Here is a 72,089-nt window from a genome sequence, read left to right on the forward strand (position 1 = left end):
TCCTATAAAAACACCATGAAGGTAAGACATTTGAATTACAATAGAAACCCTTTCTTAAATCACTTTAGAAATTTCTTAAGGAATGACTGCTCCTTGTCAAGTAAAATGTTAACAACTAGAACTTTATAAACCTCCATAAAATACTCCACTAGCAAATATGAAAATGATAAAATACAAAGAGTTGGAGACTGGCCATTTTTTGTGCATGACAACAGTTCACTATTAACATGGAGGTTTCTACATCCATGCTAGAAACACACTTTCAATGCCTCAATGGACAAACCCCGACCTTCACACTCAACACACACTTTACTTGTCCTAAATCCCTCTAGCTCACACACACGCATTCATTGAATATACACAAAGTTAGCACAACCCATTGTCTTAGTGCATTGGTTACAAAGAAATTTGATGAAAAGGCATGGCTTACTGTAAACTTTTACAAACTTTTACACATTTAGGAATTCTAATCTTGCAATACATCTAATCTATGAAACAACAGGAAAACATTTCTACACCACATTATGTGATCATATTAACAACATAGGTAACAAAAATCATGATCTTACCAAAATAAGATGACAAGAAGGAATGACACCCTGTGATGAATTTGACAACATACTGCAGGAGTGATGTGTACAGGCAACTCAACACAGAACCCTGTTTGGGAGTGATCCACTCTTTAGGAGGGGGAGGGGGATTACATTAAAGGGATGGACTGCTCTTGGAGTGTAATCTGCCATGTTACACACTTCCCTGCTTGAGCATTGCTGTCCCAGCAATTAACTAAAAAAACAACAGATTACAGAAAAAAAACAAAACAATAAAAATGTAATTAAAAAACTCATTAGACTTGAACGAACTACGGCTGTTCCTACACTTTGGTCACGTCCATTGACAATATTTGCTTCGTCCAGTGTGGACCGAGGTATATTGTTAGGATTTGAATGGTAGCCAGCGTTAATCCGGGAAGACCTTCGAGGTCTTTGCTCTGCCGGCTGGTCGACTATGACACTCTCAGCATTTACTTCATCAGCTGAATTTCCTCTCGAGGGGGCTGTAGCCATCTCAGCTTCATCTTCTAACACCAAGTTATGAACTGAAGTAGGGAGGGGAAGATTGCATGACTCTGGGACGGGAGCATCTCTTATCCCTATTTCTTCATCTTGGATGTCCTGAATCCTTTCAAGAGATGGCCCAGATTCATTTATATAGCTTTGACTATCTGAACTATCCATCGGAGTAGATGTTGATTCTTTTGACCCTCCAGCATTTACCTTAGACTTTGGAAGAGACTTCTGTCGCCTGGATGATCTACTAGAGGGAATTATGACTAACCCGTCACTCGGTATGTTATCTTCGAACTCCTCATGTTCGTGTATGACAGTTTCGTCTGCTGGTTCTCCTGTTTCAATGATTATCTCTGTGTCCTCTGGAGCTCCATCAGCCATGTTCCTACACTCAAGGAGCTCACCTCGATGTACTGTCCGAGAATTTCCCCCATTTACTGGTTCCACTACGTAAGTATGACCACCAGTGATAAGGTGTTTCACGACCTTATGTGGCTCTGCATCCCACACATCCTGGATTTTGTTACGACCAAGTACTCTACAATTTCTTAAGAAAACTGTTGCTCCCATAGGTAGATCAACATCGCTGGCCTTGGCATTTCTCAATTCCCTTCTTCGTAATGCCTCCTTCTCTGTTTTCTCAGAAGCCATTTGGAAAGCTTGACTGAGTCGCTCGTGATGTTCTGCAATCCATTCTTCAACTTCTGTATTTTCGGTTTGAGAAGACGACACAAGCCCTAAGACATGATCCATGGGTAGGACTGGGTCCCTGCCAAAGAACAGATAGTGAGGAGAATACCCTGTAGAAGAGTGTGGAGTGCAATTGTATGCATAGACCAGTTCTGGGAGATGTTCCGGCCATTTTCGCTTCATTTTAGGGGAAAGAGTCCGCAACCTGTCATGAAGAGTACGGTTAAACCGTTCGCATTGCCCGTTTCCTTCCGGGTGGTATGGGGTTGTGTGGCTCTTCGTTATCCCATACATCTTGCAGAGCTCTTGTATCAGTTTACTCTCAAAGTTGCGGCCTTGATCGCTGTGAATTCTCAGCGGAACCCCAAACCTAACGAACCAATCGCGTACAAGGACACGGGCTACAGTTGAAGCTTTCTGGTCACATGTAGAGATGGCCTGGGTGAATTTGGTGAAAACGTCAGTCAACACCAAGACGTTTTCCAACCCGTTGCTGCTTCGTTCCAGGACAGTAAAGTCAATTGCTAGTACTTCCAACGGTTTTGATGCAATAAGCGAACCCATAGTGGGATGAAGTCGCTTCCCTGCTTTGGCCAAAGTACAGCGTTCACACCTTTGACAAAAGTCTGCTACGTCCTTCGCCATCCCGGGCCAGTAACATCTCCTCTGGGTTAAAGCGAGTGTCTTCTCTGCTGCTTGGTGGCCTACATCGTCATGCATCGCCTTCAACACTTGGGCTATTAGGCACCTGGGTAATAACAACTGCCTAAGATCATCATTGCCATGATGCACATTTCTGTAAAGGACACCATCCTGTTCGCTTACTTTGTCCCAGCATTTCAGTAATTTACGCACTGCCTTGGGCTCTTTCATTCCCTGTCGGCGAGTTGGACGATGTCCTTGTCTCCATAAGACACAAAATCTGCCTACATCCTCATCTGACATCTGAAGCTGTTGTAAATCAACTTTTGAAAGGGAAGGGAGGGTGGATGTTGATCTAGGCTGGACATTCGTTGACCTTGTGCGGATTTCATTAAGCAAAGCCTCAGTAACACCATCATAAATTCCTTGACGAACTTCAGGAGGTAGTGGGGTAGGACTCACACCCTCGGTGTACCGTTGAAATGGGTGAACAGTAACAACTGCTTCCTCCAGTCTCGCCATGGTGGGCTCATGACCATGATCTTTCTTCCTACTCAGGGCATCTGCGTTGCCATTCGATTTTCCTGTTCTGTACTTGATTTTGAATCTGAAATGAGCAAGCTCTGATGCCCATCTTGACTCTGTCGCCCCCAGCTTGGCGGATGTCATCAAGTAACTGAGGGGATTATTGTCTGTGTAGACTATGAACTCTGCACCAACCAACAAATCCCTGAACTTTTCTGTGATCGCCCATTTAAGAGCGAGTAGCTCCAATTTCATGCTTGAGTAATTGTCCATCTTTCTTTCGTTTGGCTTTAAGCTCCGGCTTGCATATGCCACAACAATATTCCTGCCCTCTTGCTGCTGGGAAAGGACAGCTCCCAGACCCAGGTAACTAGCATCGGTTTCCAGAGTGAAAGGGAGCTTGAAGTCGGGGTATCCAAGGAGAGGGGGTGAGGTCAGTGCCCCCTTAAGGGCAAGGAAAGCATCTTCACAATCTTGGTTCCAGTGTGGCTGAATGTCTCTTGGTCGACCATGTCTTGCTTTTTTTCTTGAGCTTCCTTTTTGGTCGTCAGGCAGCTTCAGGATGTTGTGAAGGGGGGCGGCCACTCGAGCATATCCTTGCACAAACCTTCTATAGTACCCCGAAAGCCCAAGGAAACCACGAAGTTCTCTCTCCGTCTCTGGCCTTGGCCATTCTTGTACAGCCCTTATCTTTTCCGGGTTTGGTGTTGTCCCTTCACTTGTTACCACATGTCCTAAGTAGTTTACCTTTCTCCGGAATAGTTGGCACTTCTCAGGTTTCACCTTCAGGTTCAGTGTGGTTAGACGTGAAAGAACAGTCTCAAGCCTCTGTAGGGTCTCCTCGAAAGTAGAACCAAATATCAAGATATCATCAAGATACACAAGAAGGGACTGAAAGTTGAGATCTCCAAACGCCTTATCCATAACACGCATGAAGGTTGCAGGCGCGTTACAAAGTCCAAATGGCATCCTTGTATACTCGTAGAGCCCTCCAGTTCCGGTTCTAAATGCCGTCTTCTCAATATCCTCCGGAGCCATTGGCAGCTGGTTAAAGCCATGCGCTAAATCTAAAGAACAGAAGTATTCAGCACCCTTTAGAGTTTGGAGGGCTTCCTCAATTCTCGGGAGAGGATAAGCATCTTTATGTGTTTTGGCATTCAATGATCTGTAGTCCACACAGATTCTCAGCTTCCCATCCTTTTTCCTTACTAGGACGATGGGGGATGCATATGGACTGGAAGATTCTCGAATGATTCCCCTCTCTAATGACTTTTTGAGGTAATTGCGAACTTCGTCCCAATGATGTGGAGGAATCCTCCGGTAGGGTATCTTTACTGGTCTGTCGTCTTCGGTCACAATCTTGTGGCTAACTAAGTCACAATAGCCAATATCATCTTCATCTTTACTGAAAGTTGCCTTGTACTTAGAAAGGACCGAGTAGAGTTGCTTTTGTTGGACTTGGTTGAGATCGCCGACATCCACCTTAGATACTAGATCTGTTATGTCATCCTCCTCTACGTTATCCTCAATAATGGCAGCAGACTTTAGCACAGCGACCGGCGTTCTTGGTTGGAGGTACACATCTTTGTCACTGAAATTGGCAATCTGGATTGGTACTCTCCCCTTTTCATTGACAGTAACCAAGGCTGCTCCCAATGCTACACCTCTAGGAAGCTCTGCTACATGAGAAACGTGCCGTTCCAGTAACACACTCCGATGTTGCTCCTGCAAGGAAGAGGAACATGACCCTTCAATAACCTTTATTGTTCTCGCAGGGACAAGCAGAGCATGATTCCCAGCTACTCTCACTGTTCCAAGGCTAGTGTTTGGCTTATACACCTGAACTGCACGGAGTAGAATGTCCTGCCCATCTTCGCGTCCAGCAAGTATATGGGAGAAGTTATCTCCATAGATATCCTGCAGTTGTGCTCTAACATCACGCATTATATTTGATCCAAGCACTACTGGGAGTTCTATTTTCCTTCTTTCTACTGGGGTATTAACAGGGTTCTTCACAACTAAGAACCCCATTTGATGAAATGTATGATCCCAGGCACTCAGTTTAAGCTCAACGTACCCGAGGTAGGGGATGTCTGTGCCTTGTGATGCGGAAACTTGTATGAACTCCGACACATCTGTCAGCTCCCAGCCAAGAGCTAAATTCTCTTTGTAGAATTTCTCTGTTATTGTTGAAACCTCAGCACCTGTGTCAATCAGGCATTCCACTCTTGTATCACCAAGCTTGAGCCTCACCTCTGGGCAGTTCCCCACAGCACGCTTAATTATAGAGCCTACCTCTGCTCTCGCCTCGCCCACCACCCGGCTCTCAGTGGAAGGCCCAGCTAGTTTAAAGGTGTTTGTTTTGAGGATGGTCCATTTGCTGCAGCTCCTGCTGTCGGCTGGGGAGGGTGTGTCTGTGTAGGAGGTACAACTCTAGGTGGCAAGGGACAATTACGCCTGAAATGACCCGTCTCATTGCAATTCCAGCAGGCCATATCTCTTTGGGGGCGTCCTCTTGGCTTTGATTGAAGATACGACAGCAAAGACTGGATTTGGGCCTGCTGAGTTGCGATTTGCTCCTCTTGTTTTTTTATGATTTTCCCAAAATCCTTCTCAACTGTGTTCTCCCTTACGACTGTTTCCTTCTTGCTCTTCAACCGATCCCTGCCAAGAATTCTGATGAGGTGATCTCTTGTGTCAAAGAATGACAACTGAGGTTTATCGGCAATCAATCTTCGAAGTTCCATCTGAACGGCCTCTTCTCTCATGGCCTCTGCAAGACGATCCTTTAGCTGGTTCTCCCTTGAGTCCCTCAGGGAAGGGTCCAAAGCGATGATCCGATCAAACAGCCTTACAAGTTCAAGGGAAAGGGATATGATATCCTCTCCTTCCGATTGTCTATAACTGTAGAACTTCTGCCGAAGCTGCGGCAAGTTTGTGCTGTCACTGAAAACCCTTAAGAGCACTGCAAAGATCTTCTGTGGACATCCCTTTGTCTCAACCCCTCTTCCCAGGATCTCACGACGGGCATTTCCTGATAAATGTTCTAATAAGAAAGCTGCTTGCTCTTTACCCTGTAGGCCCTTGGATGCCATGACCATCTCGGCATCCTCAATCCAATCCTCTGCTGACAAATCTCCTGGCTTCTCAGGTCGCCCGCTAAATCTCTCTAGCTTCCGCCCAGCGGTGATGTAGACAGCTCTTGGCAAGGTGTGGTCTGAAGGTGGCAGAGGGCTGGAGGACAATTCTGACACATTGTCTTCTTCTCCATTTTCTCCCATGCCTTCACGCAGTTTTAACAACTCTTCTTTAACAGCGTTTGCTTCTGCATTTGCTTTGTCAGTCTCCTGTGCCTTCAGTTCAATAGCATGCTTCATGGTTTCCACAAGGCTCTCCAATTCTGACAAACGCTCTTCCATTTTTGTAGCCATAGTTAAAGGAGACAATACTAGAAGGAATAATAAAATACAGCTCAATATTTGGTTAATGACTTACAGTAAGCAACATATGACAGAAATATTAAAAACACGTTATTCATCTGGTTGCGAAAATACAATCTAGATAAAATACTTCCTGAACTGATCTATCTCATATGTATTCATTAGCAATCAAACAATCCTGACAAGTAGAGTTTTTAATTCTCTGTCAAACAATAGTTCTTCGTCACCATTGAGCAAGGTATCACTTGATCTATAGTCCAGGATAGTACGCGATGGCAGTCACTGAAGAATAAAAGGTGATCTTGCACGACAGGCCGTGATATTGGGAGAATTAAAGTCAGTTCTTTCAAGGCCTTATCAGCTCCCAACAGTCATCAGGTTACTCTAAAAGTTACAGGACAGACTCTGTCTTGGGTACAGGCTGTTTCTCCGTTGTTCTTAGTAGCCAGGGTTTGGTGTCTGAGTTGATAGAATAATCCTGCTGACAACGCCAGATGTGACGCAGGATAAATCACGCTAAAGGCAGTAGTTGCGTTTAATCTTTTTTATTCGTAAACACCAAGGAAAAACCTGCATCAAAGACACAAAGATAACATATGATTATAAGCATTTACGATAACACAACCATAGCAACATATTTATATCAGGCAGCCATTTACTTATGAAAAGCAAACACCACAAAACAATAAATCAATAGTATAAGGATACCAGTCAAGGTAAGTGTAGTATCAAGGAGATTTCTAAATATTGATAAATGACAACTATATGTTTAATCTATCTATCAATTGATCGGTTCACACATTCCCTTGACAGCATCTTATACAAATGCTCACTTCTCTGAACATCAATATCCCTGTATACTTCAAGTAATTATAAGAAATAATGACTCCTGAATACACAGCAAAGGCAGAGCAAACAATATTATATATGGTCAATATTATACTCTAAACATACTCAAACAATTAGTTCGTGATATAGGAAACTGAACTGTACTATTGTCAAGGATATCACAAAAACATACTTTGAATAGCAGACAAGTAGTCTGTCTTAGTCCATAGGTATAATTCCCACAACAGTTCAATACTATCCACATAAGATGATTAGAAATACCGACCTCAAATCCTAAAAATATGTTAAAATGTAATACATGTACATTTACAAATCCAAAGTCAACACATATAGAATAATATTGAATACAACAATAAAAAGACCTGTAGAGAACATGTAGTCAATATTGTGATGCTAAAGAAGCTCCTCAGCAATGCTCAGATATGTAAGATGAAATAATTTGATAATCGGTAGCAGGCAATAGTATCAAGTAGTGACATTTATCTGAAAGCTAGATTATTAAACTCACCCTGGCTATGCAGCCTCCAAGAAGAATTACAATGCATGTATAACGGTAAGATTAAGACCAACTGTCACTCTGGTACGTGTAACTAGAAAAAAACAAAACAAATATACCCTTAATTGGTGCACTGGAACAGGTATCACATTCTCTACATCAAAATCCTATAAAAACACCATGAAGGTAAGACATTTAAATTACAATAGAAACCCTTTCTTAAATCACTTTAGAAATTTCTTAAGGAATGACTGCTCCTTGTCAAGTAAAATGTTAACAACTAGAACTTTATAAACCTCCATAAAATACTCCACTAGCAAATATGAAAATGATAAAATACAAAGAGTTGGAGACTGGCCATTTTTTGTGCATGACAACAGTTCACTATTAACATGGAGGTTTCTACATCCATGCTAGAAACACACTTTCAATGCCTCAATGGACAAACCCCGACCTTCACACTCAACACACACTTTACTTGTCCTAAATCCCTCTAGCTCACACACACGCATTCATTGAATATACACAAAGTTAGCACAACCCATTGTCTTAGTGCATTGGTTACAAAGAAATTTGATGAAAAGGCATGGCTTACTGTAAACTTTTACAAACTTTTACACATTTAGGAATTCTAATCTTGCAATACATCTCATCTATGAAACAACAGGAAACATTTCTACACCACATTATGTGATCATATTAACAACATAGGTAACAAAAATCATGATCTTACCAAAATAAGATGACAAGAAGGAATGACACCCTGTGATGAATTTGACAACATACTGCAGGAGTGATGTGTACAGGCAACTCAACACAGAACCCTGTTTGGGAGTGATCCACTCTTTAGGAGGGGGAGGGGGATTACATTAAAGGGATGGACTGCTCTTGGAGTGTAATCTGCCATGTTACACTTTTTTTTTTTTTTAATTTGTCATGGAAATTTTGGGAGGCAAGTACACCGAGATCCCCTCCTCATTTATGTACCTTTACGAACATTAACAATGTAAGGAACGAAACAAGCAAATTGAGTAAGTCAATCAGATGTTTATTTTCCGAAAATGAAAAAGGTTCGTTTATCAGAATATTGTGGCATCCAACAAATATTCGCTCATCTGACGATGAAATAAGCCCCGCTATTCCAAACGAACGATCGATCGATCTTCCGAAAATAAAATAAAGTTCAGTAATACAATGAGCAAGAAATATCTATCACAATTTTATTTCTTCTGTTCGGACTATTCGGACTATTTTGGAGTAACGAACTCGTTTTCGGTCGGATGAAAATTTAATATGTCATTTAATTCGTGTTTTTGATTAACCACATTTTGTAATACCGAGCTGTAACATTGAAAGACGGCTCTCAGTTCAGTGGAGAGGTCGAGAAAATCACACTTCTTATATTTAAGTGATGGTCCGGGCTGAAAAACTATATGTTTAAATAAATAGAGTAAAATTCACAAAGCAAAATGCTGAAAATTTCATCAGAATCTAACAACAAATAACGAAGTTATTGAATCTTGAAGTTTATCGATATTTTGTGAAAACAGTATATGCACATCGTCATGAATATTTATTAGGTGGGCTGATGATATCATATGCCCACTTTCCTTTTTCTTACGTTGTTACATTAAATCATAAATGTTTCTTTTTTATATAGGCCTACATGTGTAAATAATGTGTATCCGTTATGATGAAATAAGTTGCGGCAAACTAATGCGCTTAATCAGTTGTCAATCCAATTGTTTAAGTTCTCGGTAGAAAAATTTGAATAAACCTAATTTCATATAATAAAATACGAAAGAACAAGTGGGTATATGACATCATCAGCCCACCTAATGAATATTCTTAAAGATATGCCTAGAACTGTTTCATCAGAATAATGCAAATCTTTAAAATTCAATAACTTTGTTATTTTGTTATCCGATTTTGATCAAATTTTTCAGCATTTTCCTCTGTAAATTTTGCTCTGATTATCGAGATATGCACATTCCAGCCTGGACCATTCCCTTTAAAGCTTATTAGGTTTTCTTATTCGATTTCCCCCCCCCCCCTCCCCTATTTTGTTCATGAAGTTCACTTCTGGTAGGCATGGCATTCAGCATGTTCAGAGATATAGATCATGACTTGTTGAGTACCCCTCTCTTCCTCCCTGCCTTCAACATCCCCTCTCTCTCTCTCTCTCCCTCCCTCTCTCCTCTCTTTTCTTCCTCTCTCTCCCCCTCCTGTCTTTCTGTTCTCTCTCGCTGTCTCTCTTTCACTGCACGGCAGTCTGTCTTTTCTCTCCCCATTCCTTTCTAGACCTCTATTAGTTTCAATCTCCTAGCTATGCGTGTTTGAGCAAAAAAAAGTATAATTTTTATTTGAAATAGAATATGCTATGTATATTTATCATCATGAACTATGATGGAAAATGTTTGCAGATTATCTTAGATAATATTTTGACTTGCATACCTTCGTTATTAAAATATCAAAATAATATCTCTCTCTCTCTTATTATATCTCTTATTATCTTTGTGTCTCTGTCTTAATCTTTCTTTTTCTTTATTTTTCTCTCTTCCTTTTTAATTTTAGGAACAGACCTATGTTACTGAAGTTATTAGTCCAAATCAATCGTAACAATAATCTAAACCAGGGAATTGTTCATGTCGTTCGTGATCCATGCATGATAGGGCTAAGGTTTGAGATCAATAAACAAAAATACAATAGTTTAATCGATGGCAAAATTTAAAGGGGTCCTCCGGACGGAAAATACATTAAAAATAGAATAAAATTCACTTAGCAGAATTTAATCAAAATGGTCATTGAATCTTAAAGTATAGCGATATTTTGTGGAAATATATAGATAGTTATATACACGTCCTCATGAATATTCATAAATTGGGCTGATGATGTCATATCTCCACTTTCCTTCTATCATGTTATCACGTGAAATTATATATTTTCATTTATTATGAATTATGTCTCCCTTGTCATGCTTGTAGTAGAACAAGGTGCAGTATATCCAATGCATTAAATCAATTGTCAATCCAAGTATTTTATTCTTGGAGGACAGAATTTGAATATGCATAATTCCATATAATAAAAAAATGAGTTGGGATATGACATAATCAGCTTGCTCAATGCATAATCATACATGTGTCATAAGGACCTGCTTAGAACAATTCTATCGAAATAATGAAAAGCTTTGAAATATCGAAACTTTGTTCTTCCTTGTCCGATTTTGATGCTATTTTCTGTTTTTCTGGGGGACGTTTCCTTTTATCTTTTCAAATCATTATTTTTAGCCTGGGGTACCCTCCATTAAACAACGCCCTGTAATACCGATATTAGAGCTTGGTAAATGGTATCAAACTACAAATAAAACCACTGCAGAATAAATAGGAACGATTTGCAAGTATAGTAGTTATATATATGTTTATTATCAAATACATACAAAAAACATTTCCTTTTGTAAATTCAAAGCATAGGAATTTACTTTTTGGCTCTCTGAACGAGATCTGGGCCACGTAACACCAATGTATGTAATCAATCCTAAAATGACATTGGCCAATCAAGATCATGGTTGCATGAGCATGCTCCACTATCGACCAATCATAATCGTTGTTTGAAAATTTGCAGTTGATTTCAAATCTGTGTGTAACCGCAGAGCCCTGGGGAGCGTTTCATCAACATGTTTGTTGCACAAGTTGTCAGATCTGACATCTTTCCTTGATTCTGATTGGCTGAGAGCCACTGTTACTGTGGTAACTGTCGGATAAAATGGGACTTGAAATGCTCCCCTGGTTCATCATCACGTTAATCAGATATTAAAACATACCTCTATGAATATGAAAACATGCATGACTAACTCAGGAAAATGTAAGATTTTTTCACACACAACATAAACTGACCAGCATTGTAAAGATATAATAAACAGGACATGCTCATTTTGTTCATCTTAACCATGTTCACGTTCTACCTTTGTTTTACAACACTATCACCTTTGCGACATTTGCAATACTCTACAAGGCAAATGGTTACATGAGGTTCATGATCATTCAATGGTTTTCAATTCATCAGTTTTCCTGATTTCGTCATTTTCATATTTTATCTGCAAACCATTTTGAAACTAAATTAAACTATCGGGCATCATCGATCGATTTACGACTCGAAACTAACATTCCTCGAGCATTTCCCATTGTATGGTGAACAAGCCTATTGTTGTTGTTGTTCATGTAGGCCCTTACTTTGTATCTCCATTTCTGTTTCGTCAAATAACTTCTTGCTTAACATGCTTAACTCGAAATTTCCTTAATGATTTGGTTGTGTGGCGAAATGATGATGTACAAAAAGCAAGTAGGACATTCATCAAAGTGCTGGTACTTTTCAAGGAATGAAATTGTAAATCTCGTTTCTCCCCCCCCCCATACTTTTGGGTCGGACATAATCCAATTTGAATAATCCATTAAGGGTGTACTGCACTTTTCTACTCTCCCCTTTGTTCAAACCGGATCGATGAATTTACAACAAGAAAGTGGCAAGTGACATGCATTAGAGCAGAAAGGACTTGTATACTGTACAACCAGAATCAATACAAGCATGCGAAATTATTCACAAAACATCAAATGCCCTCATTAGACAAACACGAGATAAAAGAAAGTGTAAGTTATCATGCGGTATAGACATCCATGCATGCAGATGATATTTCACATGAAAATAAATCATGTAATTTTAAATATGTGAAATGTTACTGGAAATGTTTTTTTTTCAAGTCATTATTGCTCGTAAATTATACAATGAACCACGTTCTGTGAGTATATTCAAGTGGATATTTAATTTGGATAAGAAAAAAAAATTATTTATATCAATACATTTGCTTGGATCATTTCCATGCCACATGCACTTATCGGACCCAAGTAATGTTCCTGAAGATTTCAAGACAGGCCTATTTGCTAATCAGCGTTTCATCAAGTGAGCACCGAACTCTATGAGAGATGTCGTTAGCACGTAAACATTTCCATGTATTGAATCATCATATAACATTCCATTCATACTTTATTAGGCTTTAATGTTTGGTAGATGTTTAGCCTACTGTGAGTCTTCTTCATCTTCGTCCAGGACAGTCTGTAAGGCTTGTTTGGCCTTAGGTTTCAATGGCTTTGGGGCAATCAATTGCTGCAGGACGTCCACAGACTGTCTTCGGGGGGTGAGGGTGCTATTGTTATTTGTCCCAACCTTCTTGGTCACCAGGATCAAGGTCACATTGCCGTCGGGGTCTGTAGTCTGCCACCTCTGGGGACTGATCGGCGAGCACGAGTTCGGAAGCAATGGCACCAGCTCACCAATCTCGCGCACTTTGAACTGCAGGAACGACGTATAAAGCGGTCTGACCGAATAGTCCTCAGGGATCCGCTTGAGCGCGAACTGGATGTCCGAAGAATCTCTTGTGTGCGTTACAAAGTAACAGAAGTCCTCTTTTTGGTATTCTACTTTTCGATTTAGCACTAAGGTGTAGAACCGGATCATGTCCTCCCAGTTCTCCCGACTCGCGTAGAGCATAAACCTGAGATGTTCTTTGCCGTAGTGGACCTGCCGTACCGCCCACAGTGGCATGTCCTGCTCGGTGGTGTAGAAGTTCTGAAAGTTGGGTTCACAGAGGTACAACTTCCCCGGAACCCGTGAGTTGTGGTGGTACTTCCAAGGTTTCCTCGCAAGGTATTCCTGCGCTGAAGATATCCTCCTATCGTCAACATCCTCGTCGATGTGCAGGAACAACATGACGGACAGTGCCGGGAAAATGTCTCTGGCGCCGCCATTGGCCTTGTTGAACTGTCCGTTGGGTCTGCTGCGTTCTGCGATGTTGAACATCTTGAAGGAATGGTCGAAGTGTTTTACGAGAGGGTGGATGAGTTTCCGTAACTTGATGCTCTCTCCCGGATCGGTGACGAAGTGTAGTGTGATTCCGTAAGGATCCTTCGTCAAGTCTCCATCATTGGATTCCTCACCTGAAAGATTTAAAAGGAAATCAAGAAGGATGTCATAAGTTCGTTTAAATATTCTGTTTTAAAAATGCTGACTTATACCTAAATTAGCGAATAGAACTGAACTGAACTGGAATTAATCGAAGGGAATTCTTGAAACTGTCCTAAACCGAATTAAATGGACTTGCGGATGTATGATTAACAATTTATCATTATAATATTCAATATTATAATAATAAATATTCATATTTAATTCGGTTTAGGACAGCTTTCATTCATTTCATTCTATAAATGAAATGATTGTCAATCATGATGGAATTAAACACTTAATGTATCAAGCACATCACATACCGTTCAGGGATATACCAGCTTCATATTTCTTTGTGTCAGGTATAAGAAAATAAATTGCAGAAACACTGAATTGAACTAAGAAAGACTGATTCAAATTGAACAAGATTATAGTGAACTATATTCAATTGAACTGAATTGTAACATCAAGCCTATAAATAATTTTAACTCTAATCTAATTACATTGAATTAATTTGGATTGAACTGAATTGAATATAATCGAAAAAAAATAAACTGAAAACACCTGAATTCAATTCACTTGATATGAACTTAGATTAGTGCAAGTGAATTGAACTGAATTTGATTCAATTTAATTCAATTTAATCCAATTCGATTTAATTTGATTTGGTTTACTTTAAATTAATTTTTTCAATCAATTTCGTTTTATTAAATTTAAGTCAATTCTAAGTCAAATTTAATGAATCTTAATTAAATCAATTCAATTTACTTTAATGTAAATACATTAAATTGAATTGAAATGAAAAGAATAGAATTAAAATAAATAAAATATAGTTGAAACGAACTTTACCAAACTTAACTAAACTGGAAAGAAGGAAATCAAGTTGTACTACTTACTAGATACACTGGACCCCGATGGAGATGACATGCCGAACTGGGGTGAAGCCGGATCTATCGGCATCCTGAAAAAAATAGAAGAAACATAATACAATTAAGAATTATCATCAGCATTTTGGTATAGAAATTGTAATTTGATAACTATGGAAAATCATGGTGTCATATTTCATCCACCGTTGCTTCAATATATCGGCACCCTGCAAAACAAAGGGCGAAAAAACAATAAACATAATATTGATTACCATCATTTTGGTAAATAGTATTTCGATGAAGAGGAAAATCATTGTGCCAAATCAATTTATTCATGAATTATCGGCATCGTGCAAGAAAAAGCGGGAAACATAAAAAGTGAACTATATTATAATCATCAGCAGTTTGTTGTTAAAGTGCTTGTGTTTTTTATTATTATGAGGAAACGCTGTTGTCTCACATCAATTCATTTTGTAATGTCATCGCCTTTTTAAAATCACCTTTTTCACAGGGAATGTCGAGAAGAAAAAAAATGGAGACGGCCATTTAAAAAGTCAGAAAGGCCATAAAGTGAAAGTCAGAGCAGGTACAATGTAAATTCATTGTGGAAAGTTGTGTAAACTTAAATGCAGTCGTTCATAAGGAAACCTAAACATCACCCAATACATTTTCAGTCAAAATGTTTGTTTGTTTTTTTTTTCAACCTTGGGATTGTTTCCGCTATATTTTTCAGTCAGTTATTTTGCCCCTTCGTTATATTTTCCAATCGTTCGTGGCAATCGTCCATTATTCGTAAAACGGAAACCATTATCTTCGCTTAAATGGGATAGGTATATCTGTACTGTTACTCAAGTTTATGTTGGTGTTAATACGTAAACAAAAAATAGCCTTTTATGGTAAACGCTTACTGAATCAATTCACTTTTCGGCGGCGCTCGGCAAAACATGCTGCCTTTGCTTTCGGTGGAAGATATATCTAGTACACCCAAAAACTTCATTGTCGATATAATTCGTAGTCTTTGAGAGAAAAGAAAACCGAGGCAGCTTTTCAATAAGCCATAATGAAGAAAAGTTCGTAGTACACTTTAGTATCCATCGATGCCACACAGGTTCATGGAACTATTACGAACACGTCTCTGAAGATAAACGATCAAACACAAAGCCTGATGTCGAATACAACAAAATTAATGGAAAGTCACTTGGAATTTGTTGAAAGAGTCAACTCGGCAAATTCCAAGAGAGTAACTTCTTTCAAATAAATGATTCCAGTGTTCGAGAAATAATAACTGCGTAATCTTCGAAACAGTAACTTTGCAACTATACTGCACTTGCATCCTTCGAGAAAAAGTTAATATGAATATCGACGAAAAGGATGCATTTATCTCCTTTCTCTTCTTTGCATTGTTATTCCTTTCTCTTTTGTTAATTTCCCTTGGGAAGTTTGCTTAATTATCCCCCTCGGAGTTCAGAGTCGCTGGATCTTTTGCACGGTGGCACAATGAGTTGTCCATCGATAAAAACTTGAAATACCTTCTGCTTGGCATGGGGGTTGTGCAGAACCATAACAATGGCGGTTGGTACAACCCAATAAAAAATAATAAGATCGGACTATTGTTGCCAACTTTCACCGATAACTTCTCAGTATTCTTGTATCGAAACAGGGGAATTAAGGGATGAGGATTTGGGTTTGTAGGATTTGGGGTAAAAATCGTTTTTATTGAAACTTGAGATCAATGGGCGGAATTGGAGCGCGACCATGTCTGTTTCACTCTGCGGGAAAAGTGGAAAAGTTCGGTCCCAGGGGTACCGAATCTCTAAAAGAGTTTCCTGGGCTTCAGTAACTCCTAAAAGCCCACCCCCCCACGGAATCCGCCAGTTAGAATTTCGTACACAAATGTGTGCATGGATTGCCCGGCTTTGCACGATCTTATGTTTAACACTGTGCGTGTGTAAGGTGCTGAAAACCTTGAAAGTCTAACCCCGAGCGAAGATCCACATCTTATTGATTCTTGACTTTTAAACCTCTTCTACTGCTAAAGGTTCGATCCATACTTTTTGTTAATCCTATTAAAACCATACCCCCTCCCCCATCTCCCTTGTTCCGGTCTACCAGCCATCGGCCCTCTCGTTGCCCCTTCTTTTCAGCATCCATGCTTTAATACTCTGAAGTCATCCATGGTATGACAAAGGAATCAACTCTAATGAGCATAATATGAGGACCAATGATACCCAAGAAAAATCGATCTTTTTGCATTTTAAGTTGGTCGAAACAACTGAGGTGTAAATGAATAATAGATCATAAGTTGGAGATGGGAGATTGATGATCCCTAAGTGCTAAGCAAACATTGAGAATGCAGGATTGTGGTCTCTAAACTGTCTTGATCGATAATCTTCTTTAAAATTGTGTTTTGTTTGTGTGCGAGTGTGTATGTGTTTGTTTGTTCGCCTGTTTTATGTTGTTTGTTTACCGTACGGTGCAATTTAAACTTTTATTTTTTACCGACTAATTTAATCTAGCCTAGTAAAAATGTTACTATCACGTTCTTGATAGAACCTTGAAATGAATGACGAAAATACGTACATGTATATGATGATGAAAGTGACAAAATATGCCTATTTGTCTAAGCTTATACACAATCAATAAAATTGTTTCGTACATTAATATACTTTCGCCTAAACTACATGTAAGTAGCGAACAAGTATTGTTGTAATAAAAAATTGCATATATAATTTAATGAAATCATGAAATCAACCATCACAAAAATGTAATAGGAACAACCCTAATCTATAATATTTACAGTCAGCTCATAAATAATAATAAATATTCAATCAATAAATAATATTTTAATTCAACAGATTTCCACTCTTGACAGTCTTCAGAGAGAACACTGCATAATGTTAATAAACAATATGCAATGTTACATCGTGACATGAGGAATATCACGTGATAAGAACGCTGTTTAAATTTTTAACATATTGTGTAAGAATGTAACTGTAAAGAGTATTATTAAAGTGTAAAACAAGTTGTTTACAGTTTTAAACACGTTGTTTAAAACATTCTTCTTTAACATTGCTGTTTAAAGGTTTAAACAACTCGTACTTAGAGTGACGGGCTTGAAGAAGGTGCTTACAATTTTAGGCATCTTTCTTTTAATTAGAGCTAAAACATCAGAAAAGGAATTAAAAGAAGACAGAAGAAAAGTTGAAACGAAACAACAAACGAAAAATCAGAAATATCGCCATACCTTGAAGTTTTTGGAGATGATTGTGGTGGCATTTCCGGAAAGAATACGACAGTGTTGCTTTACGGTAATTGTTCGCTACTAGTTATCGTACGAGAAATAAATATGGGTGACACAATTTGATGGATAGTTAGATGCCGTCCAGAGCTTTCAGTGCTCAATAATCTTAATGATATTGGGCCATGAATGCACACTATAAATGCCACAAATTTCCAGCAAACTCGAGTACTTGAAAAGGAAATCTAAAATGCTTGAAGTTCGTGAGTTGATAAGAGCACTCCTTGAAACCGTCTAATCCAAATCCGAGACAAAACTAAGCAAACATCAGACAATATATCATATTTGTATCCATCTACCTCACACAGATGTTATTGATTTGGGTCAAGTTTCACCACACATTAGAGACGCTACGTAAGTTTCAGAGAATCTTGACATGATATCCTTCGGTTCTTATTGAAGCACAATACAAAATCGATGACCATTCCTTCAGTTGATGTCGTCATTATACATGTTCGTGGTTCTTGGAGTTTGTTTCAAAGAAATGGTAATTAAGTACGATTTGATTGGTCAAATAAGTAAGGTAGGAGAGTATCTGATTGGTCAGAGCAGCGAGGCTGATCGGTAGATTCTTCCGAATTCAGACTAGCCTTATTGAAACTGGGGAAGATTCGTGTTAATCGTAAAAAGATGAAGAAAAAATCCAAGATGGGAAGACTGCAGGCCTACCTAAAGTTTAAAAAAAAAGAGAGGGCGAGAGAGAAATCCCCTACCTAACGCGCATAAGTTTAAAGATAAGTTGTCTTCAAAGTAATTCATAATTTAAAAATTTCACAATTCCCTTCTTCCCCCATTGATGATTCCTTCGTTCAGTGGCGTACAAAATAATGGGGGCGGGGGGGGGCACTTGCCCCCCCCCAAAAAAAAAAAACCATTAGAACAAAGAAGAAAATACAGAGAAATGGAAATAAAAGAAAAGAGAGAAGGGTAAAGTATGATATTATTTTCTGAATATTATGTCAAAACCTGTGAAAAAAATGAATTTTGTAGTAAAAGTTTCGAAATTTTTGCTCGGTTGCAACTTTTTTTCATAGATTTAACGCGATAAGTCATACATTTAGCCCCCTCAAAATTTTGGCTCATTACGCCACTGCCTCCATTCATTGATTTCTACGTTACGCTCTTTTTCCTCTCCTGCATGCAATAAATATCATGTTTATCACTTTTCATTTGCATCGTCAACCATGTCAACGTGACAATTCAAGACAATACTCATTTTCTGCCGTAGAGGGAACTAGACTAGTTTCTCTCGTCAATTCCTTGACAGATGGTGCAGTGTAAATGTAAATTGATCAATACACTAACGTCATCTGGTCATGCAGACGTATCTACAAACACAGATATGATATAATTGTGTAGTAGAACCAGGGGCGTCGATCCATCTTTCAGATTGGGGGGGCAAAATCATGAATCAAAGCTCCAAAGGCGATCGACCACAAAATAAGCGCACCCACACACACTCATACACATATGTGTATATATATATATATACATATATATCTATATATTTATATATAGAAAACAATGCGAGCGCGAAGCGCGAGCTAAAATTTTGTTAGTATACACACCTGAAAACAGGAAAAAGGTACCTGTTCAGGACTGTTTGTAGTGATTCATGTGGACGTTACATATCTCACTACACAGATAATGCGAATGCCGAGAGCGAACTGAAATTTCTTAATATTCTGACCAAAAGCTTGATATTCTAAGCATTTTTCAATGATTAAGAAGGGTATCTAAACAAACAACAGATGCGAGCGCGAAACGCGCGAGGTGAAAAGTTTGATATTTCGATCTGAAAGAAATTGACAGTTTAATGGACGTTTTTGATAAAGAACAAAATATAAATAAAAAACGAGTATTGCAAATCGAAGCGGGAGTTCTTTTGAGGTTTAGAACTGAAAACAGGACATTCTGATCACCTATTTAATCATAAATAGAATATGTTTTTGCTAAAGAAATTATGCGAGCGCGAAGCGCGAGCCGAAAATTTTTATATTCCAATCTGAAAAGCGGACATTTTGAGCACGATTTCGACAAAAGAGCGAGTTGTGTATGTCAATCTCGCTTTGGGATTTCTTTGTCACATTACAATCTTATTTTATTTTTGCACAATCCAGAATTATTGGGGGGGCAAAACGATATGTTTGCCCACCCAATATTTTGATTGGTGGGGCGATCGCCCCCCCTGCCCCCCCAGGATCGACGCCTCTGAGTAGAACAAATGTATGCAGTGTAGCTGACAGGGCGCGGGAATTTTTTTTTTTTTTTTTGGGGGGGGGTTCGAATCCAGAAACTGGCGTGGACATAATAATTTGGGGTTTTACAGGAGACGAGAATAACACACCTACGACATGCAACGAGCTATCAAGGCGACTGAACTGATCACGGGGGCATTTTCTGCACTTTGCAAAATGGAATATGGTGCTAACCCAGGCCTTTTGGTGTATTTTAGTGAAAATGTGCAATCTTATGCGAAGGTTTTGATAGATTCTAGCCAAAGACGATTCTGGCCCTAAATACCGTGATGGTCCCGACGCCTGTTCTCAGTACTGCTCTTTGGGTGTACCCCCCCCCCCTTTCTGAATGTCAGGAAAACATAATTCCGTTTAACCAAAGGACAGGGCTATTTGAGCTGTATTGAGGAATGGGGGCATGATGCCCCCTCCCCCCTCCTTCTGATCTCGGTCGCCGTTCACGCGATCGCGCCGAAATTTGGCATGCACATTCTTTACCTCATAAACTACAAGCCAGTATAAAAAGATATGAAAATACCTATTTTCATTATGAATAAAATATGCAAATTTATTCGTGAAAAAACATTATTTGCATATAAAACATCCAATTTCACTTAAAATGTTCTTTTAAAAAAAGTCGTAAAAATTTGCGGCTTTATTTCATTGCCTTTCAGAAATATCGCTTGAAGCGTTGAGGGGGGGGGCTCATACCCCAGTCCTTTAGGGTTAAGTACGGTGCTTTATATAAAACAGTCCAAATACACGCAACTGTAAATTCTTAGCATCGATACGAAAATCAGTCTAAAATATTTGGAAAGACCGTGGACTCACTTCCAGTTGAAATCCTTAACTCTGCATCATCGTCTGCGACTATGTTTTTGCCAAAGATCCCATATTAATTCCGAGATGTTCAGATACCAGCTAACGCAGCAAAATAAATCCATAGTGGTATTTTCTTATTCTTCAAGAACTTTCAAAGCACCAAAATGTCCAATTGCAATGGTGGAATTCTATACGTTAATCCCAAAGAATCATGTAAGAGATCTGCTTCCCCCACGAACTCGGAGCCTCCTCCAGCTCTCAAATCGGATTTAAGTTAGAAACCCTACCGTCTTTGGGTCTCATGTTTTGTCAACACATATTTTCTGCAATACCATTATGCTTTGAAACCTCCTCATCTGTAAAATCTGACTTCACACTTTCGAGGAGCTTGACTTTGACCCTTACTTCAAAAGCACTTCAACTGTATTAGAGGGAATTCTTAAAAAGCACTGGTCCGTGACCATGAAGGCCTACACTCTCTAAAAGGCTGTTATGTAAGGACTATCCCGGGAGAGATGAGTTAGATTAACCGTCTCAACAATCTTCTTTTCTACCTTATTATCCACGCAAGTTTGGCAACCAAGTTCGACCGAATGAAATGAGGTTAAAGATTCAGTCGATAATTCTGACAGAAGAGCTTTGCAAACTTAGAATTAAAGACGCCCTTTCTTTTGTCCTTGTTAATCCTCTAACGGCTTGATGAATTTAGATCAATAGACTCAGGAAGATTCTAATGACAGTTGTAGGGTCTTCGACCTAAGGTGAAACAGACATGAGAAGGGATAGCCTCATGCATTACCAGAAGAATCATCGGTTGTTCTTTCACCGGTCGCCATAGTCACTTGGAGTTTCAGCCCGTTATGAACAATCCTTTCCTCTTGGTGGTTGGCCAGCAGTGCAAAGCACCACCTTCTCTGTTAACAGGAGAAAAAATGCTTATTTGCTATGGTTACCCAAGTATAACTCTTCTCTGCTGGCCTAGAAGCAGTCCTAGCATGCTTCTTTTCTCTATTTGAGAAACCCGACTCCTGGAACCACCTTGGCAATGACTGTGCTACAAGCCAACGACAGCCAACCTCAAAGGGGAAGCAAGTCAAGCAACAGATCTTCCGCATCCCTTGCCTGAGCACCGTCCTCTGCAACCAGTTCAGCAGCTCCCAGATGCATAAAGGTTACCATTATGGTAACTTTGCCATCCAATGGTTACTTGCATGGAGTCCTTTATTCTGATTGGCTGTTGATCAGGGTTACCATGGGAGCTACCATTAGATGGCAAAGTTACCATAATGATAACATTTATGCAACGGGGCCCAGACAACCCAACAAAATTTGTGAGTTTGTTGCTCAGGTTTGGCCAAGTAGGGACCATATGCACATGAAATACACTTCACGGTACAACATGCAATTCTTTACTGGAAAGTTACTTGTCGCTATGATCCTACAAAGAAGTTTCAATAACCGAAGACAAATCTGAAAATGAACATTGTTGATTGTCGCAAACTTGCATCTTTCTCACAAACCGGCGTCGCTATTATGATTGTAAAATAAAATGGAATAAAATTCCGAGGAAGGATCGATCCGATGATATTTATGATAACGTAAAAATTCTGTTAAAGTTTTGGGTGGTAATCGCTTTAGAGCTATAATTTTTAAATACATATTTTCACTCGAATAATAAGTATCATCCTTCAACATAACATTACATGGTCACTGTAGCTGGTAATGTGTCTTGTTGCTCAAAACAATTCACCTCAAGTCTAATGAATACAGTATCTACCATCCCTATGCTACACAAAAAAATTATTAATAAAACCATATAAAGCTTATCATCATGATTATACTCGAGTATCATAATATTACGAATGTGTAATTGTCATTTTAGTTTTCATTATTTTTTCGGGCCGCTAGAATTAAAATTTGGAATTCTTTCAGCCGTTGGAATTCAAATTTGGTCTCAAGCGACCTTTCTCGCTTATGTCATTATTGCTATGCCCAATACTAGTAGCTCTTTGACTTTGAGTACTTACTTTACAAAGTCAGCAATTTGATATTAGAGAAGCTACAGGCTAAGATATATCCAGTAATTTTTCTGTCTATCCTATGCTTGAGAAGGGATTTCGCATCATTTATTCTTGTATCCTATGTAATTATTTGCTTTTTATTAATAAAAATCAAGAGAAAAAATTGTAAATCAAAAGTATTCTCTAAATGCTGCTTTATACAAAATCTGGGACCCGTTTCATAAAAGACTTGCAACTGTTGTAACTTAACCATTATGGCAACTACCATGGTAACATGACTCAGCAGCCAATCATAATCAAGGTTTCCATGGTAGTTGCCACAATGGCAAAGTTACAACAGTTGCAAGTCCTTTGTGAAACGAGCCTCTGATCTGTAAACCACAATTAAGCACGGAGATGTATATAAATTCAGAATACATATTGCATATTTTATGGCCATAGTGTGGGATAATCCGTCAACATCTGTGTACTAGACAGTGAATGATATAAAAAAAATCAAATTTCTATTGAAAAGAAATATCTATTATTTCAACAAAGCCATGGTGGCCAACGCAAAGAGGTCGTGTACGTATTAATTGATTGAAAAATAACCCCTCATCCCTTAATGCTTACAGCAAACTAAAAGTGTTTTGTTATGGTTATATAGGTTTGAGGAAGGATTTTTTTTCAAGAGACCTATGTCCACGCTTTTGTTGTTATAAAATTATGATATTGTACAGGGACTTGATCTGTAATTATATTTATTCGTATTTGTCTGTTTGTATTTGATGTGCATTTGTGATGAAAATGAAATTAATTTCTTGAATATTGAATCCGATGAAATAGCAGATTTCTTTTTAAGATGTAGACATATTTTATATACACTCTAATATTTCAGACACAACCCGTTAGTTTATGAACATACCACCCACATGTTCAAGAGAACTCCGCACTCTTATAGTGTGTAAATATTTTATCCATGTGAGCTAAAATTGTATTAAGGATAAGCTCGTGCAATATACAATGATTAAACTATGTTGTTAAATAGTTAATTAATCCAATATTTAAATGATGACTATAATACGTACTGATGATGTTGAGCATGTTGTACGGAGTAGAAACCACTCCTACAGCATGAAAGGTAATCATAGAGGAGTCGTCTTCTCTTCTCCTCTTCGAGTCGTCTTGACCTCGATGGCATCTTAGAAAGCGAATGTTCCAAAGAACCAAGATAGTCTTGGTCTTTGGTGGAATATTCCGAAGTCCTGGTGCTGATATGTCCTCAGAATCAAATGACAAAGAATCAATCCACTTAGCAAGTTACTGCTGTCCTGGGATCTTTACTCTAAAATGTCAAACTCCACACCATGTAGGTAATATAGTCTTGAGTGCAATTTGCAATCTTTGGCAATTCCTTCATGATTCTTGAACCTTTTGCTTACTCCTTCAAAAGGTTCATGTTACTCATGAAGAAGCCATATGCACCACAGACATCGATCCGAAACGTATAATATTAGTATAGAAGCCGTGCAAATTATTGGCTTTTTGGTAATTGAATGAATGTCTTAGAATGAATCTCCAAGTATATATCCTGATGAATGTCTGCTGATACTCCTGACACAGGAGCGCAAAATATTGGTATCCTGGTATGTCCAAAGGGTTCATGTCTTGATTGAAATAATTCCTTCTTCTTTTGCTTCGAGGAGAAACATAACGTCAGGCGAAAGCATGTAACCGGTACTGTTCTTGCGACGCTTCAATTGCTTTATTCAAAACTATGTGAAACAAGTGAATGTTATGCGGCGGCTCTTTAATCAATACTCAAAGACGTTATCCTATTAGATGGTTGACCGATTTCAAAGTACTTTTTCATCCAACAGCTCTAAACACTATAATACAGAACAACGCCTTGCAAGACGGCGACACCTGAAAGGCCTTTCTCGAATCTCATCAGCTAACATGCTAAGGTTACCCTCTGCGAATACAAAATAAGACTCGCCCAAATGCCTCCCTCCTCAAGTTTAAGTGGAATGCTTGTTTTGGTTTGCGTTGAGACAACGACCGTTGAGTCATTGGTTATTATTGAGTTCTTACTTCACTCGCTGATGGTGATGGTAATAATAGCCCGCGGCAAGATAGATGGGCTACTCATCAATCGATCCGTGGGGTGTGGATTCACAATAGGCATGATACGGGTCCACTAAGGCACCCAATAATTCAAGATGACGTATGGCTATCAGTGGTCATCCAGCATGAACAGGAAGTCTGCACCATCCTGACGATTATGTTAACCTCATGCAGGTCAGAGCACTCACAAGATCAATAGTAGATGTAAATACCTAACACTGCACAAAAACAATGATTTTATTGTAATGTTACAAAGGGTATAGGTTTACATCGGGTCGATGTTTAGCTCACACGAAGGCTTGATCTGTATAGTAAGAAAAGTACAGCTTAATTCTCCAAGAGCTATATTCTCAAATAGTTTTATCTCAAGATATCCAAGATTACGACCTAAAGACTATGTGTAACATAAAGTGAGGCACATTCACAGTTCTGCTGCATTGGCCAAATGTACTTTCATTTGATCTTTCAGAGCTGAGACGAGAGAAAACCCTACCCTACTTTTGTCAACAGTGATCAAGATCGTTCGATTCGTAACAAAAACTATACAGTATTTCTGCATCTCCTCGCAGCCTGGTCGTTCCACTTGTGTCTTTTGCAAACAAGTTTCAGATGTGTCTTTTCACTTTGTTTTCACAAACAAGGTGGTCGAGTTGTTAAAATTTGAAACAGAAAATCGTAAATCCAGATTTCTGTTTCACGGTTGTAACCATAATCGGTGTTGCTTTTCGTTCATGCGATCACCTCAACCAAAACAAAGTATCATTAATCCGAAACTAATTCGACCACTCTTGGGCAAAGGAAATAAATTCTACAGCAATGAGACACCATCGTACTCTTATCAAAGCTAAATATGCATGCCAGTGGTTCCATATTGTGTGAAAAAACACCGAGATGCTAACATTACTTTAGTACCACAATATCCAAGAGTTCACAATTGTAATAATAGTAGATGAGTTCATCTGGAGCCGACGATGTCAATGTTGACCGGCGTGGCATACATGGCATATGAATGTAGTTATGGTAGGTAGGTGTGGAAGATGTAAAAACGTCACGGACGTCTACGAACGAATAACTGTTGAATACCATGGAAACAGTTTTGACAATAGGTCCATGCGTTGACAAAAGAAATTTCACCATCGATGAAGAACAATAATTCCAAAGACGGAAGAATGCCACTTTCATCGTCTAATCATCAGCTTGGCACAATGTCAATAATTTCTTCTCAGATTGAAATATCGTCCTTGATTTCTCAATAAGAAAAAGAGACATACATATTCTACAGAAGGTTTTTAGTATTGTGATGATCATTATGACGACAATTATCTATATCCATGACGCTGGGGTAATTATTCTGATCCAAGGCAATCTGTATAATGGCCACTGAAGAACTCGGTTGACTCATATTTCTCCCATCCCTCTGCTGGGAGCATGGTCTAATAAAGAAAGCCTGTATGCTTTCGGCTCCATTAGTGTTTCATGTTTGCTTTCATAACGCCGATTGATTTTCATCACCCGAGTTCACATATTCGCAAGCGCGTGCAATCGAAGAATGAATCACGTATTATAATTCACCGAAAGTCTGAACGCATCATATGGGCGGGCCTTTATCGTCTGATAATTAACGCTCTTCTACCAGTAGCAAGTCATATTTGTTTCTCCTAATTGACGCATGACCAATTAAGACTGCAAACTTCAAATTTATTTGACGCTCCTCGTTCTTCCTGATTCGTGCGGGTTGGATGAAATATGTCAGTTACTATGAACGGTTTTCCATCACGTGGTTTGGTAATTATAATGTTAAGTAATTGAATTTTATTTTAATTGAGATCGAAGGATCGAATGGCAGATGTGTGGTTTCAGTGGACATTCACCATATTAACCTCGGCACGAAATCAAACATTATACATAATTATTCAAAGCATTCAATTCAAATTATCCAAATTATTCGGCCATGTACAGTCTGATAACTCTGATCGAAATGTTTGTGTTCCGCTTTCACTTGTTGATATCCAATAATCATGCTGTTTTGCTGTCGAGACATCGGCCAATTTAAAACTCATCGTTGATGATTGCACAGGCCACGAAATTCGCTTTATCCAAACAATTCTGCTTAATATCTGGGGAAACCAAATTAAAGTGAAACTATATTTCAACAATAACTCTTCCAAACAAAGCCCGTACTGTTCTAAGATCAAATTGTTTCGCTCTTCAGAATGAATACGATGTATTCATCGTCGCACAAAATTCAAGATGCGGATGCACCAGTCACCTGTTGTCTAATTAGAAACAGAAACCAAAAAAGGATCCTCACGCGGTCATGCATTTCAACGTCTGAGATTGATACTAATAATTCATCTCCAATACACCAGTTGCCAAAAATCCTTCCCAGACGACCACAACAACAACATCGTCTTTCATTGCAAGGAATGCATCACCGAAACCTTCGCAATTTAGCATCTCTCTCACACTGTCACCTATAACGGCAGCATCAAGAATGAACGAGATAAGGGCGATGATGATGAGGATGATGTTGGAAAGGATGACGTGGCAAGCTTACTTGACCCACTTCTTCCCAAGAAGCCGATCGCGATGCACACACAAAAACACAACCTACATCTAGAGGGGTACAGGAGCAAATACGTACCCCCTTTGATCATGTTGATTAACATATTCAGGCCCGCGGGGTCCAGGGCTCGTGTATTACTATCATGACAATAGCTTCATCCATCCGGCGTCCATTCAAATACCAGTCAACATCCATTCCTCATCACTTCAGCGTCGTGTCGTCGCCAGGGAGGTTTTTAAACCATGTTAGGAAAGCTACTAAATGTTCTCTTATTTCTACTCTGTATCGCGAAAAGGGTCGTTGACTTATTTGATACGTTTTGCCATAGACCGACTACACAATTTTCAGCAAGATGACATTTATTCAACACCGGCTTGTTCCACCGAGTTTACTGTACATGCTGTATAACAGAATGTTCGAAGTACCCTTACAATATTGAAATAATGAGACATAAAAAGTTATAATAAGATGTAATAAAAAAATCAATATATTTAATTATGTTGAAAATACATACTCACAAAATTGATTTCCTCCTGCCTTTCGACTGATATTTATATCGCAAATCTTTCACGGGTTACGATTAAAGTAGAAATGCATAACCAACGGCAAAGTTATCACAAACTAGTCATGCTAGTAGTGACACAATGTGCATGATGAATCTCACTCTAAAAATGTGAGATATTCACAATTTTGTATTCAACCGTTCAGACATTAGAAAAAAGAACGCCAGGGATATTTGATGAATGTTCAAACTACTCATTATCACAAATGGAACATTCTCCCTGCCCTCCGACTTGACTGTTTCACCTCTGATAACAATTGAAAATAATCTAAACATAAATCATCACTCCTTTGTCTTCTTCCGATGAAGTTTGTATAAAATGAACTCCCAAATTGGTGTTTGAAACGCTTCTTGGGCATCAAACAAAATGATCGCACCAACGAGCGAGGTGAGGTCTATCATACACATAATGAAAATAACATGAATGAAGCTATGTTCACATGCTGGGAGTGTCTTCGTGTCAAATCTGCAAACTTCGAACTTCAAACATCGACATACCAATAATTGAATGGGGCCAGCAGCATTCACGAATTCAAATTGAGAAATTAGACAGGAAATGTTTTTTTTAAATGTAGTATGGATTTCTATGCTTATTGTTTGGTTGGTGCTTCCTCGAACAATATAGAATACTTGAAGAAAGGATAAAACGAAAATTTCTTTAGTATGAACTTTGCTCATGATGATTGCCGCGTAAACCTATTTTAATGTAATTACTATGACCTTCTAAGAACAATAGACCATAACAAACGAAAGCCAGCCGTCTGTTCCTTCGATCAATCGGGGCAATTTTGAAAATGATACATGTCACGCTTCATGGCATGTGAAACATGTAACTCAAATAGTAGATTAATATCATTGAAACTTAGCTAATGATTATTACAATTCAAAGACATATTTGCGTGATTGCCTTTTATAATTACAAGCGTTTGATGTTATATTGATCGATTGTGGATAGCACAGGTGAAGGTATTTAGGCCTATTCATTCAGCTGACAATGATGGGAAAATTGCGAGAAAAGAATGTTCCATGAACCCCCAAAATAAACCAATCGAGAAAATGGAGGTTGCATTTGAACTTGACAGAGTATGATCATGACAAGATTTGTTGATAAACAGGGGTAAGCATTACGTCTGTATCATGCCTAAACGGGTAACTTGAAAACACTGTTTTCTGTATACTCATAACATACCCTATAAAATCAACCTAACTTCTCATTTCAATCAACGTTATTACTCCCATTTATATAAGGTTTATATGAAATGATGTGAATAAAGCTTGTCTTTCCAAGCGTCGGTGACAATACATTTATATTTTTTAATAACTAATTGGTTTACCTCATTCAAATAACAATAAATAATAAGCCCAAGATACCGAATTTTACTAACACACCCCATGGCGAATTATGAGGAAGAATAGCGCTTAAAATCGATGGATTGATTTTCTGTTTCTGCCAATGGTTTCACTTTCCAAATATAGGTACATGTATATATAGCATAAGTAAGACAATGGACTCACAACCATTTAGTAGGAGCCTTTGTTCAATATAGCTGATGTGTTAGGGCACTCAATGCTGAGTATACCCCCCCCCCCTCCTTATTGCCAGAATCTTATTAAAACTGAATATTTGTTTGCTTTTGTTTGCTTGAAATTTATTTCTGCGTTCCACATGTTCAACATAATACAACATAATCAATTACATAGATTTTACATATATATACATTTTAGACACACGTATCATTTACAATCTCTTTCTGAATATAAAAAAGTATATGAAAAATATTATTTAACTAAATTTCAGAACGCAGGAGACCGTCGTCATGATCGACCTGCTTGATGTTGACGACGGCCTCAATATACTGTGTACGAAAACAGTCCAGTTATTTACTAACCAAGGAGAAAAAAAATGAAACACAACTTCCATCTTTCGATCAAATGGATAAATATTCAGCAGCAATTTACACAGTCACCTCATGCTATACTCAACCCAGGGACGGATCATGATTTCAAAAGAAAAAAAATCTCAAATTTCAGTATACAAATATTTGAAGAAAAAAATTACACCGTTTTGTAAAAAAAAAATGCCTGACAAAGAGAGGTCACTTAAAAGGGGGCGATTAATACTTTATTTTTAGACGAGCAATATTTTTCACATCATAAAGTGGTTCACTCTTCATATGGATAGGGGGAATAGCGTATTTCGGGGGAGATGAAGGGGGCACGGGAGAGTCCCTGTGATTAAAATCTGCCACAAAATGAGCATTCATGTAAATTTCTATGATAACAAGTTCTATGAGCTACTAGTAACTGACTTAACGGATACCACCCTCCCCCTTGTTATCCTTGTATCTAGGAACACCCTTCTTCTCTCGCTCTGATCATCTTTTGTAAATCAGCTTGTTTACAGGCGATACACAAACTTTAATCGATTTTCCCTTTCATTTCATTTTTTTTAATATCACCTATCTTTTATTCCATCCCCGTGATAATTAAGGAGATAAAGATCTTCGAATCCCATACATACAATGATCATGGCACTGATGCGGAACACGTTATCATTTCCAGAGTAAGGGGATCTTTTGTGAGACTCGTTACTCATTATCATGGCCATGGTCATGATGGTGGTTATAAGCCTTGGGGTTGCCCTTTACGAGTGCATCACCCATAGAACCATAACCGATCTTTTTCGCCATTCTAAAGGTGATATCCCCACGCAAAGATGGTCAATTTGAAGAAGGTATAGGCATGTACATGAATCTATAATATGAATGTCAATGTATACTGTTGTACTCACTTTTTATATGCCCGAAAACATTACTTTTTTGTGTTTTCATACATGACAATGAATTATCTTGAATAAAGTGAGTAAAACATCATAAAGGTTACCTGCCATGCCATGATTAGAGCCTGGAAAGGGAAATGATATCGGGCTCCATTGAATAAAAATGGTATTATGATGGGTTAATTTCGTCATCCGATTCTATATCTGGCATTGTTAAAATGGCCAACATCTAATCGCCACTGAGACAGTAAAGAGTCTGTAGAAGTTACCATAAGATGACAAAGAAGCTATTAATATAACCTGTTTATATAGTTCTGTATAATAATATTGAAAGAAAAAAAAAACGTATTGAATACGGACCCATGCAGGGATACTATACGTGACCCAACTGAATTGGACTCTTGAATACCCCTTGCCCAAATTTAACACTGGCAGGTACCCACCCCCCCCCCCTCCCATATAAACACATCCTTTTTTTAGAAAGGCTTGCTTGCCTTTCAGGTAGGGTTGGTAAATAGGTCATTTAACACACTGTTTTCATTTTTTGTGTGTTACCGTGGTTATGAAACATTGCAGGAATAGACGCGCTATCAGAAGCTCAAAATGCAAACCATAAATGCATCGTTTTTTTAGCGGAACACGGCTGAAAACATAAAGATTGGTCTCTCTGTGGAAAGGGGTTGCTTCTTATAGTTCAACCCCAGCTCTATGTTTGAACTCCAGCAACCCTCAAAGCCGAGTCATCAACGCACAGGGGGGAGATCTCTATTGTACCTGGCGATAAAATTCAATGCTCTTTGGAAATGAACCATGGTGTTTTGTGCACGTTCCAATACTGATATATCGTTCAGTTCAATTCAGGGATGGGGGAAATTATATTCATGATTATGCCAGGTGCGAATGTAAACAGGTCACCTACAAAGTGAGCATATTTGATTGGAGGCATAAACGTTCTACAAAAAGTATGAGTTTAATAACGATAACACCCGGTGTCTCATTCATCGGTGAAGCCAATGTCCTTTTTTAAACTTGTTTGATTATCAACATTAATTTTTTTCTCAACAATGTCAACATGCCAAGGTTTTGGGTAGGGTCATAACATAGGTCTTTGATAAAGCGTGATAAAAATTATGAATTGCCTAAGAGCTATCGTACATGTTGTATGAACCCACCTATAAATTTGGTATTGTATGATGGAGAAGCTGATGCACATATATCATTATTTTAGTTGTATCAAACATTTTAGGACAAAAACTGAAAATGATTCTTCGAAAGTATGATAAAATAATAGAACAGATAAACAGATGACAATAGATGAGATAAAAAAAAAGAAATAGATAAAGGATACTTACAATGAAAATCGTATAGATAATGTCATATATACAGAAAAATATTAACTATTTCAGTTTCTAAACTGAAGACTATATATTACAACAAAAACAAGTCGACCCTTCTAATCATAATGATAATCGTTATCAAATTAAATCGAAAAGACCCTTCTGTTCTGTGATCTCAGAAATGTTGGGATTCATACGTAAAATTAACAGAAAACAATACGTTCATTTTCGTTCTTTTAATATTTAGCTTTTTAGGCCAACTTGAACGCAACGACTTACATAGAAATAGGCCTATACTTACTTGTGTGACTTTATTCATTGTCGACAATGAAATGGCATCTGCTAACATGTCCACGACTACAACTCATTTCCAACGAAGCTGTCAACCAATTATCACTAATTTCTCTCATCAATTGAACATTCACAGAACATGAAGATCCTCGTCTACCTAAGACTGTAGAAGATAGTGCAACAACAATATACGAAAAACTTGACAGTGAGTGGCGCCACCCATTATACACGATTTGGGTGTAATGCACAAGCAGACGATCTCGTACGTCCGGGTTTACTCCGTACACCTATGTTTATGGAACGAGCCAACAGGACTGAGCTTCGATCTGTATGAAGACTGTATGAAGTGCCTCCACAAGACAGGCACTTTCTAACTCCTTACATCTCCTACAAAGTAAATAAGTAGATTCACCTCAAAATAAATATGCGTTCTCTTCATTTAATTGTTCTTTTATTGACTTCTGTGTGAAAGTACAAACATGTAACTCCGCTGAAGTTGTTTGTTGTAGGGGGAGAGGTGAGGGGGTGAAGTGGGATGTTTGATGATGCACAGGCTTCGTTTGTTTAAAGACATGAGCTCCTCGTAACCCCAGATAAGAATTAAAGAAAATGTCAGGGGCATTTAGTAGTGGTAGTGAGAGAGAGGGGATGATGGATAAAAAGACACAAAGATGTTTTCCTTCACAACAAGTATAAAATCAAGTCCATCAAAATGCCAGTCAAACAAAAACGGAAGGGGGATAGGAAAACGTCATTTGAAAATTAAAAGTCACGGAAAAGGTAAGGGTAAGGGGAAAGAAAGGGATATTATGAAGAAATCCATATCAAGTAATTAAAATTAAACACTGTAAACTAAAATAGGAATGTAATATAACCAAAAATAAGCTGACAGAGTAATAAATATTTATGATCCATTCTCCTGACATTTGCATTACAATTAAGTCTTTTTAAGATGAAGCAAGAATAAAGTTTATTGAATTCTCATCTCCAAGATTGGTTGCCAATAACAGAAAAGAGGCCCTCTTCATTATATCATGCTTGTTGATGATCTTGAGTCGAAGCCGTAAAGCAGCTTGCCTTTTATCTCCAATATTTGCTCTCCTCTTTTCCACTCTTGCGACCGAACGGGTGCAATCAATCTAAATATCCCCTTTCTACCAGTTAACCCCATCATCAATTGACAATTCTTGAGAGAGTGAAAGAAAGAAGAGTGCCCTTACATGCTAAACAAGTGCTTTTGTAAATTTCACACGATCGTGCGACCAGGTTTGGGGGCAGTTTACAGAAAGAAAAAAAATACGTCCTTTTTGTCCATCGAGTAAAAAAAAGGAAATTATTTCTCATTGGTGTGACGAAATGAACCAATTAACTTCTTCATGGAGTCTCATTTGCCAATGTAAACTTATCTTTGTAAACTTTTGTAAACTGGTAAAATAGTTTTCTGAAACTGTAATCTACAGTACATGATATTATTGTCATCCATGTATTCTGGTCAATCTGAAAGGTAGTCACTCGAAATCCAGAAAAGGGGTTTTGACTTGGAATAAACTGTAGATGATTCGGTTTATTTCAGTTGAGTGCTAATGAGCATCATGCATGCCACTTTTGAATACAAAGAATCACCACCTAGAATGTATATTTTTTAATAGAATTTTGATTAGAAAAATATTATTAATATATTAAAGAAGAAATTAGATGCCCAACCTTTATAAATGAAGTTCCAGTAATGTGTTTAATTTACATCTATCTCAAAAGGCTGCTGAATACCTTATATCCATTAATGTGTTCCATCCAGATATAATTTTCATGTCAACACATGTGTTTAGGGAAGTTCAAATTATACAAGCTATACTTTTGAGTAAGTCTCCCTTTTAGCACAGATACCCTTTTTTCTATCTAAATTATGTTTTATAATTTATCTATAAAATGTACCATATTATGTAAATATCTTTGTATGTTAGTCATTATTCAGCTTATTGAATATAATTATATTAACAATGTTTGTTACGAATGTATGAAAATTATGTTTATTGTTCTTTATGTTCTGTTGGAAATAAAATCTGAATCTAAATGTGCCCGTGAAATATCAAATTACTCGTTAATTTCAATTAATTCATGAGGCATTATGATAAATACTTCAATTACTACAGGAAATAAATAAATTCATATTGGTCTAACCCTCACCCCCTCCCCCCTCCCCTCACCCTAACATAAGTAATGCCTTCTATCATTAGGTCCTAAACTAATCACAAATTGATGTTTAAACGACTGTGGCATTAAACATCTTAATTAATACTTACAAATAAGAGTCCACTGTCTTGGCAAGAAAAGATTCCATTTTTATACATGTAATCCAAGCAGACGGGAAAATGCTAAGTTCGTAACTGTTCACTGTTCATGGTTCCGTATCGTACTCACCATGTTCACAGTTCTTCTCCAAGGATAAAGTTAACAGTTGTGGTGTAAAAGTTTATTTATTCAATGACTTCATTCCTATAATGATGCAAAAATTGTCACAATCACCAAGTAATTATCCGAAGAAAGTAATATATTGAATAACATCCATGGTTTGTTGTTGGAGAAAATGGTCCTTCTCTCAGCTCGCTATCCAGCGGTAAACATTCTTTGATGATAAGCCAACATCATGATCAAGACTAAAGTATCTATGTCAATAAGCCTGACAAAAGTAATGTCTCCGATGAAATTCAAGTATATCGTTGAAAGGCACTTCTGTCATAATCATAGGATGCTTTCTGAATTGAGGTGTCCAGCAAAATGAACCTCTTCGTCATCTATGGTCAACAACTCGGCAGTTCCATGCGTGTTTTTGTAGAAAACCCCTGACAGTTCAGGCCACAGCCACACTTTAAAAGTCGGCTTCCGATTGACTGCACCTGACAGCGACTTGTAACGCAGGGATTACGGACTTCTTTCACTGTCGATTATGTCTCTTACTTCTTGGTGTGACATCACACTACGTCCCACCACTGTCTTCAGCAACAAAGACGGGATGCGGAACTCTTTGATGTGTTCTCTAAAGACGGGTGAATTCTACGTCACAAATCGAAGTATGATTGCAAGATTCTAATCAATCCCATCCCGACTCCGGTAGGACCCATCTAAGATTTGATCCTGTAATTATTTCTGTCGTCAATGATTACAAGGTCAGAATGTTCTCCAACATTTAATAGTCAGTAAAGAATTAATGTGTTTTTCTCCAAAGTCCAGTATGTTTTATTTTTCTAGCTAAATGGCATGAATAATTTAACACCCCTTTTAGATTGTTTAAATCTTGAGCAAGTCTTGATCCGATAATTACATCTGTTTTCAATGATTACAAGGCCAAAATGTTCGCCATCGTTTTAAAGGCAGAAAATAATTAATGGGTTTCTTTCAAAATCTACTTCATTGTATTTTCCCATTAAATGGCATGAATAATTCAACGCACCTTTTACATGACATATGTGACAAAATGGCATATGCCTGTTAGAACATAACGTGACCCAGTCCCACAACAGAGTGTTCCTAGACCCCATAAATAAAGCACAGTGATGGACCATGGGAGAGATTTAACGATTTTTTATACACTATTGCCAATGCAATCAATCCTAAAAATCAATCTCACGATCAATTGCTAATGCAGGGCCTAACTGACAATTTTCTTTGTGTCATATAGCCTACAGATTCCTTTGGCCAAATTCTTGCAGTTAGACGCAACACGGCGTGTTTTCGTTTGTTTGTCTTGCCCGATGTAGCAGGTCTTGTCATTATGGGCCTATCTTCAGCTGATATCGTCAACATCGAAAGCTTGAAAATGGTCTCGATAGGTAGGATTGTTTAAGTGGAGAAGGCAAAACAAAGAGACACGCCATAAGCAATGAAGACATAAAGTTGGTCTAGGTTGGAACTATAAGTTCGAGGCACAGCAGGACAGTGACAGAAACAATAGGCAAAGAGAAGTAGGGTTGGGTTTTTTCTGGCTCTTATTTATTTTCAATCTCTATCAACTTTGATCATCTCCGACCATTACGACTTCCATTTGCTCCTTTATCCAATGGGCTTTTGAGAAAATACATTACTATGAGTGTAACCACAGATCAGACTGTTACATGGATCACTTACACCGGGGTGTAAGTGACATCCGAACCCGGCAGGGACACGTTTCCTGCCTTGAATTACAGCAACTTGTTGTCCATTAGCATGATTAGCATCAGTAATATCAGCAAACCCGACGCGAGACCGACAAAAGCAAAGTATGTTATACCATGGACCTAGACTGACAAACGGTCAGAATTTTCGGCCTCGTTGGTATGGCTGTTTTATCATCGGCAGTTGCCTTCAAAAGGAAATGGGACCTGCGCGCGCTAAATGTTCCAAAATCACCTCTTGTATGATCTGGGACTAGCAATCATCCACAACGCTCAAACTAATTTGTATTTCTTAAAACACTGACGGCCGACAAGTCCTTCTAAATTTACCTCGTGTAACTATCGATCATCCAACATTCGTTCGCGTTTCAAGCCATATTCAAAACCCACCGATTACAATATGATCAATACTCGAGCTACCGAGATCGTGAAATCAATTCTTCACAAAAGGCGGGTTCCTTCTTTAGCATCTATGAGGGATTAAGAGAGGACAATGCAAGCACGTCTTTAAAATTCATTTAATTGGTTAGCCATCACGAAGGAGTTGGCAGCAGACATTTCGACATATCCAATAAACATTCTCCTAATTTCAATCGTTTCTTTGAGATCGCTATGAATGCAGTAGGCATTCAGGACTCGCAGAGAAAAGACCATGTCATTAATATGAGCATGTCTGGGCGGGAATCGATGGGGACGTTCATGCACTAAACACACATCCGTTTTGTTGAATATCCAGGTTTGTTATAGAACACCAAAGATTGTCATTGTGTCAGCAAGGACATCTAGGGCTCCATATTGTAACCAGAGATTAAGAAAAACAGTTAATGAATATCATCCTTTTGAATGGTGACCTCGGAAAAAAAATTTTTTACATTAACTTTAAGTATGGTTGGCGCAATGGTATCCCTTGGCAAGAAAAAGATACTGATACGGATATGTCAAGGTCCAAAAGTGTTATGGTCAAGTTGCGGGGTTCTTATACCAAGTTATATTCTCATTTTAAGAGGAAAGAAATGTACTTAAAACGCGATATCTACAAGAGGTCCAAGTCATCCGACTCTACTTTCACAGAGTGGTACTTACAAAAATTAACATTACTTTCTATCATACAAGAAAAAGAAATGCGTAAGACATCGAAAGCCATGAAGACACTGCTTTTTAAAACAGAACATGAATGTATTATAGTATAGCTTTTATATCTTTATATATCTTTAGTGACCACGTTCTCAAACAGCTAAGATCCATCACGAATAATCATTCAGTTCCTTGTATATAAATCGTCGAAATGCATAATTATTTTTGTGTTTTGGGTGTTTCTGGATCTAGCACAGGGTACTTCTCAATACAGAAGCTTGGGTGACCTTATAGCTCTCTCACTCCCACCCATTGTGGACTTAACCATACGCTACTATAGGTCCACAGTTGTCAGCAATGTGACCCTTGCCTTGTGATTGGACCAAGATAAATCTAGTTTTTGACGTTGAGTCCTTTGACCATGGCCTCATGTAGGACCTCAAGACCACGAAAAGTTCCATAAATATGAAGGTACCAATCTTTTGTGGGGGAATACCATCATGATGATCTTCGAAGTCGGCTTCGAGACCGAGGCCTGGGCTCGAAGAGAATGTTGCCTTTGCCTTGACCTTGGCATAAGAATTTGCTATCTTAAGTCCTTGGCCTTGGACCCTTGGCCTGTGACAGTGTCAAGTCCTTGGCCTTGGACCCTTGCCTGGACTTTCTGGCCTTTGGAAGACGGTGACTTCTCGAATTGGCCGAAGATGACATTTCGGCACTATAGCATATTGATTATCCGAAAATAAAAAATCTCAAGAAACCTACATCAACGTAGGCTATTAAAGTGTCACGGGACAAATTTATCTAATCTCTCGATCAAGTTGATGTGTGAAGAAGAAATTTCAGCTCTTACACCCAAACCAATCATGAAAATTATGTATGAAATGTCATTTACATCAAACCATTTTACACCCACTCCTGAAAGAACAAATATGTCAGTCTTCATGAACCGTTGATAATTGAATTTCATGCATTTTATAACACGTAACTTATTAGGCAGCTGCTCGTATATGACGTCACAAATCTAAACTTAAAATTCAAATAACTTTTTTAATCTTTGATTTTATGGATTTTCTCAAACTTCACCAAACTGTTTTATTATTTTTTCTGGTATTTTTACAACAAACTTTTCTTCAGGCTGAACATCCCCTTGAATTGGCTACGCCCGTTATATCCGATCTACATGTAGATAATCGATTTAAAATTTTCAAGAACAACATTTTGTTATAGATATTAGACATGCTTTCAAATGAAAATGTTACAAAAATGTTCATTGTGATTCGTTTTCAAATAAATAAATTAGCATCAATATTCCTTGAATGATAAAATAAAGAATGTCATTCCTCCAATCTTTCACAAATTAATTATTTCAGGACACTGTAGGAGCAGTACCAGCACCGCATATGGGATTGACCTTCTTTGTAACCGGTTCAGGTCATTTTTTTTTCAATATTTTGTGAGGATTTTATCCCTCTTTGAATCCGCGTCAAATATATTTATTCTTGAGTTTCAGAAATCTGTAGAAACATTGTAGAACATTCAGACACAATCCTGGAAATCCATATTTTTGAATTAAGGCAATATCCACTTACCAGTCGATTGCAGGCATTTCGATTTTAGGCGGAGCGAGGAACGCCATGACTCTGCTAGAAACTTTGCAATATGTTATAAGTTGAACGTTACTCGGATGTCATTCTTCTATTTCGCAGAGATTTGCACATCCATTCCATCGTGTGGTACTGATGTAAACACTTTTTTTTCCTATAGTCTAATTGTTGTCACAATTTGATTGAAGAAAATAAAATGGAAATCAGAAACAACCAACAGTCATGGAAGTGCGCGAAGTGAAGTCTTATTTCCAAATAATGTGTGCAGCCTTGAATAACGATAGGTAGACTACAATGACGTCGAAGTCAGGAACTAAAACTTCCTATGGCCTTTCCCCTGGTCCCTGAAAGTTTGTGAAATGTCTAGGAAATCTCTAGGAAAACATACAAAATGTGCGATGTCCAAAGCATGTACTCGCAATATCAAAAACGTCATCTTGTAGATACAGGTCATATCAAGCAAGCATTGTCCTGTGAGTGGAGATACCACAAACTGGAACAATTGGAATAAATTTGTTTCTCTTTTTCCTTTCCAGAGCCTTCAGATTTTCTGGCACGGAAGAGCTTTCTTAGACATTGTCAAGTAATGAGTGTCCATTTAAAGAACAAGGAGTCCCAATTATCCAAGTTCTAATCCACTATCATATCTGACCAACCTTTCAGATGCGAGTCAAACCTCATAACACCTCCAATTCCATGTGGATGTCACACATCACACATGTCAAGCTGATATACAAATACAAAAATAACTTTGTATTGAATATTTTGCAGAGATGAGTCGCTTCCTTAGAGGGTATAATAATGGGTATAGGATTGCGGTGATGTTATTAAAAAGACACCCCCTACCGATCGGGAGCAGTCGTGCATGGGCGGTGGTGCAGCTCTTACCCCCCTGTTTTCCCCATCCAAATCTTATTCATTACCCCTGATCGTTTTAATCCGTTCGATATAGCCGAGAGTCAATCATTTCCACTCGATGCCCATTAGTTTGAAGGGTACAGCTAGCACCCTCGAGGGGTAATGGGATGGGGCACGTGTGAAGCACTTAAAACAGCTTGTTGAGGCGAATTGTGATATTGTTTGTAATGATAAACATTACAGAAAGCACACCAGGGTAACGAAGGTCGCGCAAAATTCGAAAATAAAACTGACAAGTAATTTATCACGAAAATGACATTTCACAAAAAGAGAAATGAAAACCTGTTTCCTCTGGCGGGAAGGATGAACAAAAGAGGCGTTTCTTAATTTGGGACATCAATAGAACAATTTGATTACAAGCACAAACCTGTACAACAAAATGATGTTTGTCACACAATGGAACACTTGTGAGATGTTGCACTGGACATGTTTCTTTTCTCAATTATTTTGTAATAATGGATCAAAGAAATCCTCGATTGTAAGTTCTTTGATATTAGATAGAATATACAGAGGAAACTAGGGGTAAGGGTTAGGTAATATTTCAAATGCAGGAGTGTTAACATCTAGCCCGGCAAGAAACATCAAACTGATCAAAAGCGTCAGAAGATTGGTTCATAAATACGATTATTATTATCCATGATGATATTGACATGATTCGGGAAACGAAAAAAAAGCAACTGACAAAAACTGAACAAATCAATGAGAACACAAATGCAGATTAATTACTCGTAATCAAATACTGAATCGTTTTGGGATATTCTAAAACATCACTAAAAAGAAAGAGAAATCATAACACGCCCCGTTTCCCCCTTCTATTAACACTGTTGATATAATAACGTTCTTACGAAATATTCCTAATGAATGAATCTTTTCATAGTTTTAATTAGCTTATGCATAATGTTATCTTTGCTATAAAGCTTCCTACTTTAGTTTATGTTGCATATTAGTATAAAAGAATGATTAAGAATTTGATTTTGCTCTTTGTATTGTCCTAAATAATGCGCTTTAGAGATCTTATCATTATTATCGTTATCCTTAATTCATCAAGAAAACAAAAATGTTTAAAGTTATATTGAGTATGGCACGAGTGATTCGAATGTTCTTGCATCATTTCCGGAGATTCACGTTATTGAATAATTGAAATAATACAATATTAGTTTGTTTGGCGTGATACTATAGCATACGCTCGCAAGCAATTCATACCTCACTGCCCCAAACATGCCAAATACCATTCATAAAATCCTCTCATCATTTGTGTTGGTAAAATACTTTTCATCTGAACAATCCTTTAGTTGATCAGTAATCCAAATGATAGACCTTCGCAATGGATTAGCCCACTTTTAATTCCCTGTGTTCAGCATTCTGAAACTAATACTTTTGAATACTAAAAACGGTTCAAAACGTAATTTAAACAGACTTCTTTTGTTGGCAGATGGAAGGATATTTCCTACACAATGTTCAACGATTTAATATCGGTTGATCAGCGATCAGTGAGTTAGTAGGATTATAAACACATATACAGTCATGTAGGCCCTATTTTCCCAAGCAAAGATTTTTTTTATCATAATAAATACCTAATATTACACTTATGTCATTATGTTCCGCACATAGTATTTTAAAGATTATTAACGTCACCTAAGGTCGTCTCACCCCTTCGATACGTCAAATTATCCCGATACAGCTCTTATTTATTATGGTGTATTATATCCACGCATAATCATTTGAAACATCACAGTGAATGATGAATGTGTGTGTGTGTGTGTATTTTAGTTTTGTCAGACGTTTATCAATCAGATATGATTATTTACATCTGGGACCGACATTTAACGTCACCATCCGAAAGACGTGACCAGGGCTCGAACCTCTGCATCAATTTGTAACTTCCCCACAGCTTGGATTACAGGCGCACGCCACAACGCCCAGTGAAGTGTTCTGCAAACAACCATCGACAGAGGGAGACAAACCTTTAGTATGAAAAACTTCAGCGAAAGAGCAAGTTTCGCGCAACACTCGTTCGCTAAGTTCATAGACTCGATATGGATTTTAAAAAGGGACTTTTCTTTTTTAACATTGAAAAAGATTAAATAATAACTTTGTGGAAATGAATAAAGAAAGGATAACATATCATAGGATATGAAAACTATGATATTTCTGAAAGTCCCTTCCCAGTTAATTAATTAATTGCCAAGTTAATTTAACTTAACTACATGGTGAAAATGGGGTGGGGTGATTTTGACGTGATGATTTACCACGTAGTGTTATAATAGTGTTACTGGTTTACTTTTGATTTAAATATGATTTTGCCAAAATAGTATATATCTGTTCTTTCAACCCTCTCGGCAAAGTGATAACTGTCAAGTTTTCTTTGTTATATTTAAATTAAAATTCATATTTCTACCGATGCAGATATTTGTTAATATTGAAATGCACTCATAAACTAATCAATATTTTTTTATAATTCAACTTTTGCTTTTAAACTCTTTTGCAATATTATTCTTAGTTACTTTGTTTCAAAACTTTAAGTGTATATTTTTGGCAACATTTCAGTATAAATTCTAATTAATATGTACATGCAAAATATCAATTCATAATCAAATGAAAATCAATCAATCCTATCTCATCAAAGTTCTGAAAAGAAAAAAAATTATCGCTAATATATCTATACTTCCACCCTGAATCGTTGTATTGGAATGAGCTCTTTAAAATCATGACAAATTGAACTGCAATAGACGCAAACATGACAAAAGCGATCACGTCTTCTCACACACAACGATATCAATGTCTCTTCTATCGCGGCTAATCCCAAAGGAAAATTAGATATAATAATGAAAGAAAAATTTAGATAAGATCTGTTATATGCTCTATTAAGTGTGATTGATTTTTATTGGTGTTTTCATTCAACATCCCCCACCTTTTTATCACCTTTCTGTAAGCTTCAGTGGCTCCATCATGAACACTTGATCAGTCACAGTGCCGCCATTAATTAAACACCATGCATATCTAGGCACACGGTGAATAATATTCAAATCCCCTGGCCAAATTCGTTGGCGGGTTTTCGTTTTATATAGAGTTCGGAAATTTCGTGTATCGGGTCCTGCGTTTTGCAAGTAAATTTCATATTGATTTATCCTTGCTTCTAAAACACAAACGCTCAATAATGAGCTGTCATTTTACTTAGATACATTCTTTTTTAACGTTCTAATAATGAGTTTGATAAGGCGATCTATTTTTAGGTCGAGTGTAATCATATTTCTATTAGCACCTTCGTGATGAATTGGTCTCCAAATAGAAAGAATTCACCATTTTTTTTACAGTGTTATATTTCATCCCATGAAGCCTTTTTTTCTAAGTGTATATTTCACGTTTGGCTTTAATTCAATTTTCTTCGAAAATCATTAACAAAGTTCTCAGTTCAGACCCCCCCCCCCCTTTCGGACTGATAGTATAATAATGATAGTAGAAAGTTTATTCTGCCGTCCTTTACCTGTCATTCAAAAGTGTCGCAGTATCTGATGGGTGCAAACAGTGGCATTGTGAGGGGTGTTTATGAGGTACAAGAGTGCCCCCCTTCACGGAGAAAGAGGGGGGAAGATTTTAGCATTTGTTTGTGACAAGGGGGTCGAACAATACCCCAAACTGCCATTCTAGGGCTTTCAGTAAATAAAAGATTTTGGTCTGGTTTTCGAGTGTCAACATACATGTACAGGTGCATCACGGCACTTCCTTATGTGAAGAATAGATTCTGACATGTCTGAGGAATATGTTTCAACAGGGATGTTTTCATTAGGGGGAAAGATATACGAGGTGATATTTTAGAGTTTAATATAGAATTGTGTCTGTCTTACAAGTAGTGCAAGTAATTAAGCTTCTTGTACTTTTCTTTTCCTTCTCTTTTTCAGTATCTCTTTTTTTTCTTCTTTAGTCTCTAAGTTAAAACCATCTACCCCTTTTCCGTTATTTTTGCTCTATTTTTGCTTTATTTACTGAAGATGCACATAGCGACTATCGTTTTTTCTTATTCTTAATCTTCCAACACAATGTTTAAAAAAATCAATTTTCTTCCAAATACAGCCGACACCTAAATATTACTAAATAAAAATTGTACGTTGCGTTAAAAACAAAGAAAGACATCTACTGAGAGTATACATTTGACGGTTTATATGATTCTTTCTGCCGTTGTCTGATTGTGTTAAATCTGAATCAATATCTTGGCAAACAACTCATCAATACTCGTGTATGTCATAGGGAAAGTTGGCGAGGTGGTGGTGAATTGATTTAGGTTTGTTTGATGTTTTATAATCACTCCAGTGTTCTAAGCTCAATTTGGAGCCAAAATTAAATTTAGGCAGATGATTATTGAGAAAGCGTGTATCGTAATCATATCATCAAAGCTTGACTCCTCTACAATTAGCGAATATAATTACTTATATTTAGAATGACCGTCGATCTTGTTTATACGAACAAGTGGAGTTTCTTTGTGATCGAGAAGGTGTAAATTAGAAGAGTAAAACACGCTATTACCTTTATATTACGTAATGTGTATCGAATTATCTTTAGGGGCATAGTCATGCTTCATAAATATAACGGTGTATGTAATTAGCGTGCGCTGTATTCTATTGAATCCAGGAATATACTGTAAAAACTGTGGTGTTAACACTGACACCAATTGGTGTTAATAGAGGACCACACCCTGAGGTGTTAAAAACACCCTAGAGATTGAACATAACACCAAAGAGTGTAAATGTAACAACCATAGGTGTTGTAATAACACCTATAGGTGTAAAACTAACACCACCAATTTAACACCGGTGTAAAATAACTGGTGTGGTCCTCTATGTACACCGGTTAACACCACAGTTTTTGCTGTATATAGATGGATCTTGCTGGGGCAGTGAATTCCAATTTGGTCCGAAACCATTTGGTCTAAACACACGTTGCCTCATACCCCACTGGTCATATCCAATATTTTGTAATCCCATTTCATTGAAAACAATTTCGTCAGATAAGCATATTTTGACATTTATAGCATACTGCCATCTCGTCTTGTCGGATACATTGTCATCGTCTACGTTCGTATTGACTAAATGTTCTCCAAAATTCAAAGTCGTTATAATTCAGTTAAGATAAAACGCCTGAGAAAAACGATATTGGTTACAGAAATGACAATAAAGACTACATAAAGGCCTGGTCACACCACCCGAGCGTTGTTGGAGCGGTCGTGGAGCGGTAGGGAAAGAGGGCCGAATTTCGCTCACAAAATTTGGGGAAAAATCGAAAACATAAATTGACAAAAAACAATCGAAATCGAAAATGGTGCACGGTAGCGAGCGGTGATGATTTTTTCTCTCCGCTCCACGACCGCTCCAACAACGCTCGGGCGGTGTGACCATGCCTTAGATAAATGCATGATTCCATCTTCTATTGTTACAGATATGAGCATCATGCAAATTGGATTTCCTTTGAATTTTGTTCAAGCCTACGGATCAAGACCATACAGCATTTATTATTCAAAGTGAAATATATTAACATATTATGTTCTGAAATGCCATAACATACCCATACTTCGGTTAAAATATCTGGAATGAAGGACCCACAGACATCCACACTTCATGACAAGTAAAAACTTTGAAAAAGACCATGGGCAGAAATACCAGGGGACAGGCCTGGGGACGTGCCCCCCCCCCCCCTCAAAATAGTAGGGGGACACAATATCAAATGTCCCCCTATACTATTTTTGGTCTTTTATGATGGTAAGAAATACATCATTCAAAATCGAAATAAAACATGTATTTTAGGACGAGATGACCTTACTTTGTGCTGCACTCGACCCAGGTGAGGTGAATGGGTTCCCGGTAGGAAACAATTTCTTGAATGCTCGAGCGCCCGATCAAGGTAGCCGTGCTAAAGCCGGTGTATAATAATAATAGCAGGGCCCGCTGGGAGAACAGTTTTCAAAACTGGAGTGGCTACCCTAGAATATGCCGTTATTATTTTTATTATTTTATCATCACTTTTGGGATGAAAACCTTTTTTTTTTTTTTTGCTTGTCAAATTTTCCAGCCCCTTGTCCCCCCTACCTTTTGGGATAGATTTCCGCCCCTGAAAAAGACAATAAATATTCAATTGCAAATTTCCTCAAACAAAAACGAAATATGGAAATGACAGATACAATAATTCCAATCTTGAAAATAAAAAGTGTCGGGAAAAAACAATGACCTCATAACTGAAGAAGCAAGTACTTATTCCCATTAACCATATTCAGACCACAGATTTAAACCAAGTTTAGGTATAACATATTTAGATTTCCCCCAAATGCTTTTATACAACCAAGTTTTTTTTACCTAATCAATGATGCTTCGCCAAACGAGACATTCTAATTTTGAATATCAGGTCGTTCCAAATTTTCCTTATAACGAGCCGTCATTTCATGACAGGATTGTGACGATATATATCAATCAAATCACCCGATTTCTATCAAACTTTTTAAAGGAGAACCTAGATATCGACTTTTAGGCCGACCGGAACAATCCCCCAACCAATGGCCCAAAGCAATGTCTCTGTACCGCACGAAAGGAGATTCGAGAACTATTGAAAAAGATTGACAACACAAAAGAAAAATGAAGAATGAAATAAAAGAGTTAAATCTTAACTCTGTAACGCGTGTGGCAGAGAGTTGTTATTCTTTTCTAGAGCATGAAAGGGATTGATGTACTCAAAAGAAATCAATAACGATTAATTGTGGCTCAAGGAATTAGTAACGAACATCTAACTTCAAAGAATAATGTCTAGACCATGATGGAGGCCTTAAAGGGGAAGTTCACCCTGACAAAAAGTTTATTGTAAAAATAGAAGAAAAATTAATGAAAAATATTGCCGAAGGTTTGAGAAAAATTCACCAAATAATTAAAAAGTTATTAGAATTTCAATTATTTGATTTGTGACGTCATATGCGAGCAGCATTCCTACATAGCGAATGGTAAAAAATCAATAAAATGTCATTTTCTCAGAAAATTGAAAATGGTTTTCACTGTAACTTTTGTATATCAATAGACAAATCGTTTCACACCCGATCATGAAAAGAAAACAAAATTAAGTCATCAGGAACCATACAAAATTTGAAATTTATGCATTTTATATTACATAACACATGGGACAGCTGCTCGTTTATGACGTCACAAATCCAAAACTTTGAACTCTAATAACTTTTTTACTTTTTAACGGATTTTCCTCAAACCTTCACCAATTATTTTTACTATTTTTTCTGCTATTTTTACAAGAAAGTTTTCTTCAGGGTGAACTTCCCCTTTAAAAGGTTGAAGCTAAAGTTGTTTTACCAGCAGTCTCATAAAAGAAGCATTGTTCATTTTTTTATTATCATTAATATACAATAATTACAAAAGGAAGAAAAACATTATGCATACAAATTGCACCCTGCATAATGTTTGTTTTAAAGGATTCTTCCATGTTTCATTCTCTTAATGATTGCAGTGAATATGCTGTCTGGAATTAACCTGTTACAGGGGCAGCAGTATATATAGATTTGAAAGATTTCTTTTTGCATGCATAGTAAATGTGTAACCTGTATTTATGTAATAGGCCTACGAAAAAGAGGGGAGAAGAAAAAAACAGACAGACAGATAGATAGATAGATAGATAGATAGATAGATAGATAGATAGATAGATAGATAGATAGAAAGATAGGTAGGTAGATAGATAGATAGATAGATAGATAGATAGATAGATAGATAGATATATAGATAGACCCCCTTCTCGAATTCGACATCAGTGCGATAACTAATTACAACCAAGGCAATAACGAGGACAATGTAGAAATGCTGTTAGCTTCTGTGATTCAGTGTCAATCGAAACCATGAATCGATTTTCTTATTGGAATGCAAAAGAGATTGGCTTCCCAAATCATTAAGGCTTCAAATTCTTTGCCACGATGCTGTTTTTCTGGGATGCCCGATCCAGGAAATTTAACATCGCAAGTTAACAACACTTTTGTTATGATGTAGGCAGCAACGCCACAAAACTCTTCCGCAGTTAACAATTAATGACAATTTATCATCATCTGATCAATGCAAATCCATTGTGATATTGATTTTGTCAAGTTAGGCTCATGCACGATTTACAAGTTACAGTCAACGTCGTCGAAAATTTATTTTTTTCTTTTTTACATTCCCGCTCTTTTTTCAAGAAGAATTTGTTTGTTGCATGATTTGGCTCTTGTGTATTCACGATCATTATCACAGTCATGCAGAGCGGGGTGTGTTTCGGACAGAGAAATGTATTGATTAGATGTGTTTTGTTTGAAATGAGAAACAAAAAAAAAAACAGTTATATTTCAGAATGAAATCGATTGCCAACGTAGATTGAAAAACAATGTAAAATAATGATTTAGCACGAGAGGCGACACTGATCACTGATAAATTCTAAAAAAATATATTCAGTTATTGTTATACTCTCTTGAAAATATGCCATGAATGTGTTATCGACTTTTTTTTATTAAATGTAGACATATAGAACATAATTTTTATGCAATTTAACTAGCAATAGTGCTCTTTGAGACGATATCAATCTCGTTTGCTTCTTGTGTATGGCTACAGACCAAACATGAATATTGAATTCCTACTTGTCCGCGTAGTTTATAAAAATATAAAACTGTTCTTAAACTTCCAGAAAAATAAGTATGGAATAATTAAAGTGTATGCACTATTCGTCAAATGTCGACAAGAACGCCTTGATTCATGTTGTAACTTATCAATGCCTTGCACAATTTTGACCGGGCAATTCTTTTTTTCGTTAGTGCAGACGAAATCGTTCTCATGGTCCTTTAAGGTTGGTACAGATAAAATAACGGAACCATTGCCTAGCCTATTCTAAAATTTACAAACTAAAACTTGCCACTACTTTCACTACGTTTCATATCGTTCTGTCCTCCATCTAGCGGATATATTTGCGATATTAAGCTAGCAGAATAGAAAACATAGCATAACATACCTAAAATGAATATAAAGAAAGTATTACATACTTACAAGGCAAATGATAGAAAGATGAATAAATCTCTTGTAAAGGCCCGGCCAATACACTTCCAGTTAAGCCTGCGTCAATGAGTGATTGTTTTTTCAGGCTCTATTGTTTTATGCAAGTTCTTTGAAAACTCCAAGCGATATTGTACACTGTATAAATATATCTAGCCATATATTCAGCGATATCGGTGCAGGATGTCCCCAAGCAATTTTTCCAGTATATGCCACTCATTCCATTTCCCTCTTCTCTTCAAAGTCTTTCGTTAGATAGAGATATCATCCCTGAGAAACTACAAAGCGAAATAAGTCTGCATATATCATGAGTATATACATAAGATCCGGGTAGGCGAGTGCTACCGGATGATTAAAGAATCCACAAGTTTTGGTTGCGATTCCGAACGTTATTGTCTCCAATATTTCAGCAGAAGTTTGTTTTGGACGAACGTAATACCACTGCTTTCAGTCAACTTCAAAGAATTGCGCCGCCCCTTGGGAGTAATATTTTCACGCAGTAAGAATTACAGGATTAGCATCTTCGTCAGATAATTTTGGTATTTATTCTCCTTGATAGTAAAAGTAGAATCTGTTCGGAAAAAGACTCGAATTGATGATCATCTTGATGCTCTTATTATAGGCTTAATCGGCAAAGCACTTGATAAAGTAACTCCTTCTCTGCAGGCATGGCTGCTCCTGACACAACTTGATTTTCAAATCAGACTTGAACACCCCGTGCTTTCTAAATGCAGAACTAGGAAATGCAGCTTAGTCAACTAAGGAAGATCACTGAATTCCAAGATGGCTCGCGAGGAGCAATGAAAAATAAATGGCAAGTCTCTGCATCAAAGGAGAATGAATCGAAGCCTCATCTATACCTATGTAGGTAGACGTCAAAGGGAAACGGTCTGATGGCGTTGAGGCCTATGTAGATAGCAAATACGAAATGATTAAAGTTTATGCATACATAGCCTCATGCAATCATTCAGAGTTGCCAATTCTTAAGAGAACTCTCTCAGTTCTAAGCAACAGCGTTCACTGTGTTCTTGGAGAGCACTGTGCTAAACAAGATGATGTTTGTCAAGAAACCTTCAAGAAGGCCTCGGTTTTCACTCCAATCAAGACGAATGATTAGATTTAAATTACTCTAATCATTTGACACGAACAGTTAGAATCCCTTCATCTACGCTCCTCTCTTCTCTTCAGAATAACATCCGTTTCGTATTTTTTTGTATTTCTCCCAGTTGTAGAAACGGTTGCAATAATCCTCTAAAATCCGGTCCAAAGGAGCTCATTGACCGCCAAGACTCCATGCCTCACACTCACAACAACTTTATCCCAATCACCTCCAACTGCCGAGGGAGTTAAGATCTCATGAAGACATAGAAGTTGGACGAGTTGCTGCCAAGCAAGGCTTAAGGTTCCAAAATGGGACGCATTTCAGAGGGGTGGCTTTCGAAAGACCCCTGCATGTACATCGCGTATTGAAATGACTTCTTCTTTTGCTCCGTCATAATTTTGATAGGTTGATAATCGCTGCGCCATGCTTGAGTGGTAAAACTCCATAGACGGCACATACAACCATAAAGGAGCCCTGCACATTACAGAGTGGTATCTATTCTTTGTCGAACCTCTCCTTTAACCTTCTTCATGACACCCATCTATCTTCTTTAGTATTCGAAATCAGGGTAAATGAGGCCATATTTAGTGAATTGACATTCAGACATTGTGTTATTCATGTTCTGGAGATTATTCGTTCTATATTTATTGATAAATTGAACGCATTCATCCAGCTTGCTTCATACATATTTGTTTTTCATAGGCGCGTAACCTTCCATTGAATGTTTCCTAATTCATTCAATACATGCATAACTCAAACCATATCATGTAAAATATTATGTAAGTTGCATTGCACCGTAAGTCTACTTAGAGTGGTAAGAATTAAAAACTAAAGTTATTCAGATAGGGTTCCAATTGAAAAGGCACTGGCATTGTGCGAAATTTACACCCTAAATAGTTTACCCAATATTGGGTAAAAGGGAACATGCAGGTTTGTTGGGTGAAAAAAGATATCAACTATTTTGTAAATTTAACGCAATGTTGCGATGAAATTTACCCTTCAAACATGTATTTTGCCCAATATTGAGGGACAAACTACCCAACAAACATGCATGTTCCCTTAATGGTAATTTTTTACTCTCTTGTTTTAGAGTGTATGTTTGTAAGTGTCTTAACCGGGCATGGTGGCTCAGTGGTAGAGCGTCCGCCTCATGAACGGGAGGTCGTGGGTTCGATCCTCGGCCGAGTCATACCAAAGACTTATAAAAATGGGACCTTCTGCCTTCTTGCTAGGCGCTCAGCATTTAGATTGGAGAAGGGTAATGATAACATGTTATGTTATGCAGGGCCCGCTGGTAGAGCAGTTTCCTAACTGAAGTGGCTACCCTGGGTAAATAAAACGTTATCATTATTTATTTAAATGATAATTCGTGAAAGATGATGACTTTGATATTATCACGACACATCGCAAATCATTATAAAAAACTTCATTCCATTCCGTCGTTCTTTTACATTTTCAATTTTACTTCCCTCAGAGGGTTTCTTAAAAACTTTCTTTCTTCCCCTTCCCCCTCTCGCTTCCCTCATTATCAATCCCTTCTCTCTTTTCTGATTGAATGTCTTTCATTTTCATGGTTTCTTTTGGACATTCCATGTGGCTTCCCATTGTTAGTGTGTGTGTGTGTGTTTTGTACAGAGGTGGGTTTCCTTGAGGCACCGGATTAAAGGTGTCCGTTATATTCTGCACCGTTTATAACGGGATCCAAGCAGGGGGTAGACATCAACGCTTTAAACCCTCGAAGTAGTAATCTGCATGCAGTAAGCTTCAAAACAAGGGAAAATGCTTGTACCGTTATATTTGGTGACGAATATAACGGTATATGGATTTAAGCTAAGCATTAAAACTTAGGAGACTCGGTACTGTCGGTCGAATTTTGCCAAGATCATCTTTTATGGGTGCATATTACATGTATTACGTGACCCTGTATATTCCTAAAGGGGGAGTTCCACCTGAAGAAAAGTTCGTTGCAAAAACAGTAGAACAAATTATGAAAAAATACTGGTGAAGGTTTGAGGAAAATCCGTTAACGACTAAGAAAATTATTAATATTTGAATTTGTGACGTCATAAACAAGCAGCTGCATGCCCCATATACTATGTAATATAAAATACACGAATTTCATTTTTTTATGGTTCCTGATGACTTATATCTGTTTTCTTTTCATGATCGTATGTGGTCTAATTGGTCTATTCATGTACGAAATGTAAAGGTACAATTTTCTGACAAAATGACATTTCCTTGATTTTTAATTTACCATTTGCAATGTTGGAATGCTTCTCGCATATGACGTCACAAATCAAATATTCAAAATTCCAATAATTTTTCAATTCATTGAAGGATTTTCTCAAACATTTGGCAATATTTTTCAATTATTTTTCTGCTAGTCATACATCAAAATTTTTGCCAGGGTGAAATTCCCCTTGATACATGGTCAAATAATATTGAATATAGGGAATATACGGAGACAGGCGTCATTGAAAGCAAAACTCAGTAAAGAATTGAGTCAGCGAATTTTAATGTAAAAAACGACGTAGTTGACCTTTTACTTTACATTCCTCTACATTTCTTTTTTTTCTTCAAATGATGGATGCTCCCTGCCCCATTATATTCTTACGGAATAGGCCTGTACATATGGGAGACTAGCGTCATTTGAATCTAAACACATTAAAACAAAAAAAATATATAAAAAGACATATCTGAACTAAAAGGAAATATCTTTCATAAATAGCTGCAACACTCAAAGCAAGTTTAAAATAAAATTATCAAACTAGTTTTATCTACAGCTAAACACCTTCCAGGACAAGTTACATGCCTAAAGGAATTGTCAAAAATAACCAACGTCTGGGTGAATATGTGCCCTACCGATAAAAGTTGTCAAAACCAACCAAATTATTGGATAGAATCTATACGGATTTTTGTCGATAATGACTATCTTTATCGTTGAGACACATTATTATTCACCAACAGATTGGTGACTTTGACCAACCCTTTTAAGAGTGTAAATCATATGTGAGTCTGTGGCCCGTCTTACAAAGAGATACGATTGATCCAATCAATCTCAACTGTATGGAAATCCATCCATACCATAATGTTAGTCTATATACAGGAAATTAGCTCAATTAGTAAACAAAGATAATCACGCCGAATCTCCAAAAGAAAGATGAATGTACACATATACATCTATAAAACTAGAAAATATCACTAACAACATTTTCATTTTAGATGTTGACGTTGTTGGCCGTACATAGTTATAGTTGATCGGATCAATCGGAACTCTTTTAAGACGCAACACCATCATCAAAATGTCGACACAGGACTTGAAGTCCGATAGTGTTTTCCCCCTTCATCCATAGCCGCGCCTTTACGCATTCATGTAACATGTATCATAATGCTAAGCTCAAAATGGTTCGCCTTTGAAATGCTTACATACATCAAGTCATGTAGATTTGCGACAAGAAAATCTGTTCGATTTTTAACACCTCCAGAGAGAGAAGTCTTCTGAAATCAATAAAGGTGACACTTCCGGAGAGGATTTCTTTACGCTTGCAAGCCACTTGATACAATGGCGTAAATTAGATGAATGCTCTGAATATACTTCTGAAACGTCTTAACGTAAACCACTGGCTATATATGGAGACTCTGGCGGATGCGGTTTTAATGCCAAATCAAGTTGTCTAACGATAAATAAAATGCATTGTTTGACAGAGACAGACAATGGACTCGAATATAATGATGTCTTCTGCAGAGACACAATTCGGAAAAAATGGTGAAGTATTTTTCTTGATTGAAATGAAACCTTAGAAGTCCTGCAAAGAAAAAATATATATTCTAAAGGGTTCGTTTGGATCAATCTTCAAGTAAATGAAGGGTGGATATATCGGTTTCTTGCAAGAATTATATCCTTTATGCAATCTTGATAAGTGACTAAATACGACAGGTACCCCATGATCACCAATAACTTCACTTTCTGTCACTTCTAAAATGGAAGTGACCAAAGCGATTAAAACATGTTGGAAATAAATTCAAACACGTGCATTAACGGGGAATAACAAAATATAACATTAGTCATATGTTAATAATAATAATGAAAATATCTGGATTTATAAAGCAATTAATGTCTGAGTATACAAAACGCTTTTATTATTACCACAGCTTTAGCTGCGCTGATCATACAGGCGCTCCGGAAAGCATTCGAGGAATCTCTTCCTATAAAAGGTACCAATTTCACCTCACCTGGGTTGAGCGCAGCACAACGTGGGGTAAAATTCTTGCTGAAGGAAAACACATCATGGTTGGGATCAAACCCACGTCCCTCAGATTGAAGGTCGAGAGTCATAACCACTAGACCACTAGGGATTACAAATGACCGAAGGTGTAAAAAACACCCACCTGGTTGCATTCTTTTTAGGAGTACCGTCCAACAATTGTCGGACACTGTTAAGATCGATCTCAGAGTTAAGCTAACTCTGTTTAACAGTTCTTGTCATAAACTTAGAGATTAACGGGATTCAAGTAAAAATTAGAAATTTAGACATTAACCTTCGAGGTCCGAGAGTCAAAGTTCTGGATATTCAGGCTTAAAACATGTCTTGCTTTTGTTTTACTTGGATATTTGTTTAAGATTCAAATGAATTTGGCCCGTATTCTTAAGTTGATTTTAAGTTATATCATGGTCTCAGTCTAACTCAGTGCTAAAATTATGGTAAGCCAAAAATGTGAAAAATTGGTTTCCATTGTATATTTCTTATGTTTACTGAGCTCTTTCCTAAGTCTTTGATAATGAAGACAACTTATTTATCTTTCTCAATTAATTAAGAATGATTTGAGAGTCAAATGAGCTTATACATTAAACCTCTACTTTTAGAGAGTTTTGCCACTTTTGGTCATCTGTTTATAGATAAACCACAAGTTTAGACCACAATTTAAATTAAACTTTATTCAGAATATGGGCATATAGGATTAAACCTAAGAGAAAAACAATATAGGCTGTGGGGCAACTCATGAGAATATGCATTCAGTTTTAACTCGGCACATAAATCATGTAAATTGAATTACCACTTTGTGTCGGGGAGTAAAAGAGCGAATGATAATAATTATGAACGAGAACAAAGCGAAATATACTTACGTGATGCCATACGTTTGAACTTTCGAGGATTTATTGCCCACGTTACACGCACTCGTAAAATTATACTTCCAATCCACATTAACTGAAGACAAACTAATATATCAAAATTGTCTCTTTTGAAAGAAATGTTTCTCTTATCCAGAGTTTGCAAAAAGGGGGGGGGGGTTACAGCCGAATCCGATCCGCCCGATAGAAACAATGTGAGATTTGATGGAAATAAGATTATCCGCCGATTAGATGGTCATGCGATGGCAGAAATCATCACATATAACTATACTGTATATCATTGTATATAGTCGGATGATGTCACTGTAGCAGCTTTCCCATGTGAGCTTGAAATCTGCATCTTTTCAATATCATCTGAAACATCACCACAAATATTCCCCTGTCAGTAAAATAACATTTACACATGAACCTTGTATATATACGGCTAGGCTATGTTTATTTCGGATGCGGGCAGCGATACTTAGCTTAAGTCATGGTCATGTAAGTAGCCGGAGTCCGTAAAAAAAAGGTCTAAACAAAATTAGAACCGTCCAAATTCGACCAAATTGCTTAGTATAGTCCATGAATCATGTTGCTTGTCCGTGATGGCCTTTCCCATCTTCATGGCTTCACATAAAACCAGAACAGGCAGAAACTTGCAGAACACACACACACATTTACTATCTTCCACAGACTTCCTATCAAAATCATTTGCGATTTATTATCTACTACTGATCCAGTGCTTCGATACAAAGATCTCACAATTGGTCACAGTATACTTTAACGTGCACGCGTTAAGTGAAACGAATTTTCCGTAGCCCTCTTTATTATTCTTCGCTCTTTGTCAATATATTCATTGTCCATTCTCGACCTGTGTCCTTTCAATACTCGGTGAATCATTTAGCCACTTGTACTAATTTGCAGAAGATCTACTCAACAATAGGGGGATAGACACTAGATAAATGCTTTATTAGTTACTTTTAAGATGCCCGGATATACAGGTCTCTTGTCTTGTACTGTTAAAAAACACAAAACGCCGGGTGAGAGTAAGGGCCTTGATTTCTTTTTTTTTAAGATCTCTGAAGTTTGTAAGAGAATGAGTGTGTGCAGTTTCAATTAACACATTTAAAGGTATGAAACGATTAGATACCCCTCAGCTAATTTGCATTGTAAATCATATTGTATTTGGAATTTTAAGAACAGTTTACAATCTTAATTATTAGAATTGATTGAATTAAATTGACTCATACAGTTCGTCCCAGAAAAAAATTGAAAACGGGATTAAGTGTATATTTTATCTAATATAATCATAAATTTGCTTCATAAAATGTACATGAATGGGAAGATGTACTTCTCTTCTTTCATTTTCGACACATCTCCAGGGTCGGATCCAGCCTTCGCCAATAGGGGGGAGTCCGGGCCCCTCGGGCCCCCGCCTGGATCCGCCTATGCATCTCTACTTTCACAATGCAGGCATGACTGAGTTAGAACATGGATCTACTAGTAGTAGGTACATGTGTAGATCAATGAAAAGTGGTGGTACCAAATTTCCATTCGTATGAGCAAATTATGATCTTGAGTGAGTTTTGCTCGCTTTTTTACTGCTATCTATTTGTAAACCAAATTTTATAACTTGAATATCCATCGTTTCCTCTTTCATGATAAGATCTTATACGTAAAATCTGAATGACACATGGTCGAAAAAAAAAGTTGCAGGAAAACATGCTCGATTTCTACGTATTCGACGGATCTTTGAAAAAAAAAACAAGCACTTCGTTTTCCCCAGCAAAGCATTATCGCACCCGAAATCATTATTTATTCAAATACTCATGATCAAGAGCATGGCAGAATATATGACAAAATACATGAAATTTTCCCAAAATTTAGCTCGCGCTTCGCGCTCAAATTATTTATTTAGAGCTTATGAGATATACCGATATCTTGTTTATAAGAATACCGCTTTATATGAGTTAACTGTTAGAAGTACCCCTTCAACACCCCCTAGTGAACATGCTGAAATGATAAATGAAGACAGCATACGGTACATGAGTATTGCCTTTCTCTTACCTCATTCCTACACTCGTGCGGTCCTACACGAACGCCACGATTGGCTTTTCGTTACTGATCGCGAAGATTTTGAACCATTAAAAAAAAATTCTACTATCAATACGATTGTCACAACCATGACAACTGATTTGATATGATCTAATATACGATCTGATAAGATCACTCCACGAGTTCTCTACGATTAAGACCACCATTTCAATAGTGGCGCAAATCCTGACAGTGAGAACTGGGTTTGAATATTTAATTCCCTTTTTCCTCGAAACTGTACATCTGTACTGCACATACTCATGGAACTGAGCAAGAGAAGAAAATTATACAAACCACAGCTATCTACCCTTTGGAAACATAGGTGAGGCCGAAAACATGTCTCTGCCGGGAATTGAACCCGGGCCCCATCTTATAACGCCGCGGCGCGTCGGTACCTTAACCACTGGACCACAAAGACGGATTAGTGGCTAGGCCGACCCCGATCCGATTTACCGTCAGAAAGGTCCATGGTCAGATAGACAGACGAAAATCTGTCTATCTGACGGTTTACCATGGTTACGATCAGTACTGTTTCAGTCGAGATCGCTGAAAGAATAGCTGAGTACAGGCAAGTTTATTTGCCCTGGGTCGAGAGAAAAAGTACGTTGATCCTTAGATTATTCATGATAAATGATCAGATGACAAGATCCCGGATCTCGTCATGTCGACATCTTGTAGAAGAGATGATCAGATGACAAGATCCCGGATCTCGTCATGTCGACATCTTGTAGAAGAGATGATCAGATGACAAGATCCCGGATCTCATCATGTTGACATCTTGGAGAAGAGATGATCAGATGACAAGATCTTCGATCCATGATCATATCATCTGATCATCTCTTCTAAAAGATGTAGACATGACGAGTTACGAGATCATGACATCTGATCATCTCTTCCACTGGATGTAGACATGACGAGATAGAAGATCTTGTCATCTGATCATCTCTTCTACAAGATGTCGACATGATGAGATTCGGGATCTTGTCATCTGATCATCTCTTCTAAAAGATGTCGACATGATGAGATCCGGGATCTTGTCATCTGATCATCTCTTCTGAAAGATGTGGACATGATGAGATCCAGGATCTCGCCATCTGATCTTTTGCCATCATGATGTCGATTTCCCAAGATAATTATCTCAACATCTCGGTGGCACTTTTAAGCTTCCATAGGGGATGGTTCTGTCATTGAGTTTTATTTACATGTGTCATTGATCCAACAAAGATATACATCAACAGGGCATGCGCACTGTAGCTGTTACACAGTGTATCGATGGATACATATTTCTCAAGTTGATTATTGCCATTGGTCCTTGATAGTGTTGCGTGTGGCGAGTCTACAATCTCGGCGCTTCTTCGTCCCATCTTGAAGTCGGGTAACTAAGCAGTTGCGTACCGTGTGTCACGACATGGGGGAGGGGGGCACCAGCAGAAGTTGTGAGTCTCTTTTGAGCGAAGCGCGCTCAATAGCAAGGTATACTGTTCTAATAGAGATATTTTAAGGACTGTGCCATATTGAAAGGATATGCATCTCATTGACTGAATAATGCGAGCGCGTGCTGTTTTTTATATTCAGACCTTAAGGGGAATTTTATAAGACATTTTTGAAATCATGAAATGAACTTGTCTTACTAAACAAACATTGCGAAGCGCTAGCTGAATTTTTTGTAATATTGACCCCAAAAGGACATTTTGAGGACTTTTTTCAGAAATTCATGAAGAGCATACATATCTTATCATAGTCATCTAAAGCTAGCGCCAATGGCGTGCTGATTTTTTAGAATTACATTTAAACACATGAAGCACATTTTTAGTTATTGTAATCATGAAAATGATACGTATCTCATTAATCAAATATTGCTAGCTCGAAGCGCGAGCTGAAAACCTTTCGGATATTCAGATCTGGAGATGGAAATTCTAAGGCTTGTTTTTAAGAATTCATTAACATACGTATTTCTCTTTAATATAAAAAATGATGCGTGCGCTAAATGTTGTCAGATCTGACAACTTTCCCTGGTTTTCATTGGCAGAGAGGCAAAAGCGTCCGACTGTCATCATGTTAATTGTCGGGGGAAAATAAACTTTGTCGGACATCCGACAAGTCCTTAACGTTTACCTGAAGTAGGCTACATGTATGCTACGAGGGTTGCGATCAGTATTGTTTCAGTCGAGGCCGCTGAAATAATAGCTAAATGCAGGCAAGTTCATTTGCCCTGGGTCGATGGAAATAGTACTGTGATCCTTTGATTATTCAAGACAAACAAAACTCTTGAGTTGTGTGATAAATTACCTGTACTATAATGTTTTCAAATGCTTCTGATGTAAGCTATTGTATACGCTACCGAAATGCTACCAATTTATAAGCATTTGGCTAATATCGTCATAAGAAGGAAACTATTTTGTTGTTGTTTTTTTCCATCGAGAGGTAACACGGAGATACTTCAACAGAGTATGTAGTTTTGAATGTAACCCACACGGTATATAGATGCAGTCATCTTCTCGAGTTTGATCATTGCATTTGGTCTGCGATAGTGCTGCGTTATATACTATCTGTGTAGAAAAGTCAGCAACCTCTGAGCTTCTTCGTCCCATCTTGTAGTCGGGTGAGAGATAATAGTCTTTGATATTTATTTCAAGTTCATATTTTTGTTCCCTCCCCTCATCCCTTCACTTGTAGTTTAGGTTTTTTGGACCAGAATACACTACAATGTAAATGGGTTCGTGTTCATTTTGAGAGCTATTTACAAAGACAAGTTATTGGAAAGGAAGCACAGACTTTTAAACAGTCAAACAATGTATCTCTGTAGAAGACGTATTACGTCGAAAATTTGGATTTCAAGAGAATAATATTTGTTATTGAATACAGATCAAGGTATTTCGACACTTGTCATTATCTTTGTATTCTCTCCCCCATCCTTCCCTCTCCCTCCCTCTCTCATCATTTTTTTATCTGCCATGCTGATCAGATTTCGCCACCATAAGCTTTATTTGGGATGGCCAAAAATGATTCGGGTCAATTCTTGGCGATTCTGCGCTGAATCCAGACCCATTCCGGACCCTACGTCTCTATTCCGAAACCACCGAATCCATCCGAATCAGGCCATGCACATTCGGGAAGAATCGACCTGCATCTATTTGGGAGAATTCGGTTTTGGTGTACCCTAGCTTTACTGGATGAAATAACCAATTTAATTCAGTTTCCATTTTGTCATTTTGTATACCATATCGTCATAAGATCTAGGCCTATATCACCTTATCAACACATTTGGTCCTGATCACACCGATACCCGATCATGAAGACCAGCGGAGTTTTCATCTTGTGCCTTATGGTTGTAATCTCCCTGCATTTCAATCAAGTGACATCTCATAATTCCGAGGAATCAGTAAGTCATTCGCACAGTGATTCACATGAGAATTGTAAGCATGTTAACTTAATATTCATATGGGATTGGAGAATACTGTGGGCCCTAGGAGTCAAACAAACGCAAAAAGGCGTATAAGAGGAATTTACTTTTGTTTTCTTTCGGCTAAGAGATCCTTCTAATTTAGTGCGACGAGAATTGTGAAAGAAAAGTCGATTATATAAAATATAGAATTATTTCTTGAATACCTCTGAGAGCAGAATTGATGGTCTCTGAGATCACAGAGTCGTTTTTTTTAGTAATCAGCTGAACAGTATTTTTCTTGGATGTGTTTTCAATGCTGAATCATGTGTAGTTCAAAACGCTGTTATTCCTCGCGAATTTCTTGTCAATCTTTTGATTTCAATATAGAATGTAATGACCATAACAGGCGCGGTTCTAGAGGGGAAAAAGAGATGAAAAATAGATGTAGGCCCTATAATTATATGCTCTCTTCAAAAGGAAGCAAGTTATGATTGGTAACCTGTATTAAAATGCCCTTGTTTTTCAAATTAACGCCCCCCCCCCTACATTACCCACCAGTGGCGTACCTAGGATTTTCCACAGGGGGGCAAATTCGTCCGCCCAAAAATTTGACAAGCAAAAAAAAAGGGCTTCAAGCTCGTCAGGGGGAGGGAGGGCAGACTGCCCCCCCCCCCGTAGGAGGTACGCTAGTGTTACCCACAGCCAAACTAATACCGTGAAATTGAAGTTTTAGATTTATGGTATTTTTGCCAAAAGCGCTGTTAATTTTTGTCATTCTTTAGAATATGTCTTTTGTTGTTGAGAAAATGGTTCGGTCGTTAAATTCCCCCTGAAAGTTATATAGTTTAGAGTTAGAAGTGTAGTCTAGACTAAAGAGCAAGAGGTGTCGATCCACATTTCGGATTGAAGAGGGGGGTGAAAAAATGTTTTAAAATTTTGCCACATCATAATGAAAAATTTTGCGCTTGAAGCACGCCGAAAATTGACCTTTAATATTGTTTGATTATGTCAAGTTAAATGTTTTATAATGCTCTCCGATGCCTTTTTCCCCATACATTTGCATCGGATATTGAACGTTTTTCACGTCGTCAAAATTATTGGGAGGGGCAAATCTGTATATGTTTGCCCCCCCCCCATAAAAAATAATAATGATAATGAGAGCGATCGCCCTCTGTCTCAAAAGATCAACGCCTCTGCTTAAAGTTATTTGGCTCTAGCTCTATTCTCTACAATATTATACTGGGCAGCTTTTCCGGATCATGTTCTTTTGCAGCCTTTCTGCATTTTCAGCATTCTATTCTGGGATTTAAAGATATTGTATAGGGGTACATTTATTTGGAAGTTAGTAATAAAGAGCTCCAAATTCTAGGTTTCACTCCGATAAGTCTTGTCCCCGGTCAATACATTCCCACTTGTTACATTTTGAAGGGGGTGCCATTAACATGAAAAACCACATTCCCTGCCATATTCTACCATACCCTGTATTACTTTCTAATGTATAAAGTCTCTAATCTGTGAATTATATCGCTCATGGCGTAGGAATTTTATTTTCTCGTTTGTTATAAATAAATCAAACTCCTGAAGAGTGCAACAAGTACCCGCCCTGAAGGGAACCAGTCTTGCCCCCATTATCCCTGATGGGTGTTATACATGTCGATGAAAAAAAAATTATGAAGAATATTCTCAAGCATTTCGAATCTTGGAATTTTTTCAGGTCACGGGGTCGTAGCTGCTTGGTCAACATGGTCTCCAGCGCACGGGGGCGATGATGCTTGGTCAACATGGTCTCCAGCGCACGGGGGCAAGACCGCTTGGTCAACATGGTCTTTATCGCACGCTGGCGATGCTCCTTGGTCAACATGGTCTCCAGCGCACACAACGCTGAATATACGCTCCTGATACGATACGCCTGGACCCTAAGGGAAAATGATAACACCGCTAATGGTAGGTACCTATGCTCTTTATTTCTTTATTATTCATTTACATGTATTTTATTTGGCGGATGAAACGTTTAATCATCCAATTTTGATCATCCCATGGGACATGGGACAATGGGACAATGTGGAGCGTTGTGGCCCAGTGGACTAGTCTTCGGACTTTGAAACAGAGGTCGTGGGTTCGAATCCCAGCCATGGCGCAATTTCCTTCAGCAAGAAATTTATCCACATTGTGCTGCACTCGACCCAGGTGAGGTGAATGCGTACCCGGTAGGAAAAAATTACTCGAATGCTCGAGCGCCCGATCAAGGTAGCCGTGCTAAAGCCGGGGAAACAATAGCAGGGCCCGCTGGGAGAACAGTTTTCGGAACTGAAGTGGCTACCCTGGGTAAATATGTCGCTATTATTATTATTATTATTATTATTATTACAATTCTTAAACAACATATGGGACTCTGTTTGTCTTTTCGTTTGTGAAGACACGGAAGAGAGTAAAGACACCTTTGAACAGCGACTTTGGTACGTATTGACTTCAGAAGATGATCATGCATCGTGTCGAGAGTAAGAATATCCGATGATAATAGGCACCTTTCGCATACCTCTACAACGCGAGATTAGAGTCAGGTAACTCAAAAGTTAACGATTAATCATAGACTCGATTTTCCAGATTGATTGTACATTACAGTCAATACAATCAAACGAAGAAAACTGTTCTAAAATCATTACTAAGCTTTGTGTTACAGGCCCTAATGATCTTGCTTTTCGTGTGCAAAGCTCTTTCATATGATATCAGCATGCCATGCCATGCCATTTGCCTGCCTGAGCTCGCTGCGGGACTGTACCTGTATCATGGCTATGACTCCAGCTGGCTGGAGACATGAGAAATGTAGATTATGACATGGATAAGAAAGTGGTTTTTCAAAAAAATCGAGTACATATTGAGTAAGGAAAAACTTACCGAATTAAGGCTTAGATATAGATCATTACAGTACATCGAATCGATATTGCATGTAATGTGCATTATTGGTGGATTACTGGCAAATGATTTCATGGGTCAGATCACCTCTCAAGCCGAACCATTTCGCATGCGTTGGCATGTACACAGCGTGCAACAAGCCATAAACCGTCTAAATTTGCGGGATTTTTTTTTCTTTTGCCTGCTCCTTCTACACAAACGATTTGCCTCTAGCACATAATGGGCAGTATATGTTTTACTTTCCGCAGAAATGGGAGATTTTCCGGGGGTACACTTCCATTAATCAATAAGTGGGTACCAGGCGCGACCATGGGGTTTCGAAAAGCACCCTAAACAAGGGAAGTAAGTCTTTTCCAAATTATGAAAATGCATCTCTTAACAAGTATTTGGGTTGTGACACCTTACAAGTATTGGAAATATATCCCTTTTTTCAGTATTTTAATCATTGTTTTTCACACCCTTATAATACTACATAGGCCTATACGTAACTTTCTTACCCACTCTTTCCCTTTTTACGTGTGGTTGTGCCTGGTATCCACCATTCAATGGAAGTGCCCCCCCCCCCCGGGCGGCCTCTCGAGCTCTGGGAGGAACCAAATTTGGATTTGGAAAGTCGTCCTAAAATCGGATATATCGCTGTTACCATAGTAGCAACCAGAATGTTGCACACTACGCGCAAATTGAATGTTTCCATTCCAGATGCGAAACGAAAAAAAAATCTCATGTCACACAATTTGCATTGCAGGACAGAGCTTTACGACCATGACGTCGGGCCCAAAAGTCTCTTCCAAAATCAACAATAGCGTCGTAAATAAGCGTGCGCGTCCTCAAACGAAAGGTCGGGAATAAGGATAGTGTGAACGTGTGAAAAAGCATAGAGGAGGGATGTTTACACACACACGGCACAATGTGGAATTTGACAATCGATATTTGAATCGCGATTGAAAAATATATATTTTTTATTTTTTTGGCGTGTGTGACAGAATATAAAATCGAGAACTCCCGCTAAAAACTCATTTTTTTTTAGACTCCACGATGCACATGTATTCTTGTACAAGTAACGATCTAGCTCTTTGAATGGGGTCAATTCTTGTAATGTATGTTCCAGCGTTTTTTTTTTGCGATTTAGATCGCAATTTTTCGCTGTGCGTGAAAAAAATAATGGAATCGCGATTCAAAATTTCAATTTATCTTGTGAATGTGGACATTCCTGCATAATGCGTACACTCTTTAAATGTTGGGCAACATACTGTCTACACAAGAATTGGTTAAAATATTTATCGAACTCTAGGTAGTTTTCAACCAATTCTGTGTAGTTTTCACCCAAAGCACACGTTATTGGTTGAAAGCTACCCAGAATTGGATGAATTTTTAACCAATTTTTTGTGTGGACAGTATGTTGCCCAACATATTTAAGAGTGTACACATTTGCAAATTCCAAGCACTCAAAGGATATGATATACAGAATACAACCTCGTTATTTTAAGAGTGTCTATCTATGCACAACTGCCCATTTCTAAGGCTTACACACGAAATTATCTTCTAATCTATTAAATACTTTTAACCAAACACCCATGCATATAGGCCTACATAGTACTTTATGTGTGGCCAGTCGTTTTCTCCTTAAACCCCATTTCTTGATAAGAAGCATATCGTTCTCGTTATACCAAGTAATGCATTTTCGTTCTGATGTGACGCTCCCTTTACATCTTTTAAAAACATACTGATAGGGATTTCCACTGACAAGCTTGCTCTTAAACCTATAGCAGACGGACAGATTTCAGTAGCTTATAATAAGTGAAAGCCCCCTTGTTCATAGCTGTTTTCATTTGTTTGTGTATGTGCTTATATTATGTCACCACTCGCCGTGGAAATGAATTCAACGAAATTCCGAGGAATAGAAATCTATTCGGACGGAAACTCTGACAGAAATCCACGCATTCATATTGTTCATGATCATAATAATTTCAACTGATGATAATTCTAACATTAGGTTTAATTACTTATGATAAGACTTTATTTTAATCATCATCAATATTATTGGCATTTTCACCAATATGTTCATCATCTGTTGTTGATATTGCTATCAATAGCATTGCTACCACCACCTTTACTATTATTATTGGCATTATTATTATTTTCATAATCATTTTAATCATCTTCATCAGCATCATCATAATATTTGTGACATTTTCGTACTTTGAAGGTTTTTAGGGTGGTGCAGACAATGTAGAAGATGTTTGGATATGAACAGTGGCGTAACTACGGGAGGGCATGGGGGCACGTCCCCCCCCCCCCCAATCGCTGGAGAAAAAAAAAACCAACGGGGAAAAGGAGAAAAAGAGGAAGCAAGGGAAAGAAACGTAGTGGGAAAGAAGAAATTATTGTTCATCTGTTCATCATAATGTTATATTATAATTATGTTATGATATATTACTTTAAAAAATCATAACTTTATGAAACATAATTTGTTCAGGGCCTATGTCTTCATTGTTCCTGGCGCTCGCATTATCTGTTTAACGAGATGTATAATCCCGTTGTACTAAAAACCTCCCGTTTTCAAGCACTTCGAAATGTTATTGTTTTATGTAGTTACGTATGCTTCTTTTTCATGACAACTTATCCATTAAATGGCACTGTCCTTGAAATTTCGCTATTACTTAGGTCAGTATAATGGCTACTTAGCGCGCTTCGCCCACTCACTAAGTGACTCAGTTTTTTTGCTGGTGCCCCCCCCCCCATGCCATGACCCACGGTACGCCACTGGATATGAACATATTATTCTGTTAGTGTTTTTGCTATTTTTATGCTGTCATCATGATAATGAAGATCACACTGATGATAACTATCATGATAAGTCATCATTTTCTTTAAATCTTTGAAGCATTTAACCTTACTGATGTACTACTCTAGTCAGGAATTAAATGCTTCTGAAAGAGATTATTTTCGGCAATATACATGATATTGCGATACTTATTTCCGTCAGGAATTTATCATTTCTCATGAAATAATGCGGGCGTGTCGCGGTCTAGTGGCTTTGACTCTCGCCTATCAGAGGGTCGTGAGTTCGAATCCTAGCCATGGCGTGTTTTCCTACAGCAAAAAAAGAATTATCGGCACTGTGCTACACTCGACCCAGGTGAGGTAAATGAGTACCCAGCAGGATTAATTCCTTGAATGCACTTCACTCGAGCTAAAGCCGGTTTAATATGCATTGCTCTATATCCTCAGGCAAAATGCGCTTTATAAATCCAGCTATTATTATTATCATTATCATTATTATTATTGAATATTTCTACATTTTACAAGGTGAAGGTGTAGTTAAAGTAAACGAGTGCCTCGTTGGTAGTTGATGAATAAATATTCGTCGCATACATGTATATACTAATATCTTTATTCATTCTATTTCCTCTTCTATTTTCGTTACAGACATCAAACTGTTGCCCGTGGAATCATCACCTTTGGGGAAATAATTACTCCATTTTGAAATAATGATCATAGTTACTATGAATACACTTATCTTTAAAAAAAAAACTAATAAGAATGACAATAATGATAATGCCAGTAATGGAAACAATGATGTGATGTTATTTATATAGGATAACATAATGTATTTTTAATGTTTCATTTAAAAAAAATCTTAATTATGCTCGTTTTGCTATTTAACCCACACAACATCCTCACGCCCTCAAATCCTTAAATATATACTTTGCACATATACTCATTTCATGTCGTTGGAGAAATCATGGACCTATTTCGTAATCATGGTAATAGGTCCATGGAGTAATGAATAAAAATTAAAGCGCTATAATTGCGTTCGTGGTGTTCATTTCATTCGAGTATGTGATAATGGGTGAAAAGAGGTCTACATGATCGAGGAGAGATTAGTCTATCATAACAGTGTGAGAGGTAGGTGTGTGGGAAAGAGTGTGTGGGGGGTGTGTGTACGAGTGTATGCGCTAATGTGCGGGTGGGTGTCTATGTGAGGATGATGCTGTGTGTGCGGGTATGGGAGTGTATGGTTGTGGGCGAGGTTTTATGTGCATTAAAGGGATGGTGCTGGCTGAAGATATTTATTTCAAATATTTATTAAAATATAATTCTTCCGCCACTCAAAAATAGTTCCAAGTCACTTATTTAACTTCCCAATTTGGGCGAAGGAGGTTCATTAGTTACCATCCCAAGAATCGGTGTTAGATTTCCAATCATAATCATGCACTTTTGTCAATCAGCTATATCAAATTTTAAAAAAAAAAATTGAATGGGTTGGGTCGAATGAATATCTTATGCCTTCCTATTGCAATTAGGCTCATGCAACCTATATTATATGACCTATGAATTTTATTTTTAAAGATAGCTACTTTACTTTTCTTTTATATCTGTACACTCACTCTAGCACAAAGATATTTATTTTTCAATAAATAACAATAACTCTAGCACAAAGATATTTATTTCTCAATAAATAGAGTAAAATGCTAAAAAAAAAATTCAAAATCGGATAACAAACGAAGTAGTAGAATTTTAAAGATTTGCATTATTCCGGTGAAACAGTTCTAGTCATCTCTTCATAAGTTTTCATTAGGTGGGCTGATGATGTCGTATCCCCACTTGTTCTTTTGTATTTTATTATATCACATTAGGTTTATTCAAAAAAATTCTACCAAGAACTAAAACAATTGACTTGACAACTGGTTAATGCATTAGTTATTTAATGCCGCATCTTATTTCATCATAATGGAGACACACCATTTACACATGTATGAATCCAGTGACCGGGTAATAATAATTGTGAAGCGCTTTGAACAGTCGTAGATTGATAAAGCGCTATATAAATTATTATTATTATTATTATGAAAAAAATGAAACAATAATGATTTCGTGTAATAACATAAAAATGAGAGTGGGGATATGACATCATCAGCCCACCTAATGAATATTCATGACGATGTTTCCCCAAATATTGATAAACTTTAAAATCCAATAATTCAGCCTGGACCAACCCTTTAATACTAAAGTGTGCACCTGTGTGTTGCGCGAGGGCGTATGTGTGTTTTTTTGGAGGGGATTGTAGTTAACTACTTCCGGGGGACATTTTCATACCTGTTACCCACCAACCGAGGACGTCCTACAATCGGTGAGGTCCCCGGTCCAGATGACATGCAAATTAATTCCTCATTTCATTTCAAACCCTTTCATTTTTCGACCCCAAAGCCACCGCCCCTCCTTTCCTATATCCAGACAGGAAGACGTCCTATTATGACTTGCAAATAGCGTCTCGCTCTACATTTTTGTGTCAGTTAAATAATACATAAGGCTATGAACCGGGTATAGGCCTATATTTTAAAAATTGTATTTATCACAAGTGAACTTTAATAGACCCACTTCATGACGGAAACTTATATGGCGATAAATATTGTGTTCCCGAGCAATTATGTATGGTAAAAAAATATTTATATGGAGAACTAAAATTGAATCCGATTTTTGGTGAAGCGTTCGTCGCGTTTTGATGGGCAAGGAAAAACAAAGAACTCGGTTGAGCTATAAAGTTTAACATGGGAAACGAATGAACAGAACTAGTACAATCTGCCAATAAACTATTATTTCTTTCTGAACCATTTCTGTTCTCGGGAATTAAGGCATAAAGGGTTAAAATCTAGAAAGCCAACATTATAGGCGATATGATCATACAACCTTTTCAGGAAAATTCATCAAGGTTATAGAATTTTCGGTTTCCGATACGTCATGTTATACCAGAAGCTATCCCATGATGTCATTAATATTAAACGTACAAATTTGAATATTGCAAAGGATCATGATGAATAAACTTTTGTTTCTTTCAGTAGCGGATGTGAAATCATTTGATGTCACGCGCGTAAAACATTCCCCATAGACTTGTGTGTTAAAATGGCGCTTTTGAAAAATTCATAAAAATAAATAAGAAATTAGAGGGTGAAATGTTTACTTCCATTGGATAGGATATACATCTGACATTCCATATCTGACCAGGAAAGGGTACCGTAGCCAGCTCATTAAAAAAAATCAATCGCCATTTATGAAGATAACTATGAGTGGATCAAATTCATCAACTGAAACAGTAAAATAGCCCTAATTCTTCCGCCAGTCAAAAAATAGTTCCAAGGCACCTTTGTCAATCAGCTATATCAAATAAAAAAAAATGAATGGGTTGGGTCGAATGAATATCTTATGCCTTCCTGTTGTAATTAGGCTCATGCAACCATATGTCTGTTTGTATAATGAAGGTACAATAAAACCATTCTTTTTTTTAGAAGATTACATTTCATTCATTTCTTTGCTGAACCGGATATTGGAATGGTGCTCGCATGATAACGTTACAATTTAAAAAAAGAAATACTAACTTTTAAATCTGTGATGGATTTTCTTCAAAACATTTTAATTCTACTTGTTTCCACCTAACAGGGTGAAGTCGACATCTCTACATTGTAAGGTTTACAGTGTGCTCAAATAGAGCACTGCTTGAAAATGTGGCTCAAATCTAACAGTGTGATGATTACATATTGTTCCACAGTGTGAATAATAACAATAGCATTTATAGGGCGCTTTATACGGGTGCTTCAACTGTTGAAAGCGAACAGGTGGGCTGACTACAGTAAACAATAAATCCATAAATTAAATTTTTTTAAAGTGTGTTGATAAAATGATGGATGGCAAAAAACAACAACAATTAAAATACATTTGACACAGATTTGCCTCCATTATTAATTTCATAACCCCTCATAATGAGTCTGTGACTTTGAAAATGCCATTTTCCCCATTTGATGCGTGATCACTCATCCATACATGAGCAAATCAATTAGTTTTGCACAGAATTCCGCCCATGGGTTGATAAACAGTACTGCCAAATGATCAAGCTAAAGACAGTTTTGAAAAAAAGTTCCACTAAGGAAACATAGTGTACACAATGTCTATGAGTCGAGTAAATCAATATTTTAACAGAAGTGAAACAAGGTTTGTTTCATGGACGATTTTTGTTACTTCTGCCTACATTTTCATCATGAAACTTCGCACATGGCGTCAGAGTGAAACTATCCAAAAGGCGCGCACACCAAACTAATCATTCGATAAGGCACAAATTGGGGCCAAGGCCTTGAACTTTGTTCTTATTTGCATAATTTTCGAATATTGTGTGCTCACTGAAGCATTAGACATGGAATTTTCATAAAAATCAAATGAACTATGCAAGGTTTGCACCGAACCTTGACAAACAAGAGCTCAAGAATTATCGCCCGGTAGCTAATTCAAAGTTTCTAGGCAAGGTAGTCAAAAGAATAGTAGCTCCCCGTCTTCAAGCTATTTTAAGTGTCCATGGTCTTTTGATACCTATATCAATCTGCCTACAAGTGTAGAAACTGCTCTTTTGAAAGTTCAGAATGACATTTTGGTAGAAATGGACAAAGGAAAACTTACTGGACTGGTGTTGTCAGATCTTAGTTGTGCCTTTGATACCGTTCACCTTCGCATTATGATAAGTAGATTGAAACAGGTTGGTATTGTTGATTTGTCTCTTCAGTTGTTTCAATTCTACTTGTCGAGTAGATCTCAAGCAGTTCATCTTCAAGATGCAACATCTTTAACTGTAAAACTCGATTTCTCTGTTCCGCAAGGCTCAGTATTAGGCCCTAACTTATGTAACGTGTATACTATGCAACTTCATAATGTGATTAGAAGACATGACATTAGCTATCATATGTACGCTGATGATTTACAATTGTACTTTTCATGTTCTCCAATACAAAAGCATCTTGATAGATGTGGTAAAGATCTCGAGGACTGCATCTTTGACATACGGAAGTGGATGAATGATTGTTTTCTTAAACTCAATAATTATAAAACAGAATTTCTCATGTCAGGCTCAAGGCAAAACTAGCAAAGATTAGTATCAGTTACAAACAGGTCGGCTCAGCTCATATTGTTCATTCTAAAAAGGCAAGAAATCTTGGTGTCATTTTTAATTCTACCATGACACTTGATCGCTACACTGTTAATCACAGTCTCCGGAACGTCCGAGCAAGAAGAAATACCTGACCCCCAAAACGACTGAACAGCTAGTACATGCTTTTGTAACCT

General features: G+C 37.6%; 1 protein-coding gene across 7 annotated transcripts; it reads right to left on the minus strand.

Annotated features, from left to right (window-relative positions):
• Positions 1-12,463: 12,463 nt before the first annotated feature.
• Positions 12,464-40,081, minus strand: LOC121429625 (protein FAM124A-like). Of its 7 annotated transcripts, none has more exons than XM_041626757.1 (3): positions 39,403-40,081; positions 14,600-14,664; positions 12,464-13,699 (listed from the first exon to the last, which is right to left on the minus strand). In XM_041626757.1, exons 1-3 carry the CDS (start codon positions 39,447-39,449, stop codon positions 12,783-12,785), a joined length of 1,029 nt encoding a protein of 342 aa, XP_041482691.1. In that variant the 5' UTR covers positions 39,450-40,081; the 3' UTR covers positions 12,464-12,782. The 7 variants fall into 7 exon arrangements, with proteins under 7 accessions (XP_041482691.1, XP_041482692.1, XP_041482694.1 ...); XM_041626758.1 differs by lacking the exon at positions 39,403-40,081 and adding an exon at positions 34,889-34,988; XM_041626760.1 differs by lacking the exon at positions 39,403-40,081 and adding an exon at positions 32,599-32,734.
• Between the last annotated feature and the right edge of the window lie 32,008 nt (positions 40,082-72,089).

The sequence above is a fragment of the Lytechinus variegatus genome, chromosome 16, assembly GCF_018143015.1.
Source record: "Lytechinus variegatus isolate NC3 chromosome 16, Lvar_3.0, whole genome shotgun sequence".
NCBI classification, from domain to species: Eukaryota; Metazoa; Echinodermata; class Echinoidea; order Temnopleuroida; family Toxopneustidae; genus Lytechinus; species Lytechinus variegatus.

Bases quoted from the DNA above. Each gene is read 5' to 3' on its own strand.
- LOC121429625 (XM_041626755.1), bottom strand. From the start codon at position 24,127: ATGCCATCGAGGTCAAGACGACTCGAAGAGGAGAAGAGAAGACGACTC. The intron at 14,665-24,014 runs GTACGTATTATA...TATTTTTTTCAG, and splicing joins CAACATGCTCAACATCATCA to GATGCCGATAGATCCGGCTT. The intron at 13,700-14,599 runs GTAAGTAGTACA...TAAATCTTTCAG, and splicing joins ATCGGGGTCCAGTGTATCTA to GTGAGGAATCCAATGATGGA.